Genomic DNA, 71,755 nt, shown 5'->3' with positions numbered 1-71,755 from the left:
ATCAAAAGCAGTTTGATTGTAATCTGAGTTCATGTCAGTTAAAAATGTGTCTGAACTGGTCTGTCAGCTTGGGTCATCTTGGCTGAGGTGCTTCTGTTTTTTTTAACTTTTAATAATCTGAAGTTTAATCTGTGGTAGGCAGTGTTTTTTTTAATAATCTGTCATCATATAGGGCTGGTAAGTGCCTTCTCAACTCTGAGTGCTACTGCTGCGTCTTCTGCCAACATTCACATCAAGATGCCAGTGTGTTTGTGCCTGTCCACATTCCAGCAAGAACAGGTGTTCGCTCTTTCCATCCCCTTCTTACTAGGAAGCAGCACTAAGAAGTGGAGGGAAAGTGGGATGAAATGACACACAGGAACATGAAATGTAGTCATTCTCATTAAGCTTTTTCCAGAGCCTTTCACTGAACAACAACCTACAATAAACTGTCAAACTCTGAACTTGATCATTTAATTCCACAAACATCATATGTGTAATCCAGGACAGATAATGACTGGGAACAGAAAATAATTGTTCCATTTCAATAGACACCAATGAAAGATTTTCTGGGAATGGGGTCCCATGGGGTCTACAGAAAGCTGTAATACGGGGGGTGGTATTTACAAGCCCGAGAAAACTAGCCTTGGCTCTGTCTTCAGGCTTTACAAGACAATCAGAGGTCATTTTACACAGAGAGAGCCTTCCTATCGGCTTGTGACAGAGAGGGAGCGCTGCAGAAAGATGTTTCCCTCTGCTTCAATATCTGTCTTTTTTGTGCTTTTTACCTGCTGTAGCTTTGAGTGCATTGATGAAGTTTTACATGCTCAAATACACTGAGACTGAGCTGGTTTTAGCTGGTTTCAAAACACCCTCTCTGCACAGTCCAGGTCTCAACTGAGGTTAGATATTAGCAAACGCAGAGAGCTGCTCAGCTAGGAGATGTTTTATTAGTAACACATTATAGTTTCACATCATAACTAATTTTAGGATTATTACAAATAAGGTTTAGGGTGCAATAATGCATTGATCAAAGGTTTGGGATTATAAATTTGTGGATACTGAAAAAAAGCAGTACACAAATACCTTGATAATGACAAATACATTTTTGGGTTTATCTAATACTTGAGGATGCAACATAATTCTGAAAGTATAACAACATTAAAGGTGTAGAAAAGATGCATTTTGCCAATCAAACAAACATTTGTGGTCAAAAAAAGGTTTCTGTCAATCCTGAACATCTGTGTCATGTTGACAATAATAAGAACTGATGTGTCCGGTGATGTAAAGCTTGTTGTAATAAATATATTGTGTTTGTCTGAAGGAATGGACTCTGCTATGAATCAATGTGAGGACAGAGAGGACGGACCACCTCCCTCTAAAACCACTCTGTGTGAGGAACAGGGCAGCCAGACCAAAGCTCATAGGTGAGTTGATGATCTCTAACTGTCCAAGGGTCCATTCCATAAAACGAGTTCACAGAATATTCATGGCTTATTTCAGTTAGTCTGATCATTTTGAGTATTTTTTGATTCTATGAAGCAAATTTAACATAGTTAAAGCTCAGTTTCTATGGCAACGTATACTGGCAAACTAACCTGGTCCAGGTCAGGCTATCTGTCAAACAAACAGTCAGTCTGTCAGGCTAACTGTCAGACTAAAAGTCTGACTAACTGTCAGGCTAACTGTCGGACTAACTTTGAAAGTAACTGTTAGACCATGGGTGTCAAAGTCAAGGCCCGCGGGCCAGATTCGGCCCGCAAATGAATTATCTTGGCCCCCGGGATGATATTTGATTAGTATTAGAATAGGCCCGCACGCCAAAGCCGCCTGCTGGTGTTTTTCACGCAAAAAAACTACATTACCCACAATACAATGGTAGCCCGCAAACTCACTGTAGCGCCGCAAGTGGGCCGCCGCGTCTTCAATATTCTTAAGCATTCAGGGCAGATGTCTTAAGCATTCAGGGCAGATGTCACCGTCAACGCAGGCTAACTGTCAGACTAAAAGTCTGACAAACTGTCAGGCTAACTGTCGGACTAACTTTGAGACTAACTGTCGGACTAACTTTCAGACTAACTGTTGGACTAACTGTTGGGCTGTCAGGCTAACTGTTGGACTAACTGTGAGATTAACTGTTGGACTAACTGTCGGAATAACTGTCGGACTAACTGTCGGAATAATGTTGAATCAGGCTAATCCAGAGAAGCAGCTCAGACCAGACCGCACCTGGACCTAGCTGTCTGTCCGTCAAGAGTGACCAGCCTATCCATCGATTAATTGACATCAAAGATGGACACCAGTCTGATTATCAAAAGTAAGTATTTATCTCAGTTAAATGTTGTTATCAGTAACACATTCAAAAGTCACCATAAATTTCAGAAGAATTTCAGTTTGTCTGTGAATGAATCAGTGTTTGTGATTCTATAAGGATCCAACATGAGAGACAGGACTCTCCTGAACCTGGACCCAGCTGTGTGTCTATGAAGAGTGACGAGTCTATGTATATCCCTCTTCACTTCCAACGAGGGCATCGCTTTTCTGATGAAGGGTAGTAATTAAAAATAGATTTGTTGTGTAACAGCCCAATATCTCTGAAATTATGTATTACACATCGGTAACTAAAAATATAAATTCCTTAGTTTGTTATGGTAACTCTCAGGCCAACTGCCAGACTAACTCCCAGGCAAACTGTCAGACTAGTTTTCGGACAAACTGTTAGACTAACTCTCAGACTAACTGTCAGACTAACTCTAAGGCTAACAGTCAGACTAACTCTCCAGCCAACTGTCACACTAAGACTTAGGCTAACTGTCAGGCTAACTGCTGGACTACCTGTCAGGCTAACTGTTAGGCTATCTGTCGGATTAATTCTCAGACTAACTGTTAGTCTAACCGTCAGACTAACTGTCTGACTAACTGTCAGGCTAACTGTCGGGCTAACTGTCGGACTAACTGTCAGACTAATTTTTGGACAAACTGTAAGACTAATTCTCAGGCTAACTGTCAGACTAACTCTAATGCTAACTTTCAGACTAAGACTCAGGCTAACTGCTGGACTAACTGTCAGGCTAACTGCTGGACTAACTGTCAGGCTAACTGTCAGGCTAACTGTCAGACTAACTGTCGGACTAACTGTCAGGCTAACTATCAAGCTAACTGCTGGACTAACTGTCAGGCTAACTGTCGAGCTAACTGTTGAGCTAACTGTCAGACTAATTGTCGGACTAACTGTCAGGTTAACTTTCAGAATAACTGTCGGGCTAACTGTTGGACTAACTGTCAGGTTAACTGTCAGACTAACTGTCGGACTAACTGTCAGACTAACTGTCGGACTAACTGTCGGACTAACTGTCGGACTAACTGTCGGAATAACTGTCAGACTAACTGTCGGACTAACTGTCAGGCTAATCCAGAGAAGCAGCTCAGACCAGACCGCACCTGGACCTAGCTGTCTGTCCGTCAAGAGTGACCAGTCTATCCATCGATTAATTGACATCAAAGATGGACACCAGTCTGATTATCAAAAGTAAGTATTTATCTCAGTTAAATGTTGTTATCAGTAACACATTCAGAAGTCAGCATAAGTTTCAGAAGAATTTCAGTATGTCTGTGGATTAATCAGTGTTTTCTGATTCTATCAGGATCCAACATGAGAGAGAGGACTCTCCTGGACCTGGACCCAGCTGTGTGTCCATGAAGAGTGACGAGTCTATGTATATCCCTCTTCACTTTCAATGAGGGCATCATTCTGCTGATGAAGGGTAGTAATCTAAAATGGATTTCTTGTGTAACAGCCAAATATCTCTGAAAATCTGTATTACATATTGGTAAACAAAAATGTTAAATAGCAGTTTGTTATGTTTCTATCTGAATTCTTTACGACAGAACAACATGTTTGTTCCCAAGAGTTCATCAGCAGAACTTTAAGGTTCCCAGAGGTCATTGTGCTCCGCTTCAAACAAACATGGACTCCATATTTTTGGTGTGTACATCTACAAGCACAGATGCTACTGCTAACTACATCGGCCACAAACTAAATACTGATCTGCCATTCTGATCCAGTCTCCATGCTGCACTTTCTGTCTCATGGATAATCTAAGTTCACATTTTATTCTGTTCCAGCTGCTTGAAGAAAACATTCTCAGTTTTGTGAAGAATGAGCTGAAGAAGATCCAGAGAGTTCTGAGTCCAGATTACCCAGAATATTTAGAAATTCAGAGAGAGGATGAGGAAGTGTTGGGCGGTGAGGATGAAGAGCAAAGGAGGAGGAGCAGAGAGGCATTTCTGAAGATCACACTGCACTTCCTGAGGAGAATGAAGCAGGAGGAGCTGGCTGACTGTCTGCAGAGCAGTAAGAAAATTTATGATTTCAGGCTCATTCACTAAATGAAGGGCTGCCAGCCCTCCCATTAATTATTAGGTAGTGTATTTAGGTTGGATCAGGTTAGGCTGCAGTGGTGGGGGTCACAAGTGGTATGGATAAAAAACAGAAGTGAAAAGTTAAACAGATTGAACTTTTGAAGAAATGCAACCTTACGTCATGCTGCAGTGGACAGTCATCTAACCGGCGATCAGTCTGTTTTGAGGTGGTGAGAGACTAATGTTACAGTAAATGGCCTTTATCGCCACCATGGACAGGGGCCAAAAACAACTTCAGTGAGAAAGGTCCTTTATGAGTCCTAGTGTTTGTGCAACAGCTGACTGTTTAATTCAATTAGATTTCAGTTCAATTTTATTTATAGTGCCAAATCATAACAAAAGTTATCTCAGAACACTTTACAGAGTAGGTAAAGACCACACCCTATGACTTATTTATGATTTACATAGACCCAACAATTCCCCCATAGAGTGCGGTGGCAACGAAAACCTTCCCTATAACAGGCAGGAACGTCAGACGGACCCAGCTCTGTGGAGGACAGACATCTGTCTGCACTGGTTGGGTAGGAAGAAAAGGAGAGAGAAAGAGAGAAAAGATGGACAGGTGTACAGAGAAAGACAAAGACAGACACAAAGACAGAGAAATAGACACACTTCAAGAGATGCAAGCAACCAAAGAGTAACAGTAACTATAATAATATCTATAGTAATATGAATATGACTTATATGTTATGGCAGTTAATACAGCAGAATAGTAGAAACAAGCACAGCTAAGGTGATAGAATATGAAAATGATAATAATTATGGTGGCAAACATGATCAATGATGAGTAGCGGCAATAGCAGCTGAGGTACAGCGAGGTACCAACATACCAGTGATGGTGTTTTTATGGCTACAAATGTTATAGTTTATAGTATATATGATTAATAGTTATAATAGTAACAGGAAGCATCATAAAGGACCATGGCAGTAGGCACCACCACGATCAGCAGAGACCTGCGAGACGACAAAGCACAAACAACTCCGGGGAAGAAGTTGAATTAGTAACATGCATTTATGAGACATGGATGATACAGACAGAGAGGAGAGAAGCTCAGAGTATCAGGAAAAGTATTATCCCCGGCAGACTAGGCCTATAGCATCATCATTAAGCAGAACAAAATCAGCTTAAAAATAACAACATAGCTAAGGGCTCGTAAGCCCTAGGTGTAAGCTTTATGAAAGAGGAAAGTTTTAAGATTACTCTTAAATAAAGAGACGGTGTCTGCCTCCCGAATAACACTTGGGAGTTGGTTACAGAGGAGAGGAGCTTGGTAGCTGAAGGCTCTGCCCCCTATTCTACTTTTGGAGACTCTAGGAATGACAAATAGCCCTGCATTCTCAGAGCGCAGCGATCTAGTTAGGTAATACAGTACTAAGAGCTCTTTAAGATACGACGGAACCTGACCAATAAGCAACAATCTTCAGCACGAAGAACAGTTCCTTCTTCATTTCTTGTTAAGCTGCTTTGAAATAAAGCTGCTTTCAAGTGCGTCTACTTGTACTACATTTGGGGTGTTAATGTTTACCTGAGGATGTCACACAAATGGATCATTTAAGTTGCACTCCGACACCACTGGACACCACTGCAGCAAATCATAGCCACGTCGAATTTGGTCTGAAAGCAGCCTAACATGATAGAAAGAGGAAATGGAGGTTTACATTCACAAACTCTTCTGTTAATGTAATACACAAATTTGTATCACAGCTGCAAATTCTTCTGGGCTGAAAACAGTCAGAAGCTATTATGATTATGAAGACATTTAATGATTTCTGGATTAGGTCTTAAAAGTTAACATTTATCAGATATCTTGTAGAATCTAATTATTAATTACATTTCTTGTTTGTTCATTAAGGGACTAAAGCCACAGTGTGCCAACGTAAACTTAAATCTAACCTGAAGAAGAAATTCCAGTGTGTGTTTGAGGGAATTTCTAAAGCAGGAAAACCAACCCTCCTGAATCAGGTCTACACAGAGCTCATCATCACAGAGGGAGGAACTGCAGAGGTCAATGATAAACATGAGGTCAGACAGATTGAAACAGCATCCAGAAAACAAGACAGACCAGAAACAACAATCAGATGTGAGGACATCTTTAAAGCCTCACCTGGAAGAGATGAACCAATCAGAACAGTGATGACAAAGGGAGTGGCTGGCATTGGGAAAACAGTGTTAACACAAAAGTTCACTTTGGACTGGGCTGAAGACAAAGCCAACCCAGACATACACTTCACATTTCCATTCACTTTCAGAGAGCTGAATGTGCTGAAAGAGAAAAAGTTCAGCTTGGTGGAACTTGTCCATCATTTCTTTACTGAAACCAAAGAAGCAGGAATCTGCAGGTTTGAAGAGTTCCAGGTTGTGTTCATCTTTGACAGTCTGGATGAGTGTGGACTTCCTCTGGATTTCCACAACACTGAGGTCCTGACTGATGTTACAGAGTCCACCTCAGTGGATGTGCTGCTGACAAACCTCATCAGGGGGAAACTGCTTCCCTCTGCTCGAATCTGGATAACCACAAGACCTGCAGCAGCCAATCAGATCCCTTCTGAGTGTGTTGACATGGTGACAGAGGTCAGAGGGTTCACTGACCCACAGAAGGAGGAGTACTTCAGGAAGAGATTCAAAGTTCAGGAGCAGGCCGGCAGAATTATGTCCCACATTACAAAATCACGTTGTCTCCGCATCATGTGCCACATCCCAGTCTTCTGCTGGATCACTGCTACAGTTCTGAAGAAAATGTTGAAAATCAGAGAGGGGGGAGAGCTGCCCAAGACCCTGACTGAGATGTACATACACTTCCTGGTGGTTCACTCAAAGCTGGAGAACATCAAGTATCATGGTGGAGCTGAGACGGATCCAACCTGGAGTCCAGACAGCAGGAAAATGATTGAGTCTCTGGGAAAACTGGCTTTTGAGCAGCTGCAGAAAGGAAACCTGATTTTCTATGAATCAGACCTGACAGAGTGTGGCATTGATATCATAGCAGCCTCAGTGTACTCAGGAGTGTTCACGCAGATTTTCAAAGAGGAGAAAGGACTGTACCAGGACAAGGTGTTCTGTTTCATCCATCTGAGTGTTCAGGAGTTTCTGGCTGCTCTTCATGTCCATCTGACATTCACCAACTATGGAGTCAACCTAATGTCAGAAGAAAAATTAACCTCTAAGTTGTCTAAAGTCTTCAGAGACAAACCAAAACTAAAACATTTGTACCAGAGTGCTGTGGACAAGGCCTTACAGAGTCCAAATGGACACCTGGACTTGTTCCTTCGATTTTTCCTGGGTCTTACCCTAGCGTCTAGTCAGTCTCTCCTGCGAGGTCTGCTGACACATACAGAAAGCAGTTCTGACACAAGGCAAACCACAGACAAAATAGTTGATTACATCAAGAAGAAGATCAGCGACAATCTGTCTGCAGAGAAAAACATCAATCTGTTTCACTGTCTAAATGAACTGAATGACCATTCTCTAGTGGGACAGATCCAACAGTTCCTGAGTTCAGGAAGTCTTTCCACAGTTGAACTGTCTCCTGTTGAGTGGTCAGCTTTGGTCTTCATCTTACTGTCATCAGAAAAAGATCTGGACGTGTTTGACCTGAAGAAATACTCTGCTTCAGAGGAGGCTCTTCTGAGGCTGCTTCCAGTGATCAAAGCCTCCAACAAAGCCCTGTAATTGAATACTGTACACACCTGTATACATTAAGATATGTTTTATATTTTATGGAGCAACAATATCCAGCAGTAAAGGTACTTATTGCGGGCAGCATCATTCTTGGTTAGCAGCAAGTTTCTGATAGCAGCATTATTTGCAGAGCTTCCTGCCTGCCATCCGTCGCTCCAATTCACCTGCGCAGCTCATGCTGCATTCAAGTTCCATGGGAAGTCCAAAGTTTCAGACCTCTAATTAGGCAAAGTGCACTGGCACTTTGCCTAGTTGGGGGTCTGAAACTTCAGACTTTCCATGGCACTGGAATGCAGCATTTCTCTCTCACCATATGTGTCAGGGTAAGAGGGAGTGTCAGAAGTCAGGCAGGGGGAAGAGGGTGGGACTTTGGAGGGAATCGCTGTGAGACATGCAAGAAGGTAAGAATTGCTTTAACGTTACTCATGAACAACACCCCAAGAAACTTTAAACTCTGCCCCAAACCTAAAGGGAGCAATCCAGCTTTCCCCCATAGTACTATGACTTTAACATGGAGTTGCCGTCCCTTAAGCCCACTTCAGACCAAAGATTCGCAACAAGTTGAGTTGAAACTTGCAACTACTTGCAACGTGCAGGTCTGCAACGTTCTGAAACCTGCCAGTTCACACCAGTGAAACAAGGTGAGACAATGTATCATCTCCATAGCAACGCCTCTCTGTACTTGTGTTTTAACCTCCGACTTTTCAGGCTTGTTTTCGTAGCTGGATATAATTTGTAGCATTATAAAAAATATATATGAGGACAGCAATCGTGAGATTACTTGCTATAGCTGCATTTCTAGTTGTGATGAAACAGCTAAAATACTGTTTTATTTCCCTGATTCACTGCTTTGTCCTCGATTACGGCACTCGCTCTCCTTATTGACTGTACTGCTCACTCGACCCTGTCTCTTTACGTTTCTTTCTGTCCTTCCCTTTTCCCTCTCTCTCTCTCTCACATGCTCGGTGAGCCTCCAATTGATTGATTGATTGGCTGCTGCCACAGGTGACGTGTTTTACGTTCTAGAACCAGCTGCTGGTGATTTGACGAGCTGAATAGCTGGCGAGAACATCAGCTGGCTAGATTCGCAACGAGACGAGTCAGTTTACACCACTGTAACTTTCACCTGCAACGTTCTAAAACAATTTTGTTTGGTCTGAACTCGGGTTTATCCTAATCCCTTCACATTTGGCAACAACCAGCTTGATGAAGTCCAAAAAACTGATGCAGCCCTGAAGCTACCATTTCAGAATCTCCACGAATCAGCTGATTTTTTTTCTCTCTTTTCTTCAGCCTGGGTGACTGTAACCTGTCAGAGATAAGCTGTGAAGCTCTGTCCTCAGTACTCAGATCCCAGTCCTCTAATCTGAGAGAACTGGACCTGAGTAACAATGACCTGCAGGATTCAGGAGTGAAGCTGTTTTCTACTGGACTGGAGAGTCCACACTGTGAACTGCAAATTCTCAGGTCAGGATACAACTATTTGAGATCAAAATGAAGGCAGAATATAAAGATGGGTGTGATCCCATCGCAAGATTGTCTGAAGTACACTACACTTTTACCTTCATCTTTTTGCTAAGACCTTTAACAACAGAGGTTTCACATTGTCCACATTGTAAAGCATGTTTTATTCAAAGATTCAAGCCCGGCTCTATTCCCAAAAACAAATTAAGTCTAAAAAGTACAAACATATTACAAGTATAGAATTTATTAGGTATTTCTCTCTTTCTCTCTGTAGGCTGTCAGGCTGTCTGATCACAGAGGAAGGCTGTAAATATCTGGCCTCAGCCCTTATTTCCAACCCCTCCCATCTGAGAGAGTTGGACCTGAGCTACAATCATCCAGGAGACTCAGGAGTGAAGCTTCTGTCTGCCAGACTGAAGGATCCACACTGGAGACTGGACAAGCTCAGGTATGAAGAGAAAACAAGAGCTAACAAGCAGTTTCTTGGTCAAATTCAGCATTGCCAGATGGGAAATGGGCTTCAAAAAGAGTCGTAATTTGAGGAAAATCCCTGTTTGCACATTATAATCATGAAAACAAATAGACATAAATGTGTGATTTTACAAAACACATTTAAATGACAAGCACACAAATCTACCCACATCTAAGCAAGCTGATGTTGCTATGCATGGAAGAGGGTATGTGAATCAAAGCTGGTTTTAAGCATGGGCACTGCAATGCCCCCCACATTCTGTGCCTGCCCAGACTTGCGCTGTGCATGACAGGACACACAGGACACTTTTACATGTTTACAGTAGACAACAATTTACTGAAGCCTAACGTTTGGTGAGAAGACCAAGAGGTTAGAGAAAATTTGTCCTGGGTTGACCTGGAAGAAGACTCCAGTAGGCTCAGCAGTGTGACCAGATGTTGTCTTTCTTCTTCAGCCAGGGCCACTTACTTCTCCACTCTGCCACCCCTGATGTTTCCTTGTTGGCCATGTAGGGTTTCTCTGCTGATTCCCTTATCAGCCTTACAGTTGGCATTGCCATGATGCATCGACCCCCAACTTCTACATGGTAAATCTTTGTTATCCAGCCCCACTGTTCTGTCTCTGCTGCAAACTCTGTGTATCACAGTTTCTTCCTTTCGAAAGTTTCCTGCACAGCATCCTTCCAAGGAACGGGACTTTGGCAAGACCAACTTCTGCTGGTCCAATGAAAATGCAATGTAATTTGCTGCCCAGCCCTGGGCCACTTCGATGTTGGGAGTCCAGTTTTCCAGGCAGCATGGCTCTGTCAATGTTCACCAGGCCTTTGAAGGTTTCTTGCATAAGCTTGTTTGCCTGGTCATTGTCCTTCACAGTTCTGTCAGTTTGCCTTTGATTATAGAGATGCTTCTTGATTTGGATGGCTTGAATTTTATTCAGGCCACAGTGATGTTCTCTTGAAGCTTCCCTAAGAGGAACCTGGTGCAAGGTGCTGTTGTTGTCATGGTTGATGTTGAGGTTGATGTTACGCTATCCATGTAGGCCCTGATGAGTGGTACACAGACTCCAGACTTCAGCAGCTCACCACCCATTACCCTCTTGGAGGCCCTTATGATGGCTTTCAGTGCCATGGTGAAAACCAGTGGGGAGATGGTAAACTGCCATTATGCCAATCTCTAAGCAGTGCCATATTGTGGTAAAGTCTGGCATGAAAACAGCATGGGAACTAGGCTCTTCTTGATAATAAGCCTTGACAAGGTTTATGATAGTCTCAGGTATCCAGAAGAGGTCAAAGGATGCCAAGAAGAAACTATGAGGAACCGTTTTGAATGTGTTAGCAAGGTCATGTAAAATTACATATAGATCCCTCTTCTCTTGCAGTTTGGATTTGGTGCCAAATCATACTGATGTGTTTGAGGCATCAAGAGAATCCTGGGATGCCTCTTTTTTTGGACTTTTGCATCTACAAGGTTTTTTCGGTCCAGATAGCTAGTAATCCTCTAAGAGGAAGCGAGATAAGCAAAGCTAGTTTAATAAATAATTGGACTTACCACATTCAAACAAAAACTTGACTAGCACACAGCATACCACAGTGAGAAAGTTTAAGCTTCAGCTTCAGAGCCGTGCTTGCAAGTAACGTTCATCATAGCCTAGACCAAGCATGATTGCCTGGAAGAAGGTCATGTGAGAAGAGATGTGAAAACACAGACGTAGGATCTATATTTTGCTTTCCAGACCATGCCGGAAAATTAATTAAAATAAGACAGCGCAGACAAAAACTATTAATCACAGGCATCACAAAATGATCAAATTATCATACACTGGCACATATGGCAAGCCTGGAAATCAAGACCCACATGTATCCAGGTGTAGAGTCTGGGAACGATCAATCGACCTTCCCGACTCAAGGGCCGGCACCAATGCATGCAGTTCAAAATACCACTGCACGCAATTAAATATCACTATGACCCATCAGAGCAATGAACAAAGGGAAGTATCTACATTTAGCGACCAGCAGGGCTAACTTGTAAATTAAACTTTTGCCGTATCCAGTCGTCAAAATAGCAAATAAATCTTTCTTGCAAACGAAAGATTTGAGTGCCGTCTTCTGTTAATTTTTTAAAGAAAAAGATAAGTTCAAGTAGTTTAGAGTCGAGGCCAAAGCCGTTTCAAACAACCGCTGTTCATCCGCATCATTACATTTTACTCTACAGTCCACCACTTTACCAACTGAGCTATCGAAGGGGCTACTACAATGGCACATCACCGTCATCATAGGTTACGCCCGCCCATAAGAGATAGTCAATTTGATTGGTGAGTTGGGATTTTCTGTAATAGTTAATGAGCTACAATGGAGAGTACCCAGAGCTAACGGCAGGGTAAATTTAAATTTGCTGGCTGAGAGTCTGGATTTCCATAACAGATGGTATTTTTGAATATATAAACAGGGCTCTCAAGTGTCACGCATTGAGCAGAGCAGTCACTCCTTTCAGTCTTTTATCACGCAGAAAAAAATGTATAATATGCTGTAGCAAAGTAGAGCTGCTCTGACTATGGAACCAGTAGGAATCAAGCTCATCTTCCCTGGAGTTCAGTTGAGCTGCCACTTACCAGCCAATCCAAAAAAGACAGGGGCTAGACAATAGCCAATCAGAAAATAGCACTATTGTATCTGGGTAAGATGTAACGCAACAACCAATGAAAAAAAGCATAGTTTTATTCGCCTTAAATGATTATTACTCTTTTACAACCATCTTGGAGCTCTGAGTATCATTTTGAGCACAGAGTACGTCATCTCCTGTTTTGATGTTACATTACAACAAATAAACAACTTGTTTGACACAAACAATGATAACTTGAGTGATGTTTTTCATGCACAAACAACTTACAGAGAAATCTACCACAGTTGCTAACAGTCGTGCATTCTTCATCAACATGACTTCTTTGGGTCAAAAGCTCTTCTAGGAATTATGAAGTCGTCCTTTTCCAAATGTTTGCTGCAGACACAGTTATCCCTCTGCCTAAGCGTCTCCATGTCCAGAATAACAATAAGCCACTGGTTTATCAGAGCACAGTCATCGTACCGCAATGGCAGCCTATGAAAAGTTTCTGGGTTGTAAGCTTTCATTTTTGTTTTGCAGCGGGCAAAGATATAAACATGAACCATTCTGTCTGTCACTTCAGGTTGCAGGCCTGTGCCTGCACTCACAGTGCGTCTTCCGGCCATACACGCCCCTTGACCCCTGACCCCTGCTCCCTGACCTCTCGCGTAACGTTTTGGTGCTGCAGGGAAAGCTGAAACCTTTTACCATCTATTATTGACTTATATTTCAACAAACTGCCACAAACCACAAAGTTTACTTGTTTTGCTGGAATAAATAATCAATGGGTCCCTTTCTTTTGGATTGCATTTGGTAATCGACTTGAATGAATGGACTTTACTATGAGAGGAGCTGCTACCGGTTGACTAGGTAAGTCTTTCAAAACACTCTTAAGAAACTCCGATGTCACTAACTACATTCACACCTATGGGCAATTCAAAGTCCTCAATTAACATTGTGTCTTTGGACTGTGGGAGGAAGCCAGAGAAAACCCACGCAGACACAGGGAGAACATGGAAACTCCATGCATAGCGGCCACCAATTGCTCAATGCTGAGTTAACACCAACCCCCACCCCCAACTCTTGCCTGTCTTCAAAACTTGAGAGCCCTGTATAAAGTACAATAATTATCATACATCTGGCCACACTGAAATACAAGCGTCTGAACTCATTATTAAATTCTACAGCATACAAATGAAAGATGATGATCTGACTGTGTCTTTAAATCCAGGGTTGACCATAGTGGGGAGCGGTGGCTTAAACCTGGTCCAAGGAAATGTGAGTGTTCATTTAGTTTATTTCATACATACAATGGCATTCTCTTTAGGTTTATGACTGAAACATTTGTTTGATTAAAATTCTATTTTGCGTTCAATCCCTGTACCTCTGGCTTGGCCTTGAGCTCCAACAAACACAACTGTTGAAAAAAAAAGAGTATTTTGTGACCCTGACTTTAGTTATACTTACCTATACTGTCACAGACTTAGTGAATATGGCCCCTCGACGAACCAATTAATCAAATAATATATATGACTAAGAAAATAACTCATAATAACACATGATAATACAAAGTGATGAAACTGCTGCTGTACTGTTTCTTGTTCTTTCCCCCAGATGCCTGTGAACTCACACTGGACTCAAACACAGTGAACAGAAACATCCACCTGTCCGACAACAACAGAAAGGTGACAGCGGTAAGAGACGAGCAGCCGTATCCTGATAATCCAGAGAGATTTGACTACTGTCAGCTGCTGTGTTCAAATGCTCTGACTGGTCGCTGTTACTGGGAGGTGCAGGTGAAAGGAAAAGTTCACGTAGCAGTGGCTTACAGAGGAATCGGCAGGAAAGGATATGGCGCTGACTGCTGGTTTGGAGGGAATGATCAGTCCTGGAGTCTGCACTGCTACGGCGATCATTACTCTGTGTGTCACAATATCAGAGAAACAGTGATTGCTCTCCCGTCGTCCTGCACTGACAGAGTAGCAGTGTATGTGGACTGCCCTGCTGGCACTCTGTCCTTCTTCAGAGTCTCCTCCTCTGACAGACTGATCCACCTCCACACCTTCAACACCACATTCACTGAACCTCTTTATCCTGGGTTTAGGTTCTGGTTTGGGCGGGACTCCTCTATCTCTCTGTGTGAGCTGTAGGAGGGAGAATCTCACAGTGCAGACTGAAGATGGCAGCTAACGAGGCGTCCAGACAGAAAGTGGTAGGCTACTGTTCAGGTGCATCGTTAGACCTGGGCATTCAGGGCTATAGCTCCAGTTCTCTTGGGAATAGACCCGGACCTCTGTCGTCTGCCGGCTCACTACGGCATCCGCAGACACACTCAGCTGAAAGTGGACAGTTAACAGGGTCGCTCTTTAAACCCAAACACCCAGTCGGGGGGGGGGGACGTCCTTCAGAGCAGTGGTGTCTTCTACTTTGCACAGTTTCAGGAGACCTGCAGTGGATTCAACCCAGTCCACTTGATGTCGGTTCGGTGCATGACAGTGTTTCTGAGGCTATAGGCTGTTTTAATGTCTCATTCTGGCTGCTGGTGTCTGTGCTGACCTTTTTTTATCCTTAACAAAAACATTAACCTCCTCTGTAGGCCTGCACCGACGGGAGTCAGACATGACCATTGGTCTCTCCTTTCCTTCTCAAACTACGTTACAATTGAATCCTCAAAGCAATTTCAGTCAAAAGCAACTGGACTTGTTTATTTGTCTAGGAAGACGATGGGAAGTTGGTTTTGACTTTGTTAGTGCTCTATTGAGTCTTAACGCCAGTTGTAAGTCGTTCACGACTGTCGTTAAGACTCAATAGAGCACCAACAAAGTCGAAACCTACTTCCCACCAATGACTGCCTCTCTTATGACGGTCGTTGGCACTTGGAGAACAAAGGGTTCCAGTGACATCATCGGCCTTGTGAGAGGTTAAATACCTGGATCTCCACACCAGTTAGTTGGACCAGTCCCAGCCTGGTCCTGGTCCTGGTCCTGGTCCTGGTCCTGGACCAGTCCTGGCCTGGTCAGATGCGTACATGAACTGATGAAGCCTCTTGGATGAGAGGTGAAACATCTTCCTAGACAAATAACCATGTCCAGTTGCTTTTGACTGAAATTGCTTTGAGGATAACGATGACCTGGACAAATGAGAATATTCACAGGCTTATTGTCATAATTGAATGTTCATCAGCCTAAGCTCAAACATTTCTCAGGGGAGGAACCTTCGAACCCCGTCTGAAAAGGACTATGACTTTTGGGCTACAGCCCCGGACGTTTTCACTAGCTAGCAACGCACCTGCTACTGTTAATAAAAAAGAAAATGCAAGCAGCTACGTTGGTGTGCAGGCTGTCCTCCGTCACTGTTCGTACATATACAAACTGTATAGGGTAATGCACTGTAATTTGTATTGTACTGTAGCATCTTGCAGAATGTCGAAGGAATGCTCTACGATTTCAACTGCCAGATGAGCAGCAATATAATAAAGCACTGTGTCAGAAAAGGAATAGGATTTTTTCTTTCGGAACCATGAGCTCATTTATTTGTTTATGTTTTTCACTTGGTATTTAAAATATCCAATATAAATGTTACATTAAACACAATATCGACAATGTATTTCTAAATGTAGAAATAATTCAAATATTCAAATGTACGAAAACAGAAAAAGGAATGAAGAAAAAAAAAACTTTTACTTTGGGGGTCCACTAAACAAAGGGAGTAAATTTGAAATGTTTAAATAATGTAAAAGTTTTTGCCAGTTTATTATTTTGGGATTTTTTTCAATAGTGGTCAAATGTGTTTTTTAAACCAGAACCTTTAAAAATCTAGGAGGGTAGTTTCCTAAACCATACCATTTTATGGATCTAGTATTTTGCTAAAATAATAATCAAATTAGTTTCATCTGCTGAATAATTGGGCTAGTTAAGAGATAGTGTTACATCATTCTTCCTAAGTATGATATTTTCTACATAACAATTTAAAAGATACTTCTGTAAATCAAACCAAAGTAGCATGAAAACAAACAAAACAGACATTCCCTCCATTTTTCACCATGAAAGTGTTGTCTGTATGTCACAGCCATTAAAGTGATAACTTTTCAATATTATTCTCATTATTCTGGCTATATTCCAATTTTGTCAATTAATAAAACAAAATAAATAAATCTTTTTGTACATCTGGGTCACGGGCATTTATTTCCGGTGTCAAAACTCACCTGTAATCGTGATATGAACAAACCGCGCACGTGTCGTGTGGCTTCGCTGTGAATCTTAACGGTTACCATGATGAGGTGTGTCGTCTCCGGGTGTCCGAACCGCCGAGTGACCGTTAACCGGGGAGTCTTCAACCGACCACCGAAGAGGTTCTTCAACTTCCCCAACGACCCGGCACGAGTCCAGGTGAGGACTAACGACACTAACCCGAGATAAGACACCGTTACCTGACGAACTAACGATACTAACCCGAAATAAGACATTGTTACCTGGGGGATTTACTACACTAAGGTTCTTCAACTTCCCCAACGACCCGGCACGAGTCCAGGTGAGGACTAACGACACTAACCCGAATTACAGACACTGTTATCCGACGGACTAACGACACTAACCCGAGATAAGACACTGCGGTCACGTCAGCCGCCGATTGAAAAAGCCCCGTCAAGCAAGCCGCCGCTTAGTGTCTGTTGCGCGTCTATAAGTGGTCTTACGGTCTATTAGTAAGACTTGGCCAAAGTGGATGGGATTGCAGTTTTTATACCCTGCACAATGGTAAAACACGAGTGAAATGATAGGTTTGCTAATATTTACAATTGATTCTTGTTAACAGTGATCCCGACTATCATTATGGAAAGTATCAAGACATTTTACTGTATGGTTTTATTATAAAGTAGATTAAAAATTCCTCCTAGTGTACAAAGTGCATATTGGCAAATGGATAACTTCCTGATTTTCAAGAATTAATTTAAATTGTTTCATAGGAGGTTTGCTAATATCTTCAATGGATTCTTGTTTACAGTGACCCTGACTATCATTATGGAAAATATCAAAACATTTTACTGTATGGTTTTATCATAAATTCAATTCAAAATCCCTCCTAGTGTCAAAGTGCATATGGATAATTTCCTGATTTTCAAGACTTAATGCAAATGATTCCTTAAGAAGTTGTTGTCGTCTATCATTGTCTTTGAGCTTCACTGCAACATTTCAATTCCCTAGACACACTCCATAGTAAACTGAAAGATTACTGTGGAGGAACTCACATTCACCCTGTTTATAATGATAGTATTATAATAATGATAGGGATTTGTCCCCAATTCATTCTCAGGAGTGTCTCCAGATGCCCCTGGATCAGGGATTTGTTTGGCCAGGTCTGGTCCAACATTTACAAAAAACTTATCAAAGCTGTTAGCTAAATCCTTCATATTATAATTTTCTTTGTCCTTATCAATAAAATATTTCGGTTAGTTTTGTTTCCCTGGGCCATTTCTGATAATACGATTAAGTATACTTCATATTATTTTTTTATGATCTAATCATTTCTTATAATAATATATATTGCTTGCTCTTCTAATACAAGTTAACTTATTCTTGTACTTTTTTGTATCTATTTTCTGAATCTTTAGTTCTCCGTCTTATGAAATCTCTGTATAGTGTATGTATTGGTTTTCTGTTCTATTCTTTGATTGGACAGTTTTTTATCATAATCTTACTTAAACAAAGTAATGTTTCATAAGCACTATCAATGTCTCTTTTACGGTATATTATGCCCCTGTTTTGGGCCAGTTTTTTGTTTTTTGTGCCTTTTTTTTAGTGCATTGATGGCTTCATCAGATCTCACTCGTCTGTATTCTGTTAGTTTGCTGCTTTGTGTATTTCAACAATTCTGTATGTTTACTGTGACACACATAAAGTCTCCATCAGGTATAATATCTTGATTGTATCTCTAACTTTGTGTATTTCTCTCCTCAGGTCAACATCCTGTCCTCCATTTTTGGAGTTGGTTACTATTGACTTGCTCTTTATTCCCAAATTCAAGTCTTTAAATATGGTTTCAGGACTGGTACAGTGGGTGCAGCACTTTCTGAGAATTACACTTGTTCTATAACAGCTTCTATCTCTTGCTCTACTTTTTTTTTCTACGAACACACATTTGGATAACTTCTGAAATGCCAGACTTGACATTGGGGTGTCTAGAGACAGATGATTGATTGATAGTTTGATTTTTAGGTTCCCCTGTTATTTTCATATCAAAAGAAACATGAAGACATTAAAAAATCATCAGAATGTTTGTTTTACGTCAAAACATTATTATGACTGTTTTAGATTTTCTCTATGTGAAAGAGCAACCATAACCGCTGCATCTGCACCCACATCCAGCTTTTCAGAACGTGCATTGTAATATATTATTTATAATGTTTAATTTTTATCATTTTATAACTAATAAGCACAGTGAAAATGGGGGTATTTTCCATGAGAAAAATATCTGCTTCTGAAACAGGGCCCTTGTTGCCCTGAGGAGATTTCGTAGATTTTTGTGTTGACTCTGCCCTCACTTCTTTGTTTATTATTGCGCTGGTTTTGCGTCTCCAATCTAATTTAAATATGTATGACTTTGATATAATGTGAACAGGAATCCATTGAAAATCTTAGCAAACCTCCCATGGAATAATTTTAATTCCTGAAAATCAGGAAATTATCCATTCGCCAATATGCACTTTGACACTGGGAGGGGTTTTGAATCTAATATATGATAAAACCATACAGTAAAATGTCTTGATATTTTCTAGAACGATAGTCAGGATCACTGTGAACAAGAATCAATTGTAAATATTAGCAAACCTATCATTTCCCTCATGTTTTACCATTGCGCAGGGTATAAAAACTGCTTTCCCCATCCACTTTGGCCAAGTAAGTGCACTAATAGACGCGCAACAGACACCAAGCGGCGGCTGGCTTGACAGGGCTTTTTCAATCGGCGGCTGACGTGACCGCAGTCAGACTAACGACACTAACCTAGGGAAGCACTTTGACGAGGCGAGGGGGTAAATTAGACGTTAATTTGCAAAACTAACCACTTAATACTCATATTAAAAGTATGTACTTCTGTGAGGGTAAAAATAAATGTTAGAAAACACTATTAATGAAGTAGAAATCTAACTGTTTACTTCCCCATCTTCGTTAAAGGGCAGCGCACATAGATGCTTCTCAGCCGCCGCCATCTTGCTCCGGGAATCAGACCCGTTCTATATGTAATAACTTAAAGAGAAATACTTTTGTGCTGCTTTTGGATGTTTTAATGAAAGAAACACCTAAACTAAGCAACATTAACAACATTTCACAGATGAGAAGATGTTGTTTTTTTTTTAGAATTTCCCTGTTCTCAACTGTTGAATTTGATGTATGCCAAGAGGTAAATCTGTGTCAATCATAATGCAAATCAGCGATGACCTTGATCAGGTCTGGCTGGCAGCGCTGAGGGAGGTGCACCAGCAGGACGCCACAGAACAGCACGTCATCTGTGAAGACCACTTCCTGCCAGAGGACGTATCCACTGACGGGGTCAATGGCAACGCCATTCCCATCATGCCTCCTTACCTTGACGGGACGCTGGGCTCCTTCAGCCCCTGTGGAGCCAAGTCCTCCGAGGAAGAAGAGGAGGAGAGGGGAGATAATGATCCAACACCGCAGGTCTGGAGACGGGTTTTCTACCGTTATAGATGTTTCCTTTATGTTACGTTAAAGTGTAAGTCTGGTGAAAATTGACCCCATGTTTTTTTTTCAGCATGAAAATCCATCAAATAAGCCATGGAGACAGTTTTTTGGTTGATGAACCATGTACAGAGAATGCCTGGACAGTCGCTAACAGCCCCAAAGGGCTAACACTGATTAGTTCAGGGCGGTGCCCTGAAGACATCCAAAACAGACTTTTTAACCACTAATGCTGCTCAAAATAACACCAAACCTCTGCAGTAGCATGATTAGAGTCCCTACACAGAAAACAAAGCACCAACACTGTTAGAGAACCAAGAGTTAATTGAAAAAGACTGGTTTACAAGCCTCTGCCTAACAGTAGGTTCCTGTTGACAGGTCGGCATTTACAATTCCATGGAAATGCATTATTACTGTGCTGTTTGTGACGATGTCTATTAGGGCGGGGCCGATTACTCAAGTGCTAGTTTTTGTTTTGTTGTTTGTTTTATTTTCTCGGTAAAAGTTATCTCACTGAAACCTTCGCCTTCTACAAAACTTACTCTACAGCAACAGACAGTAGCCAGTTAATTTGTGGCTGTAGAGGCAGACAGTGTCCTCTCTCATATCCGCGCACCGACGGGGGGGGGGGGGGTCTGCAGGAGGAGGATCTGCAGGGTTGTGTGCTTTCAGACTGGTATGGGGTTTTCGATGCCACATCCAGCGTGAAATTTAAAAAAAGGATAACTAGTAGCAATTGGACTGTAGGTATCTGGAATGCCATAATGTTCATTCTGGATATCAAAAAAATGTTACAGTGGACATCTGAAATTTTCTTTTTAACTTAATAAATTAAATAGTAGATATATCTAATATAGCTTGAATTCAGTTTTGACTCTGAAGAATAAATAGAATTACTAGTAGTAAGAATTTCTGACTAGTAAATATAATTTTGAGGAGAAGAAATTATGGAAATCTAAAAGGCGCACGGTTCGATTTACATATTACTGCATGCTGTCGTCAATTTCCTGTCTCCTGTTTGCCGAGAGTTCACGGCATTGATCGTCGCAGGGAAACATTCAACATGTTTGATTTGATCAGAGAAAAGGTCTGAGCTTTTCACAACCTTACAGGAGGTCACGCAGCACCACATGGTTTTATTCTGACGTGGAGATTTTTCTAGTTAGATCTTTACTTTTGTAACTTTCTCTGTCTGATCTGCAGAATCCAGGTGGAGATTTGGAGGATCCTCCTGAGGGGGAGAGAAGCAGGTAACAAACACCTCTGGTTTAATATTTCCTGTTAAATACTCTTGTCTTTATGTGTAAAAAGGTCATATATCCAATGTCGAGGTGTTGTTGTGGAACAGTTTCATGTCCACATGCTGCAGATATTGTTCACTAATTGATCTCTTTAAACTTTATGGTCTTTTTTTCTCCAGTGCTTCCCTGCAACAGAGGAAACAATCGATCCCGTCCCAGATAGTGAAGAGACATGGTGAGTGCTGCTTTTATCTTTTTAAACTGAAGACGAGACATGAAGACAGACATCGACTGTCGCAGCCTCATCGTATTCACCTCTAATGTCGTTTTGTTGTGTTCTCAGACGTGTCACTGGGGATGCTGACGCTGCATTTCCTGAAGCTGCTGCTGGCGGCTCCGGGCGGCGCTGTGGACCTCAGGGATGTGGCAGCGAACCTGCAGACGCGCAGACAGCGAATCTACGACATTACGCACGTCCTGAAGGGCTTCGGCCTCATTCAGAAGGAGTCTACCAACTGGGTGAAGTGGATGTGAGTCCTGAAGAGACGATTTAAAGGGATAACGTCATGTTGTTCACAGGCCCCAACCTCAGCGACTTCCTGGTTGATCCAATCAGGAAGTGCCAAAGACTGCAGTTCTGAGTGTCCACTAGGGGCAAGTTTCATAATAGAGCAGTTTGTCATTGACCCCCGTTTTAAACGTTTAAACGTTTTCACAGCATCATTAAACCTGTTTAAGGCCTGGTAAAAAAAAAAACATTCTAGTCTGTATGTTTAGGTCATATCTCCATGACAACACTGAGGGGGATGAATTTTTTTGTACCAGGCTAGTTTTTATTTTATTGGAGGTTAAAGTTGATGAATAATTAGGTGCGTGGCCTCTTGAGTGACAGTTAGCCTCTAGCCCTCACTTCTCCTCGGAGGTAAACGTCAGCCCTCAACGTCACATAGGAGAGTACGATTGGATCAAGATGAGAGAACGGACCTTGACGAAGAGGCTACGTCCATTTTTTTAATACAGTTCATGGTTATTCACTGCTTTATTTCATTCACCTCAGCTGCTCAACTGTTGAGACAATCAAACAAACCAGTTCAACAAGTTGTCAGTCTGATTGTTGTTTTACCTGATGGTTGGCAGGGTGCACCACCTAAACCATAAAGCTCTGTGTTCCTTTAACAACTCTGTGTTCTTCTGTGCAGAGGAAAGACTCCGATCTCCAGCTTTCTGTGGAAGAACCCGCAGAAGTTCCAAATGGAGGTGGAGCACCTGAGGCTGGTGGAAGACCGGCTGGACGGACTCATCATACGCTGCTCGCAGCAGCTCTTCGACATGACTGACGACGTGGACAACTCCGCATATCCTTTTAGAAAGAGGTTAGAGCGGCGAGAAAATGCAAACGTTTCTACAGAAACCCAGACGGCTTTTCTTTAACGTGTCTCCACGTCAGCCTACGTGACCTACGAGGACATCAGCCGGCTAACGTCCGGCCCGCAGCAGACGCTGATCATCATCAAAGCTCCGGAGGAAACCAAACTGGACATTCCTGCTCCACAAGAGGTAGATGGACACATGGACAGGACGGACGAGGGAGACCAGACTCACACACAGATGAGACGGATACATGGACGAAATGGACAAGACAGACGCCTGGACAAGACGGACACACGAACGAGACAGACACATGAACAAGACGGACATGAGAGACATGACGGACGCGCGGACAAGACTGACACAAGGACGAGACAGACAAATGGACAAGAAGAATATACAGACAAGACGGACACATTGACCACACGATGAGTCCCAGTAACAGAAAGATACTGAAAGTTTTCAGACCATATTCGTGCTTGCGTGCGTGCGTGTATGCGTGCAGGGCAGGGTCCAGGTCCACCTGAAGGCGGAGCGGCGTCCCATCACGGTGCTGACCTGTGAGATGGGGTCAGCAGAGAAAAGAGGGTCGTTTTCATCTCTGGAAGAGAGCCGGGTCAGGACGGCCACACTGCACACGGGTCAGTCCATCATATGGTCACGTCTCATTCAGTCATTTATGGTTTTTAGAGTTTTAAAGTCAGATGTAGGAGGTCTGGAACAGAGTCTTTGCACATCTGTTGATTTAGAGCCTCACCAACAGATGTATGAGCACTCACACGTTCAGGAAGTGATTCTGCGTCGTCTAAACTCCACTCTTCTGATGGTTGTCATGTTGCAGACATGTCAGGTCCTCAGAGAGCTGTGCACAGCATGTAACCAGCAGGAGGCGCCCGACGACCACAGGAGCACCTCGATATCGTCTGCAGGTACAAAACACATCCTGCACACACGGCCGCTCAATGTTGTGAGCACTGACTGGATCACAAGAACAAACTTTATGAGCGTTCTAACTCCACGGGCTGGAAGAGACATGAAATCATGAAAATGATGACAGTTTATAATTTTTATGTTTTATTTTATATCATCATGTTCTGGCTGTTTTGTTTCAGTTTTTTTTCTTTGTGTTTTCGATATAATTTTAATTTTTGTTTTTGCTGTAATCAATAAAACAATAACTTTCATGAGACCTGAAGGTTGCTGGTTTGAATCCCTGAAGCAGCAGAGAAACAAATGAAAACAGAAAAAATAATAATCATAACATTAATCCTAATAATAAATAATACACATGGTCGTAGTCATTGTCTTGTGGCCTTTGTAGTATTTTGTTTTTGATAACTTTTCTTTTAACTTTATATTTCTCAGAAAATAAACATTTTTGTCCTAATTATAGGGAAAATACATTGTTATATTATTGTCATTATTATAATTTAACAACAATTCCTTATCCTTATTTCCTTATTTTTCTATAATCATGATGATAATGATAAATTAAAATGCAAAATAATCAGAAACAATTATTAAAATATGCTGCCATGGTATGCTGTCATTTATATTCTATAAATACTCAGTTTTCTTCAGTACCAAGGGGTAAACAATAATAATCTCAGTTTCATGTTTAAATATTATTTCATTATTAGTTTTTCTTCATTTCTAGTAAAGACCTCAGATGTTGAACATTAATTATGATGCAGATGTTCCTCGTCTCTCCTGTTGTTTTATTCAAATGATAGTGTCTGTAGTTTTACCTGCTGCAGCAGACAGGGGGCAGCAAGTCCTTAAGGATATTTTTGCAGCAGTGGCAAAAGAGTAAGAATAATGAGTAATTATTACTGATTTATATAATTCCGTCCCACAGCATGTCTCTGTCTGTAGAGCTGATTGATTGCAGTGGTGAGAAAGTTTTTAAAACAGTTAAGGTACAAAAATTGTCCTGAATGCCTCATATTTTATATTTTATAAAGTGATGTATGTTTTAAATCTGCAAAATAACTTCAACTTCAGTTCAATAAAATGAAGAGAAGTGAAAGCGTAATCTGTTCCTCAGAAAAGTAGAGAAGTAGGAGAATAAAAATACAGTTCTGCTTCACTGTGTCTCCTTCTGCTGGTCCTGGTCTTCCTGGTCCTGCTGGTCCTAGTCCAGCTGAAGGACCCCGCCCTCCTGCTGTCAGGACGGGACCACGAGACTCTTAAGTGTGAAGCGGCAGGACAATCCAAAAAGATCATTACTCAGCGAAGAGGAGAGACTTTTTAAAGCTGCAGGTGAATCTGTTTTTACTGTTTTCATTGTTTATCTGCTGCTGAAGTTTATTGTCTGTGAGAAGGATGCCGTGTTGCCTTCACTGTCCCAGAAAACAGTGTTTGATTTAACAGTTAATTAAATCTAAATGGTCCGTGTGTTTCTGCAGAGTTGTGGTCGAGTGTCTGTATAATGCTCCTGCTGCGTGTCTGTAGGAGTCGTGTGTTTAATGCGGTTTATCACACTTTATATGGCATGTTTATGGCAAAATCTCCCGTTATTTCATTATTGTCCTCATAGAAAACCAATGGGGCTTCTGTAACTCCACTGTAGAGTGAGAGCACTTTGATTTTTCTCACTTCAGGACTGTTGTCGGAACATTTCAGAGTAAAATCCGGTCGGATCGTCTTGTTGAGTTCGTCAGTAGCAGTGTGTTGGCAGACTGCAGCTTGTTACGTAACAGCAGTGCAGAGATGACATGTTCTCCATAGAGACGCTTCCTGCTTCGGTTTACACCTGATTGTGGACCTTTGAGGATGCCGCCTGAATAAGCTCCTTTTTTTAAAATAACCTCCTTTTTTTCAGAATAGCTTTAACTGTCAATTTATCAACGGTTAACTTGACATCAGAGAGCTCGCAAGAAACACAGACTGTGTATGAGAGATGGATGTAGCTATCGTCATGTCACCCGTTGTTATGGACTGCAGTTTTTGAGCCCCCAGTTTGATGTTTTGGCCGTCGCCATCTTGGATTTTTGAGACCAGTTGTGACCGTATTTGGACAAAAGGGTGGAGCGCTAAGCAGCGTTAGTGTGTGAAAGCTGTGTGAAGAGGAGCTCCACATGTTGTTGGAACGATTCACAAATATTTAGATTTAAAACAAAATATCAGGCAACATCCCACAAGATTTCACAATGAGACTCATTTTTCCATAATCCAGTCAGACACACAGTCTGAGCCTGTCAGTGTAAAAACTAACTCTTTTAGTGAACGTATATAGTCGCTGTTTGTTCTGAAGGTGTAAAGCGTGTTTGTGGTCAGTTGAACCAAAACATCAGGTGTCTGTTTTGGTTTTTAAGGGTACTTTACTAATAATCGGACAGACTGCTGACTCTTTGTCTTGGAGGCTGTAGTAAACTCAGTTTTAAAACTATAGTGATTATGTTGGCATTCAGAGGATGGATGGCTTTCCTTCATCACAAACAACACAAGTGCTCAACATACTATCAACCAGAAATGAAATTAATGCAGAAAACTTTTGATCCCAAATCACAGCATGGCGTTTTCTCTGGTGTTCCTCAACATCTGGGTGTCCTAGGGTCTACTCATGCTTACCATTCGTACTGTGCCCAAGCATGATTCACAGCTAAAGTCTAGTTTGTTTGACCGGTGTAAGTACAAGTGTGCATAGGCTGCTGCCCAGTTGAGAGATGGGCTTTAGGAAAATACGGTTGCACAGGTACATGCACGAGCGTTGACAGTGGTCCTGAGACTATTTATATACGACTGTTCCCCGAGAATTTTTTCTCCAATTTCTTGTTAGAGCATCAGCATGGATCATCTGGTCCCTTAATGTGGGATTTTGGAGGATTTTTGTCCATTTTCATAACTTCTCAAGAGTAGGTAAAGACTTCTTCCACACAAAGATTTTATTTCTGATTTATGACATGAAGAAGTTGACTCAGAGCTGACCTGCATCTCTTTCAGAAGATGTCTCCACTTCAGTGTTACGTCTACTGTTGACCTGCTCTCCTCAACCCTCACCTGTCTTAAATAAGACAGGGGTTTAACTGCTGACCAATCAGAAACCAGGCTTTTCTCTGGTGTATCCAGGTAAAGCAGAAAAGAAATCCTGAAGCTGTTTGTTCTGTGGGGTTTCCTCCACTGCTAACTGACGTGGTTTCACCTGGTTGTTTGTGTTGTTAGGTAAGCAGCCCAGGTGGCGGTGTGGCAGCGAGGAAATGCCCCAGCAGGTCGAACACTGCTTGCCTGTGTCCTTGTTTTTGCTTTCTGTGCGCTGCAGCAGACCCACGGTCCTGCCACAGAAACGTTTGAGGAGCATTTTACTGCAGAATAAATAAATATTGGGAAACCCGGAGTCTGTTTGTAGACTCTGATTCTGACGTTGTCACGTCCGCTCAAGTGTGCCGATGCCAAACAGATGGAGACCTTGTTTTAACGTCACAGAGCTAAAACGATGAGTTTAAGAGTTCATTGGTTCACAAACTGGGCTACGAAGTGATGCAGGGGTACGGTAAAGAAGAGGATCATATCCAGGGCTCGCCGCTGACAGAGATTTTGTTTTGCAAAAGTTTTTTTTTTAATTGAAATTGTGTCATAAATATGAAATAAAATCACCGCACTTTAGTAAATAAACACAAACCATTTGGATCCAAAATATGTCTAAATCACAACTTGATTTGTAGAGCACCTTTTATATTAAATGCAGCTCAAACTGTGTTACATTCAAACATAAAAAAGAAAAAAACAATCAAACAAATTAAACGTGAAACATGCTTATATTAATGGTAATGATATGATATTAATGATATAGACGCATTAACTAAACATTTCTTAACACTCTTTAAGGTATTTGAACTGTTTTCATTTTGTAGTTCATGAAATATCATTTTATGATTGTGTTTTGGACTTTTTTTGGAGGTTTTGCGCCGGACGCCATGTAACGTGATGAGGTCATCATGAGCGTACAAGGTGATGCTCTTTGCTGACGGAAGAGAGATGCTCCAGATATTACATTGTTTATTTTAGATTGTTTAATACAGGATTAAGTAAAGTGAAAGATTTCCCGTGGCCATTACAGGATTAATATTCTGCCACCAAGAGTTTTGCGTCATCTAATGTGATGTCATCAGCGTACACGTGATGACAAGCGAGAAAGAAGCCTTAACTTTCTGCTGCAGGAAGAAAGAATGCTCCAGATAATACTTTTTATATTTTAGATCATTTTATACAGGGTCATGTAAACAACTGTCAGAAAAACTCTTGAAGTTGCAGTTGGCAGAATTTGTTTGATCATATTCACTGAAGCCGACACTCTGCTACGATAGAACAACATAAATCATCCGGTTTTAGAGAGAACATGCGTCTCTACGTGCATCTAGAGCCTGTTGTTTGTTTTGCAAATATCCACAGTTCGCGCACACGCCACAGATCCCCCCTCACACATTTTAAAATTTCACAGACACGCCTCAAGCTAGGCATACACTAAATGGCCTTAGCAGTTGCTTTCTATGAGTAAGTTAGTCAGCCTACCTCCACGTAGCATGTACTTCATGCTGTTTATTGATGAGAGCAGACACAGGCTGGTTCACAGGAATCTGGTGCATGTGCCCTGATAAGCACTCGATGGGAGGGAGCGGCAGAGCTCTGTGGTAGAGGGGGAGGGGCGTGAGAGTTGTAAACATTCAAAATCAACTCGATCTGCCAGACTTGGTGACTGCAGCTTTAACATAAAGACCAAGTTCAACCAGGAATCAATTTCAAGTTTTAACGAAATTAGATTTATTCTTGCCCAAGAAGAGAACAGTCAGTACAATCTTCGTGTCTCTCAGCATGTTCTGAAGTCAGTCTTCATGAACCACGTCTTTTAACAGTTAGGTGAAAGAGAAACAGTTGTCATGGTTACACAATTTACACACATTATAGTTTTATAGTATACTGAACATTCCGTTTTTATGGGTTAACCGTTAATAGACACGGCACTGGTGAGTAGACATGGCTCCGCTGTCAAGGGTCATGTGTTGTAAACAGCAGTCCCACACACACAATGTTACTGAACATGCAGTGTGATTGATTAGATGATGAAGAAAGAAGCAAATCAATCTTTGCAGCGATGGAGGCTTCAATGATCAATAAGAGAGACGCCTCAGTGGTCGGTGAGCCACAGATCCTCCTTTTGTTGGCCATCATCAGTGGGAGTCAGGCTCTCCAGATGTCTCGGTGAAACAGCCCATCAGTGGAGACTGAGTGGACCTCATTATTGTCTGCTGGGCGCTAATGAGAGGCACTTTACACTTCAGCTCCCTCACAGACTCTCTTCATGTGCAGAAGAGTCCACTGAGGTTTGGAGATAACAATGAAAGAACCAACTGAAGTTTCTTCAGTTACAAGTCTTCATGGCTTCAGTTTTAGACTGGTTTCTTGTTCCTGATAAATACAAACAACTCGTCACATACACCCGTTTAGTGGCGCCTGTTTGGTGACGACCCTTTTGGCGTCACTTGTCAACGCTCAGGGTTCCTACGGGTGCTGGAAATCCTTGATAACACTTGAATTTTAGTGTGGTGTTTCCAACGTTTGAAAAGTGCTTTGATTCTGAATAAAGTGCTGTAAATGTTCTGTTACATGATGATGTCATATCTGATATAACAGAGAAAAGCAGATCTTCATATTACAGACTGAAAACAACAGATGATCAGAACAGCTGGTGATTATATTTTTTGTCTAATTGGTAAGAAAACTGTCTCCAAACATCATGTTTGGTTGTTTATAGGACAATAACATCTCATTTAATGTGATGAACAAGTGCAATAATACATTTACTGAATACTGAGGATTGTTCTGGATACAAATATGGAGTTTACCACAGCTGGAAGGTGCTGGAAAAGAGCTTGAATTTGACTTTGTAAAAGATGCAGGAAACTTGAATGCTGTTTAGGTCAAAGAATAAAACCAGTTTTGTCGACTTCACCGTAAACCAGAAGAACGTTTCTGTAGCTGCAGAGTCGACTTGAAAAGTTGCAACTTTTTTCTTTTTAAGGAACACGACAGTTTGTCTCTGCAGTGAAGGACCTGACAGAACCCCCCCCCCCCCACACACACACACACACACACACACACACACACACTGTGGAGGTGAAGCCAGCGGGGTTTTTTTCCTGTCGTCATGGCGGGCAGGAAGCCCAGCATGGCCACCACAACCACAGCTGCTGCTGCTGCTGCAGAAGTAGAAGAAGAAGTGCCTCTGTGTACAGCTGGAATGTGCGGTGGATTTTCTACCTAATTAACCTCCATGTCGTCGTGCGAGACCGCCGCTTTCTGCACGATGGAAACAGGCGATAGGCTCGGCCGTCTTTAAGCCGTCTGATCCAACAACGGAGAGGCTTTGTTTATGTTTGAGGCACGAGAGCGAGCCGATAGGATCTGACTCAGCAGACTGAACGCCGTCACGGCTCAAAGTGAAGCAGCTTCTGGCTAATGACGCTAATTGGATCATATTTTCACCATTATAGATTTTTATTATAGCGGTAGTACGGACAGGAGGTTAAACTGGAGCTTTATAATTTGTTTTATACGTAAAGGACTGTAATAACTCAGATTATAGTCGAGCTGCAACTAACTATTATTTTAATGTTGATTATTTCTCGATCCGTTGTTTGGACTTTGAAATGGAAAAATGTGGATGAATGTTTCCAAGATGACGTCTTAAAGATATTGAATTTACTGTCGTAAAGGAAAGAAACCAGATTTAATGTAATCAGGAAGCATTATGCTGAAGAAAACTTCTCCAGCAGGTTTCTACACACTGATTTGTAAAAGGACATCAGAGATTGGAAGTGTACATAACTCAAATCAAAAAACATGTGCATCATGTGTGTATTCAAATTTAACTGAGTGAGATTTGGGACACAAATTGCTCCTGAAACGCTCCCTTCAACCCTCTTACTTTGTTTTGTTTTAAATAATTTCCCGCTGGGATTATTAGACATGCAGCTCAGTATTGTAGGATTCACGTCACTATAGATCAGGGGTGGGGAACCCTGCTCCTGGAGGGCCACTGTCCTGCATGTTTTAGGTTTCTCTCTGCTCTAACACACCTGATTCTAATGCTTTGCTCCTTATCAAGCAGCTGAAGCTTGTCAGGGGTTTAATAATCGTTAGAGCTGGGAGAAACCTAAAACATGCATGACAGTGGCCCTCCATGAGCATGGGTTCCCCATCCCTGCTCCAGGCGATTCTGCACCTCATGATTTACAACCACGGCTCTAAAATGCACCATATTGTCAGCTGAGGTTAAGTACATTTCATGGGCACGTTGAGCTTTTTCCACCACCGTCTGCAGAATGCCCCCTCTCCCCTCCAACATGCTAACCAAAGCCTTTCAGTGCCTCGGACAGATGACTCCTACAATTACAGCTGCAGGCACCGACTCAACCTCATTATCATGAGCTGTACACTCACAGTTCCCTTCATCCGCTGAGTAATCAAAGCATTTCATCTGCAGGGAGATCGTTCCATTATTTGGACGCTTGTTTGGAGAAAATTGCACAGAATGAAAAGTGCATCTCGTCGTTATCCATTCTCTGCGACAGACCTGCTCCATTAAAGACGTTTTAAACTCCCTGAACTGAGTGAAATTTGAAGTGTTTAGAGTCTCTAAATGACGCAGCCTAAAGCTCAGCTGAGTCCACAACAACCCAGTCCAAACCACAAAGTGGGAGAAAAAGAAACAGCAGTGGGTTTTGCCAAGAACAGAGTTGGCCTTGTTAAACTTGGGTTAAGGTATGCTGGAGGACAGCTCCGTCCACTTCCTGTGTTGATGTTGAGGACTGTGGCATTCAAAGAGGCTTTGATTCACCTGCACATGAGTCTGAAATGAGCCTGAGTCACAGAAACTTAAACGGACAACCGCCGACTTTTGTCATCTAAACTTAAACGGCCCTTTTTTTTGTCCAAACTTAACTGCCGCCTTTTGTCATCTAAACTTAAATGTCGCTTTTTTTTCTAAACTTAATTGTCCCCTTTCGTCGTCTAAATTTAACTGTTGCCTTTTTCGTCTAAATTCATAAATTCAACCATCGCCTTTTGTCGTCTAAACTTAACGTCACCTTTTGTCGTCTAAACTTAAGTTTTGTTCATAAGAAAGTCATATTTCATAAGATATCATACAAGTTTTTGGCGTGTCTTATCGTAGAGCCAGTTGTTGCAGAATCAGCAGTATGCTCTTTTGTAGAGTCTGAAAACTGCATATATAAATTGTGACTTGTGTGTAATCTGAATCGAAATGTGGATCAGTGTTTGAGCGCTCAACACGACTGTTACGTCACCCCGCTGCTGATCTCAGAGCACCGTCTCAGCCCGACCAGGATCAGTGTTTCCCTCCACAGCTGCTTCCAATTACTCACATAATTCTCTCTCTCTCTCTCTCTCTCTCTCTCTCTCTCTCTCTCTCTCTCTCTCTCTCTCTCTCTCTCGCTCTCGCTCGCTCGCTCTCTCTCTCTCTCTCTCTCTCTCTCTCTCTCTCTCTCTTCCCCCCCACTTCATAATAAACCCCCATTACTCGCCCTCCTCCCTGTCCACAGTCATACAAGGGACTTTGTGTGGCGTGTAGGCATTAATATGTGAGAATGAAAAGCTTTATTCAGATATCAGCCTGAAGATGTTAAATGACACCTTTGTATTCTCTTATTTCTCTTAAATAAAGGTATAATGAATATAAAGTATGCTGTAAAAACATTTTGAATCCCAACAGGGTGACAAGGTCGCTTTCATTTCATCTTAAGCTCTTCTTCTGTTATAATTGTGTCTCTAATGTTTCATAAAAGGCTCACATGGAGCCCAAAAGCTCTTCCCCTCCTAAAGTGGATTTGTTCAAATTGGAAAACATATCCAGTTATCCTGTTTCTCATATCCTGGGTACATCTTTTTCCATCCATCCCTCCAGCTTTGGTTCCTCAGGGAAAATCACTCTTGATATGTTGAGTTTTTCTTCTTTTTTTAGTTCCATTGCATTCGTTAAGCGTGTTGTCGCCCTACTGGCTCTGTTCGGGGAGTTTTTCCGTTGTTGCTGGGTGGGTTTTTTGGGTTTGGTAACGGTACACTTGAAGCTGACTGGTGAAGTATCTGGCTCCAGTTCACCAATCAGCTCTGCAGTGGAAAACCAAGAGAAATGGCGATACTGAGATGCAGACACCAGAGCTGTGGTGTATTTATACTGTCACTGTGGTTTCCACAATAAATACCAAAAGATGGGAACTCTCTGCAGAACTCTGGGAGGGCTGTGAGGAAGCTGGTTTTTCACAGTAAAAGCCTTCCAGGTCCTGGGACTTCTGGGAAGATTTTAGGTCTTTTACGCAACCCAAGAGTGGCTGTGTGAGAAAGTAATATAGATTGAGGCCACAGTTTACTCATTTGTAAAGATTAACGTTGGTTCATTTTGGTGAAGGCCCTTCGTCCTTGAGTTCTTCCAGTTGCTGAATCCAGTATTCAGCCTTGCTTTAACCTCAGTCGATGGAATCCTCCAAGTTATCACTGATGGTCACTGTATCCTCATTAAATGCCTTTTACTTACTATAATCCATTGTTCTTGGACAAAAGGGCGGAGCTGGGAGGAGCACTATCAGGCTGTTGATATGTGTCGTTCATATGGCTGACATGAGTTATCCGATGGACTTTTTCCTACGATTGAGCGAAGAGTTCCTGTTGCTGATCAGGGTTAAAGGTAAGGTGATTACCAGGCTGTAGCGCTGACACAATACCAGAATTTCAAAGTTGATACCGAGGAGAAATTAACAAAAAATGAAGACAGAATTTTTTAAATAAAGATTAGAACAATACAAACATCAATACACTTAAAACGTTGTGTGACGTAGTGAACATTAGAAAGAAAAAAACATAACTGTAGGGTGAATATAAATATGACAAATTGTGTTGTATAGCTCAGGGATTTCTGTGGACATTAAATTATTCCATGAAGGAGGTTAAACCTTGGATTCAGTCGGTGAATGAGTCTTTGTTAGTCAGGTTTCTCCACCGTGTAAACAGGGATCTGCTCCATGCTGATGTATTCAACTACAGTCCAGTTTATTTTCTGGGTTTCTGCTACAATGCACAGAAATCAGCTCACAAATCAAAGTGGAGAGAAATAAAAACACTGTTACAATGACAATCAGAATCAAATCAGAATGAGAAATACTTTAATAATCCCAGGGGGAAATTATTTTTGTTACAAAACTCCAGACGTACAAACAACAAATATTAGAGATACTAAAAATGTATTAGAGAAAACTATCATTTAAATTTAAATCAAATTACAATTCAACATTCAAAAACCTGAGAGTAACGTTATACCTGCAAGCCATGACATATCTGTCCAAACTACAAATGAGTGACATGCAACAACAGTATTGACAATCACATAACGTAGACAGTTGCTCACATTTAACAGTGAACCAACAACTATAACACTTAAGGCTTGTGAACACATCAATAACACACACAGGAATAAAAGTGCTTTAGACAGCGCTACGCGTCGCCATCTTGTTTACAAACGGACAGAAACATGATTACTGTGCGAAACGGACCTAACATTAACATTGCAGATATATACAAACTCTACTTACACGTTAACACTCTCACAGTCATCATGGGTAATCGGAAACAAAGGAACAGCATAAACACCCAAACAACGTCCTTAACTGTCTGGGCAACGGCACTCTCAACAGCACCAAACTTTTCACACTGCAGCTCCGGCGGTATGACTCCGCCAGCTGCGATGCGTAATGTGGCTCCTGTCTGTTATGGCCCCTTCACCTGTCGGAAAAGATCATCCTTTGTCACAACGCTAGCCATTAGCTTTACATCATTAGCCTTTTCCTGGTCGTTAGGCTTGTATGCTAAATACTTCCAAACACTTTTGCTTTGTTCATTATTACTTAAACTGGTGATGATGCTAGATGCTTAGCTCCGCCGTTAATGTTAATGTTTAAGATGCTAGCTTAATGATAACTTAACAGACGTAACTGTTTAATACTTCAATGTTGTTGAAACAGGAACTCTACTGACTCTAAATTCACCATAAATACCGGGTTGTCAGTCTGTAAGATGCTTCGCCAACTTTGTTATGCTACTTGTTTACATCATTACCCTTTCGCTGGTCATTAGCCTCAGCTCAGTGTTGTTAACGTGATGAACCAGCGTTCATGTGCGCAGAGACGAGCTGGAGCTGCTGGGGGGACATTACCATTTTCAGTTACCTTTATTTTTTGTGTCAAGATACTTTTTTCACCCCAATGATGAAAAAGAACCCAAAATGTACAACTTTCGTCTTTGTTTTTCGTTCAGGTTCATCTGGTTCTTTAGCCCAGCATCACCAGACTATTCAGACATGTGTCTTAGTCTGGGCCGTCTCATTTCATTTCCAAGGGGCGGTCTTGACTGTGAGGAGAACAGTGGATTCATGCAAAGATTTCAACACTGTTTGTTTTGAGTATTGAACTCATGAAACATAATGAGTCTGTAATTTGGATGTTTGATGCTCCATTCCTTTACAGCGGTCTCTCCTCCCCCCCTCCAAACTCATTGTTTTCCAGCCTCAGTGTTGCGTAATAAGAAGAGAGAGTTCGTCATGAGCTTCCTGTGGTTTCGCCCTTATATAAGACGACAGGATTTAAGACAGTTGGTATGTTTTTACGTGTGCCAGCGGTTCTCCGGCTGAAGTCCTTGGAGACGGTCCAGGCTGCATTCGGTCCCAGAGAAAAAAACAAGCCTGCATGTTAACCGTGTTTAACAAAGTGAAACCAGCGACAGGAAATTGAAAAACGAATGGATGAGTTTGATAATTTCATAAATGTTTAGTTGAAACATGAAAATCAAGGTGTGACCTTGTTCCAGTCGTCTTTTTTTGGACGCTGTGTTTCCTTTTGGGAGAATAAAAAGTGTGTCCTGTGACAGCAGGACAGGAAGTGTGTGACAGGATGTTTGACCCTTCAGAAGCGTTCGCATCATAGTGTGTGTGTGTGTGTGTGTCTGTGTGTGTGTTTACAACCAGGGTGGGAAATTCCTGCCCCAGCAGCCAGATGTTGCAGCACTCCCCAGGACGGTTTGGCTGGGAGCCGATGCTCCTGATCTAAACATCCAGCTAAAAAATACAAAATACTTTCTTAAAACTGCTGTAAAAAAACATTGATTCAGACGATTGCATGTCCATAAATGCAGTCATCTGAACTTCCCTGAAGGTTTTTTTCTTGCTGTAGTACGCTGCTCATGTCTAGATATATCTTAAAGTGTAATTACGGCCAAAAAATCATCCCATGGTCTTCTTCAGCATTTACATGCATCAAATAAGCCATGGAGAAGGATCAATCCGGGAATCCTAACACAGATGAGCTTGGGGCAGCACGGTGAACACATTCAGTCGTATTTTTTAACCACTAATACTGCTCAAAATAACACCAAACCTCTGCAGTAGCATGAGAAGAGTCCCTACACAGAAAACAAAGCAGCAATGGGCTCCTTCCTTTTGGATTGACTTTAGTGATTGACTTGAATGGACTTTACTACGAAAGGAGCTGGTACAGGGGCCAGTTGGTAAGTCTTTCAAAACACTCTTTTAATAAACTCTGGGTTCACTTACTACGTTGTTGGTGCTTCTTTTTCTGTGTAGGGACTCTTCTCATGCTACTGCAGAGGTTTGCTGTTATTTTGAGCAGTATTAGTGGTTAAAAAAGACGTTTTATTGCCTTCACTGTACTGCCCCGAGCTAATCAGGGTTAGCCATGTCCGGCTGTTAGTGACTCTCTGGGATTTCTCCGTTAATAGTTGTTACACCAAATAAACTGTCTCGATGGCTTATTTGATGTATTTAAGTGTCAAAAAAGACCATGGAATGATTTGTCAAAGTGGCAGTGTCTGATGAGTTCTGACCAAGCCCCCCCCCCAGCAACTTCCTGGCTGATCCAATAAGGAAGTGCCAAAAACTGCAGTTCTCTGAGTGTCCTCTAAGGGCAAGTTTCATAACAGAGCAGTTTCTCATTGACCCCCATGTAAACAGCATCATTAAACCTGTTTAAGGCCTGGTACAAAAAAAACATTCTTGTCTGTATGTTTAGGTCATATCTCCATGACAACACTGACGGGGGTGAATTATTTTGTACCAGGCTAGTTTTTATTTTATTGGAGGTTAAAGCTTATGAATAATTAGGGGCGTGGCCTCTTGAGTGACAGCTGGCCTCTGGCCCTCACTTCTCCTCAGAGGTAAACGTCAGCCAGACGGACGTATCTCCCTCCCCCCAACGTCACATACGTGCCCTTTTTTGGTAAGAGGAAATGAGGCGGAGTCAATGTCTGACAAGATGGAGACTCCCAGAGGCGAGGACGATTGGATCCAGTTAAGAGAACGGACCTCGGGGGGTATGCTACATCCATTTTTTTATACAGTCTATGGTTAGGACATTTAAAGAGCTCGTCCTCGGCCAAAGTCACACTCTTTCTCCCAAGTTTCGTGAAAATCAGAACAGCAATGCTTTTGTTATCCTGATGACAGACTTGGTGGAGCTAAATGTACCTTTGCTGCAGGTGTCTTTGGTCAAACCTGCTCAATCTCAGCAGAACAGTGAGAAACGTCTACATGGATGCCGTCGGCCTCTTTGGTCTTCATCAGTGTATGAGGTGTTTTCTCAGCCTCGGTCCGGCTGCTCTGTCTGATCAGGATCATATCCACAAATCTGCATGACCCTTAAGCCCACAAAACAACAAGTGCAGCACAGTTTGTCTTTGAAATACTTTGTCCACCTCGCCGAGTTTTACTGTCAAAGCTTTCACATTCCTGTGAGGCTCAGCGGCTGCAGGCGCTGACCTTTAAGGACCGGACGGAGCCACGACAGACCACCGAGAGCTGTTCGACAAATGCTCCTTTCTCTCTTATCCCTCTTCGATGAACTTTAAGGACTCTGAGCTTGTTTGCAGCCGATCTGAAGAGCTTTCATCACGTTTCAGGACAACAAGGGAAACTTTGTTCTCCAGAAACTCCATGATTCAAACAGATGAGGAAGGTGTTGGACTTTAAATGGGTTACAGGTTGTCTTGTGACTGATTTAGAGTAATGTTTCAGTCTAAAGACACAGTCTGCACGTACAGTAAAGGTCAGTGTCTGATCGTTTCATGGTTTTGATGGATCAGATATGATAACTTTTGATGTCGAAGCCTCAGTGAAACAATGTGAGCTGGGTGTGAACCAGAAGGCCTTTTGTCCCAACCAGGTTCTTTTTTGCAGACTTTAGACAAAAACACTGCACTTATAAATACAGAGTTGTAGGGGTGCTTGAAATCCTTGAAAATGCTTGAAAATTTTAATGGTGTGTTTTGAAGGTTTGAAAAGTGCTTGAACTTTGGATAAAGTGCTTCAAAATGCTTGGAATTATATCTGCATTTCTTTCATAACAAATAGTTTCTTATTTCTTAATTTCTTATGAGCTGTTTTCTCATCTGAACCCTGGAAGACGTCAGGAGAATCAGGTGCAGAGTTTCTCAGACTTGTTTTCTTACTGGACACTTAAGTTCAGGGCGAGGGATAGCGCCTGGGTAGAGAATGCAGGAGATAGGCGCGGCCACAGAGTCGGTTTGTAATCTGGTCAAAAACCGTCTCTTGGCGCTCCTTGAGTCCGTCTGATCATTTTAGCGTCGACCCATAGCGCCGGAAGTTCCTGAATCTCATCGTCTCTCCAGTTGGACATTTTCGTTGGCGTCTTCCTGTAAATCACCTTCTTCACCCTCAGAGGTTTGTTTTCTTAATGACAGAAACGTCATCGACACGCCCACTCACTCGCTGTAAATACACGGGAGAATGAGTGCCTGTGTTCACACATGAACGCACTTTGTTCAGGGAGCTGGAAGACTTAACTCTGCGTGAAGTTCTCACATACAGCCCTGCCGGGTGATGTCTGGAAAAGTTCAGATTTGCAGTGTATGTGTGAAAAAAGCTTTAGACTATATGACTCGTCTAAGTTTCATCTTCGGTTTAAACATCAAGGAAATTGGCCAAAGGAACAGCCCTGTCACCAAATACTTTTACTTTACAACAGACTCTGTCACGATGTTAGCCTCCAGCTTCACCAAGTCTGCTTTAAAGAACTGAAATACACTTATCCAGGACAAATGAACTGTATTTCACATCAATATTTGGTATTTTTTTCCTGATCTGCTGCACTATGAAAGAGACACCAAATCTTTTCTGTCACTAAAACAACAAACAGTCTGGTTTTCAGTTTGTGTGAGCTCCATCAGCCTCTCTTTACTCTGCGGTTGGACTCAAGCTTTGGGTTAACCGCAGAATCCTGCTCATTTTTGTGTGTTTACCTGTGTGTGTGCGTGTGTGAGGTTCATCAGAGCATAAACTGGTCTGCAGGTCAACAAGAGCCTGAAGAAGACGGACTGCGTTCTTGAGTCAGACGGTTAAATAAAACATGAGGGACACTAAACTTCAGCAGTGACTGGTGCACGTCTTCAGGCTGATTACTGTTCGTTCGTTTCCATCAAATCAACAACATATGGCTCCTTTTACCCGGCGATCATCATCATTATTCACCATTTGAGTTAATCAGTTGTATCTCAGATTAAAACGGCGTCTGTAGTTTGTGCTGTTGAACCAGGCTGTCCATATAGATTGACAAAGATTGTGCAAGCAGCCAATAATGACTCATATTTGCGCTTGTTGTTAGACGGTGGGAGTACACGACAAAGTTAGTTGACGTAGTTAAAGAGCCCTAAACTCATGGACTCTCTTTTTTTTCTCAACCTAACCAAGTAGTTTCTGTTTCACAACGTTCTCTTATATGTTTTACTCGTCGTAAAATATCAGAACTGCTGTATGAAGATGTGTGGACTCAAGACGAGTTAAAGGGGAGGATGTGGGAACACAAAGAAGTCTGATGAGCGAATAAACGATGGACAAAACTCCCAAAATAAGAATCAAACTGTTGTCTCTTTCATTGGAGTCTCAGTGTTAACATGTTGCTCACCCTACATATAGTCAGTGTTAGCATGTTGACAGTCAGTCAGACCCCCCCCCCCCCCCCCCCCCCGCAGCAGCATCTGGAGGCTGAATGAAAGGACCCGCGCCGGGCACTTGTCTCTGCTGTGTGTCCCCTCTCTCTGTTGATTCTCTGAAGGACAAAGGAGGAGGAAGAAAAGTGTGATCAGCACACACACACTCACCCATCACACACTTCTACACACAGCCATTGAAAGGCTCCCAGTCTGGTTGGATTTAGTGACATATGTTGTCATGGTGCAGATCATTTAGATCTTTAGAGGTTTCTGATAGTCCCCACAACATGGATTTTGAAAGCCTTGAGTTGGGTTTAAGACCTCCAGAGTCCCGAAAACACGTTTCAACAACATATAATCAAGTATACATTTATTCAAATTGTTGGGTCTGAATGGAAATTATTTGAAGTATAGAGCTCAAAGAGAGCAGCACAGTGCACAGTGGTATTGAAGTTTGTGGAGGACTTACATGGTGCGTTCGATGACTGGATCTCGACTTTATGCAAATGAGTCCATCAAGAATGACACAGCTGGCTTACAAAGCTTTGACCGAGCTGTCAAACTAGTTTTAAAACACAAGACTCAGCAGTGGTGTTGGTTATTTCTCACATTAAGTCTTTTTTCTGAAATAAATTTTGATGGCTTGTTTAGACTGAATAACAGGAAGTTTATGACCGGCCCGCCATGTTGTGTCCAGTTTGAAACTGTGAAACTCAGGTGCATTCCACAGTAAGGTACATCACCGACCGGCGGTCAGTTGAGTGGAGCAGAGCGTCCACTAGTGTTGTCTAAACCTCTGGTTGAAAGGCACCGTTAGACCAAGCACTGCCGCTGGCCACCAACTTGCTGTCGGGCTCATTTTCTGTGACCAGTGAAGCATGAAAGGATGGTGGAATTAGCAAGCTAACTAGCTAACTAACTAGAGGACAGCTGGCTTGTAGTTCCTCTTGTGCTGGGAGAGTCCTCCTCTTAAGTAGGAGATAAAATCCCTCAAAATGGCATTCTAAGAACTACAATCTTTCCTGGTTCTTGTGGCGCGGACACAATGGAAAGGGGTATCTTGGAACAATGAAAAGTTGTCATGTCTTTTCTCACCACTACTCAGTGATGCAGTCCCCACCCTGCAGGAACGATGATAAAGATTTTGCATTTCCTAAACGTTTTGGCGTCTTGTTGTATATTTGAGGTTGAGGATATTCTCTGTAGACAAGGCGTGGCAGCCTGAGGACTAACTCTGATTTATTGGCAGTTTCTTTAAGACCTGGAGATAACCTTCTGCTACTTAAACCAAACTACATTTGACCTGCGATCAAATGTGATTAGTCTCAGTTTAGCTCTGCAGCAGCGTCTGTCAGCCTCCACAACACCAACAAACCACTTCATTCAATTAAACGTTGATTAGAGCAGAAAACCTCCATCCATCACAGCAGCTAAACGACCTGCCCTCTGCAGACATGAGAATGATGGGGGTGGACATGTCGAGGGACGTTGTGCACTACAGTAACGTTCAGACAAAGACACGGCTTAATGTGTTGGTAATCGCTGGAAACTTTTAACCATCCAAAATCCAAAGTTATTGAGATTTGAGCGCAGTCATAACTAAACAATAAGTCCAGACAGTTAAAGGCTGCAACTACGGATTATTCATTCATTCATTCATTCATCTTATAGTAATGATAAATTAGTTTTCTCAATTAATCATTTTGTCTATAAAATGAGTCCCAACAGTCCAAAACCCAAAGATACTCAGTTTATTATCTCAAAGGACGAAGTAAAGCAGCACATTTTAAAAGCTGGAACTAGGAGATGTCTTGGTATTTTTGCAGGAAAAAAAGTTCTTAACGGTTGTTAATCAACAAATGATTCTTCAGCTCTAAATCAATTCAGTTCAAGTGAACGTTCTGCTGTTGGACTGCAGAACATGCATTCACACCAGAAAAGGTGTAGAATTGTGTTAAAACATCGGTTCTCCTATTCATTTGGATCCAGGTAGTGCGCTTAGGCTGCGGCCAAAAAGCTTTAGTGATAAATGAATAAATCACCTACCGATCACACAAAACATAACAGAGTGTGACGTTGTGTTTCACGTGTCGTTACTCTGTCCTCATGCACCAGTTCAAAACACACTGTTTGGTCGCGGCCTGGTAGGTTATTTAAAGCAAATGGGGCGTGCTGCAACAGGGTGTGAAGTGTTGCTGCACTGTGCCCGATCCTGAATCCGTGTCAGTGACTGCGCTGCGGTTCGTCTTGTCTTCTGGATGTTTGAGGCTCTCCAGAGGAGGAAGCAGCTGCAGCGGCCACACCAAATCCAACACTCCGCCCCACCTGAGTCCACGCCCGTCTGCCTATGGTGCCAGGACAAGGACCCCAGTCAGCCGGGCAGGAAACAGACCCCCACCCGTCCCCTGGCCCCTGGCCCAAGAACGCTTCCTCTGATGGGGGGGGAAAGCGGTCGCTGGCTGCAGCCCCACCTTCTGCTTATCGAAGCTGCTGCTTTGTGTGTTCCCATGGGGGGTTGGAGCGCTCGTTTTGCTCCTTAGCGTTTCCCTGAAAAAACAAAACCCCCACCCTCTTCTGCTGCACAATTAATTCGAAAGAAAGAGAACAACCGACCAGAGGAGAGGGTTGTTCTGAAAACCAAAATCTGTTGGATTTGGACTTTTGATCGGATGAAGCAAGACATTCAGAGACGCCACATTGTCGTTGTAGTGGGATTTATGAGGGGTCTTTTAAAAGTATTAAAAGTTAACACATCAATTGAGCAACATTGAAAAGTATTGAGTACATTGAAAGTCCTTACATTAGTATTACATTTTGGTAAGAGTAAATGAGGAGGAGTCAAAGTCGGACAAGATGGCGACTTCTGTAGGAGAGTACGATTGGATCAAGTTGAGAGAACGGACATCGACGGAGAGGTTACGTACTTTTTATACAGTCTACGGTTTAGACTCTGACTGTAATCGGGTAAATAAACCAAAACAATGAACTGATACAAGAGGAAGATAATCAGAATAATCAGTCATGATTGTTAGTTGCAGCTCTAGTGTCCGTCTGTTGTCTCTGATCTCTGGAGTGTGTCGTGCTTCTGAGACCTGTACTTTGTTATATAATAATAATAATATAATTATATATATATATATACATATATATGTATATGTATATATATGTATATGTATATAATGGTGTGTATGAAGGCAGCACTGTGTGGGTTTGTGTTTGTGTATCTGCTGCTGCAGGAGGTGTTTCAGTTTCCTGCCATTTACAGCTGATCTGGACTTCCTGTTTCCTGCGTGAGCCTCGAGACAAAAGCTCCTTTACACCAAGAGAAGAGGAAGAAAAAACATGTTAATCTTTCATTTGGATTTTACCCTACAAGTTAATGTTTTCACTGAAATGATTCATCTGCAGCATTTAGATTATTCATGTCACATTTAAGCATTTTTATCATCTCCAGTTGGTTCCATGCAGATATTGGTTTTGACATATTGTACATTTAATTTTATCATTTGGATTTTGTTAAAGTCAACACATTTTAGTGAATTCCAGCATTATTTTTTTTCATCCTTCAATCGTCGTCTCTTCAGTTCAGTCAGTTTTTTCCGTCTTCATATCATTCTTGAGTTTTTATTCAAAAAACCTCATAACGCTCGTCTTCAACAGTTACTTTTATTTCGTTTTAGTCGTGTTTTCATTTTTTCAAAAAAGCATGTGAATGATAAAAACTTGAATTGTCATCTATTAACCGTTACATGAGAAACATTTGCTCTAATAATATGAATCATACGTATTTACAGTATATTAAAGTCATTGAACGTCTTATCAGATGAGGAAACAGGTGTCATTCCCCTGCACAAACTCTCAATCTGTACATGAATCAGATTCTTTTAATTTCTGGTGAATTCCTTCAATATGTCCGCCTCACGCCGGCCTGGGGGAGGGGGGCCCAGGGTGAGGAGGGTCTTTGTTGATGAAGAATGGGAGGGGTCGCCCGTAGCGAGCCGGCAGATGGCCGATAGGACGAAAGGACAAAAGTCTTAGCTGCAAGACACAGAGCAGGAGGACGGAGGGAAGATGGGGGAAGCATGGGACTGTTAACACTGTTCTGCCTTTACTGATGCTGTGACACCTGTTAAAAGGATTTATTATTTATTATTTATAGATTTACAAATTTTACATATAGTATATAGTTGATAACAATCACTGAATTGTAAAAAAGGGGTTGGATTAATTAAGTGAAAACTTCTTCCGACTTCTTTTCAGGCAGAGATAATTGTATATATGTTGTTACATGTTTTTTTCCCTCCTATTTGTGAACTAATTTAATTTTGTATAGTTTTGTATAACTTGTTTTTTTCCATGTATGTCTAAAATAAATTTGTTAAAACATTTTCTTTAAAGAAATTAACATCGGAGGCTTCATCTTTAAAGCTCCTGATGTTTGTGGAGTTTTTTTAAATAAACGATAAGTAATTGAAATATATTAAAAGTAAAGTCCATGTCTTAGTCTGTAAATGAAAAATAAATCCGACTCCACGTTTACGCATCAACGCTGAAACATTCCTCCGTCATTAAAGTTTTCACAACAGAATTGATTTTCTGCGTTTTTCACATCCGTCAAAATCCATTTGACCATCAGACCCAGCGGATATTTAAACGCCATCAAAGCATCTGATAAACGGATTGATTCACTTCGTCTCCAACATGAAACACTTTACGACAAAGTGTCATAATTCAGATTAACAGGTCAGACTTCATGTTCAGGATGATGATGATGATGATGATCCGGTCAAACAAACACTGTTGATGTCTTGTGTGAAACCAAAAGTCAGTGGAAGCATTTTAACGTACGTAACAAAACATATTTACTTTTACTTTGAACCATCTTGTTTTTTAAACTGAACAAGCAGTTTCGCTGGTGTGAAAACGCATTGAAATAAACGTAACTGAAAAAGCAGTTCAGTCTTTACTTTTATCGTTATCTTATCTGTCATTTTATTATTAGTACTTTGATCTCCTATTTTAACTTTGTTTCTGTCAAGCTCTTTATTTGTTACTCTCATTATAGCTTTTAAATCTGTTTTATAACTTTATCATTGTATTTTCTCACATGCATTGGTCTTTAAATGTTGTTTTTTTTAATGTTTTTATGCTCTACACGTCTTCTTTGTTCATCTGTGAAGCACTTTAAGCTGAACTAACTTGTGCGAAAATGTACAAACAAAGACTATTTAAGGAAACCGTTTGTGTCCTCATAAATCCATCTTTCTCTGACCAAGTGGTTCGAGTTTAAAACCATAAAAACCTCATATGAGTCTTTTTGGATGACGATAAAAAGTTAGTTAGTTTTCAGGTGACTTGTTGAGTCTGTGTTGAAATAACTTCATACGTCCGTGGTCCCTGCATCGGGGCGTGCCAGCTGTCGAGGTTTCCCCTCAGCTCGCCCCTTCTTGTTTCAATAACCCGGTCAAAGGTCACTGATGCGTTCAGGGGCGGCGATGCATTGTGTTCCAACCTCCTTGGGACGGGATGGGAGCCGCCCTCCCTGAAGCTCAACGCCACTGCGACCTCTGACCTCTGACCTCTTAGGAAATGAGCCTCTCAGCTCTGCATCGTTCTGCAGAAGACGTCTGAGTCTTAATTTGTGACTTGATGTGTTTTATATTTACCTGGCTCTGAATCATTTAACGGTCCTGCAGCTGAACAGGTGAAACAAGTCTTCTGTCTCGATCTGGATTTTCTCTGACTTGTCCCGGTCACGTTGATGTTTTGACTTGAAATCGTCTATTTTTCAGTGTCAAGTCTCAGTCTTCTTACAGGAGTTTTGACTTGGACTTGTTGTCTCATGGTCATCAAGGCCCAGACATGTCTTTGTCTTGTCACCGTTTGACTCGTGTTTTAACTCAAACTTGTACTGGCTTTGTGGTCTTGACAGTAAATTCTTTTGTCTCTCGTTTTGATTTGAAATTGTCTTTGTCTCGAGGGCATTTTGAGTTGTCTCATCTCAGACTTGTACTTTTCTCTGACTTATTAGCGTTGAGTCTCAGACTTGATTTTGTCTCGTGGGTTTTTGGCTCATGTTGACTCGTGTTTTAACTAAAACTTGTCTTGTCTAGTATATCCGTCATTCCTTCTCATATCTCAAGGAACCATTCGTCCGATCGACTTCGACTCTGCCAGTGTGTTGTTGAAGAAGAAACGAAGCGCGGTGCTGAGTGTGAAGTCGATCGGACAAGCAGTTCTCGAGAAGCTGCGCTTTTGGGAACGTTTTGATCGTTCTGAATGGCCGTGCCTGAAAAGTTACCCCAGTAATTTGCCAGGAACTGTGTGTGAACGAGGCTGGAAGGGATGAAACGGTTCCTGAAATAGATGCTTCCTGACTGACGCTTGATTAAAAATAAAAAAAGACATTAAAGAAACAAAAGGAGAGAAAATGACTCGACGTTCCAGAATACGAAAATAAACACAAGACAGAGTGAAGTCTGGTTTAAGGAGCGGAGGCGTCATGGAAGAGAGGAGGGAGGGAGGGAGAGAGGTTTATACAAAAGCAAAGTCTGTGTGCTGAAACTCATGAAGCCCCTCCCTCCCTCTGTTCTCCCCCAACAGATGAGCTGGGGTGAGGAGAGGGTGAGAGACATCGACAAACATAGAGAGAGAGAGAGAGAGAGAGAGAAGGAGGGGGAGCAGTTGGAGGCGACGGCTTCAGTAGTAAAGAGAGAGAGAGGAGGCATGAAGGAGCTGCTGAACTTTTGTTTCTGAAGATAAAAACAGGTAAAACTTTATCCACTTTTATTCCTCTCTATTAACTTTTGGTCATGTGTGGAAATGCAACGTCTGCATTTCTTTATTTAGTAAGTTTGTTGTGTGTGTGAGGATGGTTTGCAGTGTGAGCAGCAGCGTGCCGTGCACACGTTGATTTGTTTTAGACAAAGAAAATGTTTTCAGGACGTCCTCAAGAAAAGGAAAAACAGTTTTCTGAAATCTGAGGAAAGAAGAGGAAAACCTTCAGAAAAACACACCAACCTTTGATTTTCGTCACCTGCTACTGTTGTGGCCAATCAGAGAGGATCTCTGGAGTTCAGGTGACATCAGTCTCAGCTGATGTGATGCAAAATGTTGGGGAGAGCAGAGCGAGTGTTATGGATGTATAAAAGAACTGGATACAGCATAGGAGGTGGAGCTACGTTCATTCCTCAGTGGAGCATGAAGCCAAAAAAAATTCAACTTCTTCAGCAATAAATACAAGATCAAATTATTTAACTCTTCTTGATTAACGGGACTGGTCAGGTGGTTTGTTTTCACAGAAACCATCTGAAAAGGAAAGGTCAGGCACTTTCAAAAAACATACGTGGCAGCTGATTGGATGAACCACCTGTCAATCAAACTCAGGAGAGAAAACATCTTCAGTGTCGTTCTGATCGAACTGACGGTATTGCAGCATCTAAGCTAATCTCTTTAGGAGCCGCCGTTGTTGTTGTTTTGAACGAGCGGCCGCCTCTCGTGTCGTTGTCGTCCTCAGCTGCCAGTAGCTCCTCACAGGATGCTGATTGGTCGTATGACTTGACATCACTTGGAGCCTCATGAGATGGATTTTCATGTGACTTGTGATCTCGTGTTATGGCGAGAATTCAGCAGCTGTGAAGCTGAACTTCTAGGTAATCTTTTAATGAAATTGTGTCCTGATGCACAATAATGTGATCTAAACTGATGACTCTGAAAAATACGAATGAGATATTTTGAGTTTATATTCTGCGTGCTGTTTCATGATATATTGTTATCCAGATATGAAATGATCTTTATTTGATAAAGTCTGGACGTATCCAGCTCTACTTCTAGTCTTTCTAAATGTTATCGAACAGAATGGATCAAATTCTGATAATAACACGAGTCACATCACAGAGGTTCAGCCGCTCCAGAAAATCATTTACAGACGTCTCTTTCACACTTGTGCTACGTTCACGTTACAAGCAAATGTGAAAACATATCTGTTTTCAGATGTTTACACAATCACGCTTCTGAAAAGTAAATATTTTCTGGTTTCTTTCCTCCTCTCTGAAAATAAACTGAATATATTTGACTACATTCACATTTCAGCTTAACGCTCGGATCTTTAGTTTAGTAACCGTAGCAACAGCCCCACATGGGTCGTTTTATTTTCTATTTGATGCCTAAAGTGTGAACATCCAGCATCCATCTCAGGTGTTTACATCACAGATGATTTACTCGTCCAATTTGAAACAACGGTTTCTGTTTGAGCTTAAAAAAGGTAAACATCTAAATCTGTATCGCTGTGGACGAATATAAACTTCTCTTTGACTTTATTTTCTCATTTCTGTCTCATGCTGATGATGTCATTTTGCTCCAGGTGGCGATGGGAAACGCAGACAGTCACAGCAGCTTCGTCTCTCCCTCCAAGTCGTCCTGCTCGCTCAGGTTGTCCTCCAGGAGGGACGAGGTGCCATCGGCCCGCAGCTGGTGGAGGAGCAGCAGCCAGGAGGGCAGCAGGAGCCGGGGCAGGACCTACCAGAACCAGCACGCTGCAGGCCCGCCATACACCTCCTGGCGTTATGAACACGCCCCCAAATCCACCAGAGGCGGCTCCAGACTGGGCACTGGATCCCCGCAGAGATTCACCAGAGCGAACCAGTTTGGTTACTTGGAGAATGTCAGTGGGAGTAACGGGATGTGCGGGGAGCGGACTACCCTGGAGAGCGGCGGCAGCCCGAAGGTGCTGCTCACCAAAGATGGCAGCATGAGGGTGGAGTTCACCAATGCCAGGGGAGTCGCCATGGAGCCGCAGGGGCTCCACGTCGCCGCCGCCACCGCCCCGGTTGCAGAACCCTCCCTCCGCACCAGTAAAGGCAGCTCTCTCAGCTCTGATGGCTCCTGGTACGACTCACCGTGGGGAACCGCCGGCGAGCTCACGGACAACGTGTTCATCTGTGGGCCGAGTGTGGTGAACAGTGGCGGGTACACCACCTACTGCTCCACCCGCACAGAGGAGACCGCCACCACCAGCAGCAGCTACAACGCAGTCTTTTCTGCTCAGGTGGACATCTCGCCGGGATTTAACTCCGGCGTCCTCTCTCCCGCCGCAGAGACCGATGAGTTCCCCTCCAGCCCCGGATACAACACCTGCTCATCCGGGCGCACGGAGGACAGCGGCATCGGAGACTCTGTGATCCTGCAGGCGGAGCTGAGAGACTTTAGCCCGGCTTCGCCTTCCTCCGCCTCGCTGGACAGCGTTTACCACAACACACTGCCCGCCTTCCCCACTGCCGACGCCTCTCTGCAGCAGAGGACCGGCTCCTTTTCTGCGCTGCTGCTGGATAATGTCATCCAGGAGGAGGAGAGGTCAGGAGGAGGCGTGGAGCAGCGTTACTCCTCTCTGACGCTCCCCTGTCGCAGGGCCGAGCCCACCGCTGCCATTACCTCCGCCACAGTCACTGCCACCGCCGGGAACAGCCGCAAAGACTTCCTGAAGAGTCGAATCAGACGACTCAGCGACTGGACAGGAAGTATCAGCAGGAAGAAGAGGAGGATCCAGGTGAGTCGGGGGGAATGAGTCATAGTTGTGCACATATAGAAGATTTAAAATACCTAAAAAAGAAATAATAAAGCTTATCAGGCAGTAAATTCGTGCATAAAATGAGTTTGATTTGTTTTTATTTTAAATATTCATGTAGATATAATTGTCACAGTTACTCCAGCCTTTGTGTATAATATAATATATATTTATATTCATGTCATGTCTATTCATGTATGGTGATAATTCAGCATTAAATTACACAATTATTTATTTGTTTAAGCATTTTATTTTTTTTAATTTAGTTTTAGCCTATATTGACTGTTGGACATTTTTGTGTTAAAGGGCAGTAAAATGAGTTTTATTTCCCTCTGGTGGAGTGTCAGACTTATTGATCAATAATAAAAATACATTAATAATAATAACAACAGTTATAATAACTTTATTGGATAAATAAATTAAAGAGATTCTGATTCCTCCTCAGGAGCCATATAACAGCGACACCAGCGATGTTTTCATCGACAGGCTCCACTCTGAGTTGGTCGAAGGCAGCCCACTGTGGTCCTCCAACCCTCTCCACAGTCTGAACCAGAACCAGTACCAGTACCCAGCAGTCCACTGCGGCTCCTCCAGAAGCCTGAACCAGAACCAGAGCAGCGAGGTCCAACGGCAGAACGTCTACGACAGCTTCATGCAGGAGCTGGAGACGGGCTGCAGCAGCATAGCCGACCGGACCGAGCCGTCAGAGGGCGACGGAGAAGAGGAGGAGGAAGAAGAAGAGGAAGAGGAGGAGATGGATGGAGACGGAGATGTGGAGGTGGGAGGAGGCGAGCAACTGGACGTCCTGTTTGAGAAGGAGCAGGGCGTGGTGCGACGGGCCGGATGGCTCTCCTTTAAAGCTCTCATCACCATCAGCAAGGACAGGAAGCTGGAGCTGGTGGCTCGCCGCAAGTGGAGACACTACTGGGTCACTCTGAAAGGTACGTCCCTGAACACAACATGTTGACAGAAAAATACAAAGGAGTTCATGTTTAGGTCAATACTCAGGCTTCTGTTAGGATATTTTACTGTTTTTAGGTGTTTAAAGGTAACATAAAGCTGTGTGACGCCTGATAGTTCAGAGAGAAACAGGAAAGGGAAGAAACAAAAAATCTGGTTATTGTGGACTACCTGAGGAATACTGGATGTTTCTGTGCCCGCAGGCTGCTCTCTGCTGTTTTATGAGACATACGGGAAAACCCTCAGAGCTGAGCGGGAGCTTTCTCCTTGCTACGCTCTGCTGGCTGACGACAGCATCGTCCAGGCCGTCCCCGAACATCCCAAGAAAGAACACGTCTTCTGTCTGAGCAACTCGCACGGAGACGTCTACCTCTTCCAGGTGAGACAACCAAGAATAATTATTTCATTTATTCAGGCTGTCTTCATCCTCTGTTCGTACGTTTAACCACAAAAATCAGCCGGTGGAACAGTGGTTAGAGCAGAAAAGAGTAAAGAGGCTGAAGGTCCTTGAGGAAGCGGCCGCGGATTCAACTCCGACCTGCGGCCCTTTGCTGCATATCCCCCTCTCTCTCTCACCCCATTTCCTGTCTGTCCTACATAATAAAGGCTTGAAAAACTGCCAAAAAAGAAGAATCTTTAAAAAAAAGAAAATCTGTAATCCACATATTTATATTACATTACTGTAGAAATTATGTCTGGAACAAAGAAGGAAACCAGGAGACAGTATAAGAGCACCAAATCCACGGATCTTAACCGTCACCTTTTGTCATCTAAACGTTGCCAGTGTTTATCTGCCTTTATGAATATGGAGCGAGACGACTCGCTGAAATTTTCTGCCGCTGCGCTTTCATTTTTATTTAATTATAAAATGTTTATTATATTTATGCGGAGGACACCGGTACTTTTGAGGTGAATTATTTTGCATACCACAAAACTTTCGCTCCCCTACCCTCAGCCCAAATTTTAGCCAGAAAAAACCCTGTTAACCGCCATCTTTTGTCACATTTTTACGGCGTTCGATAGGACATCATATTTTCTACCATATCATATGAAAACGTTTATTCATTATTGTTTATTTATATTTGTGATGCAAACTTGAGCAAGAATCAAATTAACCAATTTAAGTCAATTCTGACATCTTAGTTGAAGAAGACAAACATTTTAAACGTGGGTGTAAAACTCTGAGCTCTTGGAGTGTCCCTGAACGCACCACCAGTCAAACTAAGTATTTCTAAGGTGGTTTTCCAGGAAGTTCTCATTTCGTTCTGTCTAAATTTAAACCCTCTCAGTTTTCTCTTGATTGTCTGCCTTTTGAATGTGGGCTGCATGTCTCGTCTCTCCTCACACTCGGGTCTTATTTCAGCCCCAGAACAGTGTGAATGAACGGGACGCAGTGTTGGTGGAAGGCTGTGGTTTCTCTCTGCAGCACACAAACCATCAGCGCCACCACAAACATGCACAGAGCTCATTTAGAAACTCTGCATCGGTTTCACTTGATGACCACTGTGCACCACCAACACTGGAGGAAGCATCCAAGACCGATGTGGACAGTTTGAGACCTGCAGAGGAGACAAAGCCTTTTTCACTGGCTTCCTGTTTAGTACACCACAAAAGTAAACAACAAAAACGTGGGATATGCTTTAATTTGACTGTACTCCCTGATACTTAACGTCCTAGTATTTTCAGACTAAAAGTCCTAGTATTTTCAGACGAAAAGTCGTAGTATTTTCAGAGTAAAAGTGTAATATTTTCAGACTAAAAGTCGTAGTATTTTCAGACTAAAAGTCTTAGTCTTTTTAGACTAAAAGTGTATTATTTTCAGACTAAAAGTGTAATATTTTCAGACTAAAAGTGTAATATTTGCAGACTAAAAGTGTAATGTTTTCAGACTAAAAGTCGTAGTATTTTCAGACTAAAAGTGTAATTTTTTTCAGACTAAAAGTCGTAGTCTTTTCAGACTAAAAGTGTATTATTTTCAGACTAAAAGTGTGATTTTTTTCAGACTAAAAGTCGTAGTCTTTTCAGACTAAAAGTGTATTATTTTCAGACTAAAAGTGTGATTTTTTTCAGACTAAAAGTCGTAGTCTTTTCAGACTAAAAGTGTATTATTTTCAGACTAAAAGTGTAATTTTTTTCAGACTAAAAGTGTATTATTTTCAGACTAAAAGCGTAATATTTTCAGACTAAAAGTCGTAGTATTTTCACTGTTAAGGCTAAAGGTTTGTTTCTTTATGTGTTGAGAAAATACTCCTTCTGAAGTTAAATGAAGTCTTTAAAAAGCTTCTTGGAACAGCTGGAAAATGCATCCTCACAAAGCTGAAACCATGAAAAAAAATGTGGTTTTCACAGAACAAACACATGATGATGATGATTTATTGCTGACTCAAACTCAGTGTGGTATTAGTGATGCTTCGAAAAGTGTCACAACAGTATGAACCAGCTTAGTATATTGATCCCAACACTACAGGCTGCAGTAGTAGGTGTAAAACCAGATGCGACACGTTTCCTGTGTCCTCATCGTTGAGATTAATTCCTCTTTTTACGAGCTCAGAAAGCACCTCTTCACTCCCAGAGTAACTCTCACTGCTGTCAGCTGTTGAGTGTGTTTACAGACACACAAATCACACGCCGCTGCAGCAACCGCTCGTCTCCACGGTTCCCCCAAGGGTTCACCATGAAGTGTCGAGGAGCTGAAAGGAGCCGAGGACGGAGTGTGAAAGAGCCTCTTATGGGAGTCACGACACCCAGCTAATTACTGCAACAAATGTTCCTGTTTTACGACGACGAGCCGCTAAACAAAGACATTTGTATGTGTCATGAAATGTTCTCCGCATTCACCAGAAACCCCTGAAATATTTAGACCATCAGAGGACACGTTCTTCTGTTCTGCTCTTAAACAGGACATTCTCTCTCACTAGATGTCCTCTGGTTTAGGTGACAGGGTGCGCCTGGCAGAGTATGTAGGAGGCAGGACTGGGACGCAGATTAAACTGCGGTCACTTGGCCTCTCTCCCTTTACACGTTTTCATCTTCGCGTAAATCACCTCCTTGTTTTCTTCATGATTGTTTTCTTCAAAGTCTGTTCATGTCCATGTCGTCAGTGAACATTAACAGACTTTGACTGGGCTCACTGGGACATTAACAGACTTTGTACTTGGCTCACTGGGACATTAACAGACTTTGTACTGGGCTCACTGGGACATTAACAGACTTTGTACTGGACTCACTGGGACATTAACAGACTTTGACTGGGCTCACTGGGACATTAACAGACTTTGTACTGGGCTCACTGTGACATTAACAGACTGCAGCTTTCAAAACTTGAAACAAAAATAACCTGACTTCCTCTTCTTCACCTCCTCATCCTCTTCCTCTCGTCCAGGCCACCAACCAGACGGACCTGGAGAACTGGGTGACGGCGATCCACTCTGCGAGCGCCTCTCTGCTGGCGAAGCGTCAGGGGAAGGAGGACACGCTGCGCCTGCTGCGCTGCCAGAGCCGCTCGCTGCTGCACAAGGTCGACATGGACGGGAAGATGAAGAAGATGGCGGAGCTGCAGCTGTCTGTCATCAAAGAGCAGAAGAACAGGAAGGCTGTGGAGAGCCAGGTCAGTGCGTCCTTAACCTCCAATGATGTCATCATACAACAGTTTAGTTAGTTAGTTTACAGGTGTCGAGACATGACAGAAGAGCAAGGTGATTGGACTTTTTTATCTTAATTTCAAGATTCAGTAAAAAATAAAATGACTTGCAGAAAATAGACCCAATCAGCGAACAGCTTCTCTTAGAAGAGTTATCTTTCTGGCTCTATTTTTTTTATATACTCCATTTTTAGTTCGAATAAACTAAACGGCTCATCTTCCCGACACTTTCTGAGATGTTCTTGTGAGTTCTCGGTTCCAAGAAAACCCAGTGATGAAGCCTTTTGTTAAGTCGCCGTTTGGCGCCCTGCTGGCCGTGTCCGCCACTCTGAGGGGAAAGTCTTCCCGTAACAAACAGCCTGCAGGACGCTCTGGTTGATATCTGTTCCAGATGTGTCAGCCTGTTACCGGCAGCAACAACAACAAACATTAACTATCCCGCTAACGATGGAGCCAGATGATGTCATCAACCAGATGTTGAACACGAGAGAGCTTTCACTGCAGAGACTCTTTTAAAATAACACCATCTACTTATGTCCCAGTCTGAGCAGGAAACAGTGGAGGACTGAACCTGCCAAAATAAAAGATGAATATATTAATAATAACATATTATTTATTTTTAATAAACAAAAAAAAAATGACGTGCTAAATAAATAAAAATGCCATTAAATGATAAAGGGATTCATTAGTTAATCAAATGTGACATAAATTTATATATTACATTTTTTATTTTTCATGTAAAAACATTTCATCTTTTCAGATTTGCTGCTTTTCTTTTAAATAGTTGTTATATTTTACATTTGTTTTGTAATCATTTAAAAAAAATGAATCATTAAGTTTTATCTTTAATATTTTTTTATTTTGTTTGTTTGTTACATTTTTTGTTTGTTACATTTTTATCATTATGATAATGATAATAATAATGATGATGATGATAATTATAATAATTAGAATAATAATTACAATAACAATGATACTAGTATTAATAATGATATTAATAATAATGACACTATTATTAATAACGATAATGACAATAATAATAATGATTCTAATAAAATAATACTAATGATAATATTAATAATGATAGTAAAACAAATTAATAATGAAAGTAATAATGATAGTAGTAATAATAATAATAGTAATAATGATAGTAATAATAATAATAATAACACTTATAATGTACGATGCTGTGTGTAGATCCAGCAGTGGGAGCAGAACCTGGAGAAGCTGAACCTGGATCTGTTCCGGCTGCGCTGTTATCTGTCCAGCCTGCAGGGCAGCGAGCTCCCTAACCCCAAGAGCCTCCTCGCCGTGGCCAGCCGGCCCTCAAAGAGCATGCTGGGACGCCTGGGAGTCTTCTCGGTGTCCTCCTTCCATGCTCTGGTGAGAACCGTGGCAGGAAACAGGAAAGAATCAGAAGGGAATGAAGCTGTTCTCTAATGCGGTGTGTCCTCAGGTGTGCAGCAGAGACCAGGTGACACTGCGGCAGCGATGTCGCTCACTGTCAGGGGGAAGCGGCAGGAGGAAGGGCCTGCCATCCTCTCTGAGGCCTCTGGACGGGCTGAAGAGATGCAGCAGGGGCGCCACACACTCCACGGCCCCGGTAAACACCACACACACCACAGCATCACAGCCCTGTATCAAGGTCATTATAGGTCATAATTAATATGATTATAGAGAAAAACTCAAGTCTTAAATTCATTAGAAATTATCTGAGATCATGAAGTCAGATTTTCTGCTTTTCTTTTGAATTGCTGTTTTGTAACTTATTTTGGTACATTTTTTTCATTTTTTAACAATTTGAAATTATTTAGTTTTACTTTAAATATATATATTTTTTATGTCTTTTTAATTCTTTGTATTTTTTTTTCAAGATTATTATTATTATTTTTTATTTTATTTTTTTTTGGCAGTTTTCAAGCCATTTATTAGGACAGACAGGAAATGGGGTGAGAGGGGGGGGGGGCAGGCAGCAAAGGGCTGCAGGTTGGAGTCGAACCCGCAGCCGCTGCCTCAAGGACCTTCAGCCTATTTACATGGGGCGACTGCTCTAACCACTGTACCAATTCTTTGTATTTTTAATCTATTGTTACTTCTTTCCACGTATTTATTTCTGTGTATAATTATAAATAATTATAATCACAGAGCTGGGAGATTTTACAATTTACAAGAAAATTAATTTAAAAAATCTAGAAACTCGTAAATATCCTGCTTTTTTCACAGACACCTGTTTGTTGACTATAAAATGTTTTTACGGAGCAGAAACATGATTTTCTCTGAGCTTCTTCTCTGTGTGCGAACGTCTTATATGGTGACGACGTCCACACACTTTTGGCCAGATTTAGAGGCTGCAGCCCCCTGTCTGCCTTTAATCTGAGGAGGAGGAGGAGAAGGAGGAGGAGAAGGGGGAGGAGGAGGAGAAGGGGGAGGAGGAGGAGGAGAAGGGGGAGGAGGAGGAGAAGGGGGAGGAAGAGGAGGAGGAGGAGGACAAAGGAGGAATGTGAAGGAGGAGAGCAAAGAGGAGTTGAGTTGTCGGTGGAACAGCTGTCAGGGATTAAAACCTTTCTTCTCCCACGGTTCCTGTGTCCCTCCAACTCCTCCTCTATTTGTTTGAAACTTGGTGCGTTCAGGTGCCTGTGAGAGAGTTTGATTTCAAAGATTTTTTTTTTAAAACGAATGTATTATTTTTTATTTATTTTTAAGATTTGAATTCTTAATTTGAACTTTTCTTTATTAAAATAATTACAATAATGATAATAATAATAATAATTAACATGTGATTATTGTTTTTCTTCCATCAACTTTTTTTAAACTAAAATATTTTATTTCGTTTTTATATTTTTAAATGATTTGGTCTTTGGTGATTCAAACTTGTCTTAATAATAATAATAATAATAATAATAATAATGAACCTGTGGTGTTTAGTATTTTTATTTGCTCCAGCTATTTTATTTTCCTTAATTCACATGAATGAAGGAACGTAACTGAAAATATGAATATATGTGTATATATATATATATAGAAATATATATATATATATTTCTATATATATATATATATATATATATATATATATATACAAAAGTATGTTAAAGTGTTCTGACCTGCAGCTGATTAAATGTGTCTCCTCCTCAGAGACGGGACGGTGCCCCATCCACAAGGAGGGAGGCGCCCCCTGCAGGACGTCCTGCTCTGCAGGTGCATTCACTGACTCTTTTACCTGCATGTTCTTCAATAAACACAACAGCTCCACTGTAACAAGTATCCACTTATTGAATATTCATAAAGTCATGTTTTTATTCAACAACAAATTAATATTTAATCTGATCGGAGCTGCAGCAGTTTATCGATTATTTTATTAAAGAAAATGAATATGCAACTATTTCCATTCACAGGTTGAATACTTCTTAAATATTTGTTTTTTACTTACTGAGAGCAAATTTAAACTTTTATAATTTATGATGATAAATCAAATCTTTGATCTGCTCACAGTCCTGTCGTCGTTGTCGTTGTTGTTCAGGTGAGCGAGCGGCTGCAGCTGCCAGGGGTTTTCACTCTGAACGTCTGTCGACCCGACGCCTCAGAAGACTTCGGTGAGAAAAGAATGACACAAAACATGTTTCATAAGAATTAGAGATTAGTTAGATCAGTTGTTGAATCGACTGAAGGTTACAAGGTTTGGAAAGTACTTGAAGTCAATCAAATCTACGGACCGACAGGTGACACATTCTCCTTTAATGTGTTCTTTCTGTAGAAAGAAACATCATTTTGGTGTTTAAAGCACAATAACATCAACATTTACAGAATATCTAAAGGATTTCTCACAAATTATGACTTTTTATTGTAAATTCAGTCTAAAGGGTCTAAACCATTTTCCGTATTTTCTTGTTGAATTGAATGTTGTTGGTGCAGCATATCCTTGAAAACACTTGAATGTGGTGTTTTCAAGCTTTGAAAAGTGCTGGAATTTTGAGTCGTGTGTCCTGCCAACAGGTGGCATGTTTTGTAGAAACATAGTTTTGGTTGTTTAAAGCTCAGACACTAATTTAATGTGATGAATTAGTCAAATATGTTTGTACTCTTTATAAATATGTTATTTACCACAGCTGTAAGGTGCTGCAAAGGCTTGAAAATGCACCATGAAAAGCGTGAAAAGCATGAATTTGAATTTGGAGAAGGTGACACATCGGAGGAGACTTTCAGGTCCAGAACTGGTCAATATTGGTATAAAATATATATTTCATAATGCTCACTTCAACAAGAGTGGTTCACATAAAAACACCAGATCAATGTTTGCAACTCAGGATACAGAAACGTAAAATGAATTCATTAGCTATGGTTAATCGTTACCTGTTCTGTAAGAGAGCAGCAGCGTTTGAATGATTCCTATCATAGTTGTATTTGTTTTTAGGTGACTAAATATATGTTTTGTTCTCAGGTTTCGCCGTGACGGGGCATGTGGACGGAGCGGGGAAAAGTCACGTCTACGTCAGCGAGGTCAACCCTCTGGGACTGTCGGCCGGAGCAGGTCTGAACGATGTTTCTGCTTAAAGGGAAAGTCGGTTGTAGTATGCATATCCACTATTTTATTAGGTCGGAACATATTTATTCATTACTTGATGTATTGTCCTGTTTGTATTTAGTATTAACGGTTCTTTGCCAGCCTGTTAGGATTTTAATGCTGTATTTATTGTTGTTTGTCCGTCTGCTCAGGGACTTAGTAAAAGTAAAACATTTGTGAAACAAAGATCGGGAGATTTTGCAGAAAAAAAGTCCAAAGAATTAGCAGGGGAAAAAAGTCAGAGATTTTGTGAAAAAAAAAGTCTGAAGATTTCGTGAAAAAAAGTCAAAGATTTTGAGAATTTTTTTTGAAAGATCTTGAGAAAGATGTTGTTAGATTTTCACCGAAAAAGTCAGAAGCTTTTGAGGGAAAAAGGAAATCAATCTGTCCACATACTTTTGGCCATGTTTCCTAATGTCAAATAAACAATAAATTAAACTGACACCAGAGGGCACCACCACTGAACTAGACCTTTAATGTGAAGGGGCTCACAGAGACTTCCTGTTTGTTTGCCTTCAGGCCTCAGGGCAGGAGACGAAGTCCTGGCTGTGAACCGGGTCACAGTGTCGGGACTGGACCTGGACCTGATGCAGAGTCTCTTCAGCCAACAGAAGCTGCAGCTGCTGCTCAGCAGAGACCCAGAGGAGCCCCGAGACCTCTTCCAGACCCCAGCCCCTCCGGACCCCCACAGCTGGACCCTCTCAGGTACCCCACACACACACACACACACACACACACACACATTCACAGTCTTAAAGTGATGAATTTTAACTTTTAAATTACAAAAACATTCAAATCTGTACAAATGCACCAAAAGTCAAATTCAGCAGGTGTTGCATGTGTTATGACAATCTGTTTTACATTTAATCTGATTATAAATATAATCTGATGATGTCATTCACTGCAGACAGATTAGAACACTTTTGTAAATTTGTGAGTTTCTTTTCTCCCATATTTCTCACTTTAATCTCAGAGAGTATCCGCATTTCTTTATGATACATTTGTGAGTTTTTCTTGCAAATGCTATGACTTTTTAATCTCAAATATCCGAGTTTCTGGTTAACTTGCGTTATTCTCATAAAGAATACCTCAATGTTTATGGTTTGTCCGTTTTTCCCACGCACATTTACCACGTTTTTTCTTGTACATTTATGATTTCATAACCTCAGATATGTGTGTTTTTCTCGATAATTTACAAATTTAATCTTTAGAGAATATTTGTTTTTTTCTGGTAAATTTGTGATTTTAGTCTTGTTAATTGAATTATTTACTTTACTTAATTTACTCACTTTAAATTTGCTTCAAGCTCTGCGTTTTTTCTCCTCCAGCTCCCTTTGGAATGGGCCTAGCACTCTGTGTGTCTATTTGGTATATACTCTCCTTAAAAAGTACTCTTTGGGCTTTTCTAAGTACATTTCTGGTATTTTTATTTTGTTATTTTATTGTGACAGTTGAGCAGACAGGAAGTACAGGGAGATAAAGATGTTTATGATGTTTATGATATTGGAAACAGTGTTTAATAAAGAAGCGCCGGTGTTCAGGCCCTGCAGGGAAACTGGAAATCTTGGTATGAAATGAAAGGCTTTTATTGTGAAGGCAGGTCGATGCTCATTCAGACACAGTTAAGAGCAGCAGTGCAGAGGATTCTGTGAAACTAAGTTGCGATGTCAGATTAATCTGTCTGATTAATCACTTAGTATTTCTGTATTCTATAGATCGAAAGAACCAATCAGAACACATTTAAAATTTGATGCTGATTTCACAGATTCTCCAGACGACATCCCACTTCCTGTTTGTGACGACGTTTCATCCAAACCGTCTGAGGACAGCGAGCTGCAGAGACGGGTGAGAAACACTAAAACATTAGGTCGCATCGGTCGATCGTTATTTATCGATTTAATTTGACAAAAAACCTCAGTTTTCCACACAGTTTATTCTTCATGCACTTTGATTTTAGTCAAGGAGTTTCAATAATAACTCCCATGATGCCAAGCTGCGTTTTCTTCTTGATTCATTGAGACGCAGAAAATTAGACGTGTGTTTGAGGGGCAGTGAGAGGTAGAGTGCGTGTAAATGTGAGGGACCCGGGCCTTGATGTTGAAGAGGCCAGTTGCGGGGAAGAAGCTGCCCTTGGGGCGTGAGGTTTTGGTCTTTACAGACTTCAGCCTCTTGCCGGAGGGGAGTGCTTCAAAGAGTCTGTGTTCAGGGTGGGAGGGGTCTGCCATGATCCTCTCTGCTCGCCTCAGTGTCCTGTAGGGACGGCAGGTTACAACCAATCACCTCTTCGGCACAGCGGATGATACACTGCAGTCTGTTTTTGTCCTTCAAAGTAGCACATGGTGATGGAGGAGGTGAGGATGGACTCAAGGATGATGGAGGTGTAGAAGTCATTGCCTTTGGCAGGTGGTATTTCTTCAGCTGCCGCAGGAAGTACATCCTCTGCTGTGCTTTCTTGGTGTTGCAGCAAAACCACGTACTTTGTTAAACGATGCAGTCTCCCCACCTCCGACCTCTGACCCCGCGGCGTCACATAACAACAACAGTGCTGCTGCGTGAGAGGAGAGAGACGGAGTCTGGACTCTGAGCCACATGCATGGGAATAAATTAGGCCCAGCACAGATTTCTCCCTTTTCCCTGATGCTCTGAATAAGGAGCTAAACTGCTCTCTAGTCTCTGTTTCTAAATCCAGTTCTAAGAACGTGTGAAAAGTCTCCGTGACGGCGCACTCACACTGTCCTTCCGCACCGGGCCAAAACCGTTTTTTCAGCTAAAGCCTTGTGCATTTGAGCAGTGTGAGTGCACCCGCTCCACGCATAACTGCGGACAGCAGGCCGTCCACGGCCCGCCTGAGAGAGGTGGGCTTTTGTAGTTTGCACATGTACGAGCACGTGTACGAGCACGAGCCCTACGACGGTTCTGACGTAATTATGTGCGCCTGTTCGGACATAGAAAAAAGAAGGAGGGACCATGCGCGGACATTTAACAACAACAACAACAATGGCGGCGAAAGGTTCACGTTGGTGTGATGTGGAGGTGAAGTGTTTACTGCAGATTTGGTCGATGAAAATATTCAAAAACAGTCGACAAGACGCACAAAAACTCAGAGGTCTACGGAAAGATTTGTTAACAAAGCCACGCATCGCGATGACGTCAGCAATGCATGTGACATGTTACGGCGTGATGACGTATGGACAGCAAGAAGCATTTGCGCGAGGCCCAGGTAGTGTGAGTACGAACGGGCCTGGGGCGCGGGGGGAGAGGGGAGGGGGGACAAGTACCCTAAAGCCCGGGGCGCGGGGCGGAAGGACAGTGTGAGTGCGGTTGTAGTGAGAAAGTGGCGCCTGTGAGTGCTTTGGGACGGGGAAGGGGCTCCCAGTAGCACCCTCTGCTCGGTGAGGACACTAACTGCAGAGTTATTGGTGCATCAGAGTCCAAAACAGCACAAAAGTCTCCACTAACACCAGAAACAGTGACACATTTCTCTCTCGGATGGAGGAGGATTTGGGAAGTCTCCAGATTTGGAGAGAAACTCTCCGGTGTTTGTATTCTCCACAGCGTCTCTTCTTCTCCTTGTTGGTGTATTTCTGTGGCAGTTACAGCGCCACATTCAGGCCTGGCATGTATACTACAGAGTTTTTCGTCGGTTTCACTGGTTTCGTGTGGACAAAGAAGCCAAAATACAGTTGGGCAAACCCAACTGTATTTTCATAGGGGTTACACAGATATTCCTTGAGCCGAGTCTGTGAGGACAGAGAAAAAAAAGGTTATTTTCGATCGTGTGGGCGTACCCTGAGTTCTGCTGCAAACCAGGGTCTGTTGTTGCTGTAGGTTACCCTGGTGCTTGATGGTACACAGCTGTCATCACAGAAGCTGATATATGATGTCACAGCATCTGTGTACTCATCCAGACTGCTTGTGGCAGACCTGAAAACATCCCATCAGTACAGTCCAAGCGCCTGTAGATCCTCCACAGCTTCACTGGTCCACTTCTTTGATGTCCTGACAACAGGTTTACCCAGCTTTAGTTCCTGCCTGTATGCAGGAATCAGGTGAACCGTGGCGTGGTCAGAGTGGCCCAGTGCAGCGCGGGGGACGGTGTGACAGGCTCTGTTGATTGTAGTGTAGCAGTGATCTAGAGTCTGCTTTCTGTATCTGGTCAGCCAGCTGGTGTTGTGCGTCCTGCACGTTGCTCTGTGGTGGGATGTAAACACCGACCAGCCTGAAAGAAGCGAACTCACGGGCGGTATAGAAGGGTTTGCAGTTGATGACGTAGGTTTCCGGAACAGGAGAACAACATTTTAGCATCTTTACACCTGCCACTGTTGATGTAGAAACAGATACCTCCCCCTTTAGAAATCCTTTCCCACAGTCCTCCTGTTTTCCCCTGAAGCTCAGACACCTTCTGTGTCAGCTGACCTGTGATCAGCTGATAATCCCGGCTTACACCTCCAGGACTGTTTGTGTGTGAAGTCTGACCTGAGGAGGATTAATGGCGTCCGCTCGTAGAACCCGAGAGAACTCTTAGATGTTGCTCCTCTCCGGCTCCTCCTCCTCCTCCGCTGGTAACGGCTCCCGGAGGCGACCTCTGACCCCAGAGACCTCCTGCTCCCTGACCATGGGCGCCCTGTGCTGGGTGCTTCCGCCAGAGGAGGACGAGGAGATGCTGGAGGAGGAGGAGGAAGGCGGGGAGGTGTTTCCAGGTGTCGGGCTGGTGGAGTGGCTGGTGGACGAAGCGTCTCGCTGCCTGAGCTGCCGGCAGCCGGCCGACAGCCTTGTTCTGCTGGTAAACTGACATGACGTCTGTCTGTTGCTCTGATGGGCTCAGTGGGGGAGAAAACTAAGTGCATATACTCCAGCTCTTGTCTTAAGCTCCATCTTGAGGTCTTTGTTCTGTATTTGCTACTCATACTCCTCTAAAATTCAGAGGTAAACCTTGTTTTCTTTGCTGCACTAAAAGTCGTTTTTTGAGAAAAAGTGTCGGAAGATTTTGAAAAAAAGAAGATGGAAGATTTTGAGGAAGAAAATGTAAGATTTTAAGGGAAAAAACTGAAATCCTGTCCGAACACTTTTGGCCATGCTTCCTGCAGTAATCAACAGTTTTGTGTGTGTTGTTTTGAAGGTTTGCTTCATGTAAGGAACCCTGAACTTTTCCAGTTCAAGTAAAACTAATGAAAGCATCTCCTGCAGCATGGAAGTCATGAACAGATCAATGACTTTCCTGCTTCCTGATTTGTGGTTTCGTGGCGTTTAATGAACCCTTTTTACTGTCGTACATGTCGCTGTTTTCTGTGTGGTTTTAAGGGCAGAAACTAAAATATAATACACAACGAATTTTAAAATGAAATGCTTATATAAATGGAAAAATAAATCATTCTATATTTCAATGCTTAATAAATCTAAAATTGTATAATAAAATGGTTTCATTTCTCCTCAGAACGTGGAGCGGGTTCACGCTCTGTACCAAACTTTCCCAGAAGGCCGAGCGGCAGAGGCCGATGTTCCCAGAAATCCGTACAGTCGAGAGGCTGGCCTGCAGCCGGCAAGCCCCACCCACCTGAGTGTGTGTCAGCGTCTGCGTAAAGTCATCGAGGAACTGGTCGACACCGAGAAGTCTTACGTCAAGGTCAGTAACCCTGGAGTGATACTAATAACACTGTTACTAATAACACTGCAGTGATACTGATAACACTGTTACTAATAACACTGCAGTAATACTAATAACACTGCAGTGATACTGATAACACTGTTACTAATAACACTGCAGTAATACTGATAACACTGTTACTAATAACACTGCAGTAATACTGATAACACTGTTACTAATAACACTGCAGTAATACTAATAACACTGCAGTAATACTGATAACACTGTTACTAATAACACTGCAGTAATACTAATAACACTGCAGTAATACTGATAACACTGTTACTAATAACACTGCAGTGATACTGATAACACTGTTACTAATAACACTGCAGTAATACTAATAATAAGCTTTGAAGGTGAGGAGTATTTTGAAATTGATGCGTTGTTGGACAGGGAGTTCCTAATGCTTTGGTTTTATTTATCATTACCGTACTGTCGTGTGTAATGATGAGCGTGTCTCTTGTTTCTTTCCGTCAGGATCTGGTTCTTCTGTTTGACATCTATCTGACTCCGCTGCAGCAGGAGACCTTCCTCAGCAAAGAAGAGGTACAAATACACATAAAGAACTTGAGTGGGTCCTATTTTTTTTTGGCGTCTCTGACCGCGGCGTGTCTTCCTCAGATGGAGGCGTTGTTCGGCAGCCTGCCGGAGATGTTGGACTTCCAGAGAGTTTTCCTTCAGACGCTGGAGGAGAGAATCGCCTCGTGTCCTGACTTCAGCCACCTGGAAACACCGGCACAGTTCAAGGTAAAGGCTCTTTCACTTCTTAATTCATTAAATATGCCTGTTTATCATTGAAAAACATTTCCTCTCTTTATTCTCAGAAACTCCTGTTCTCGTTGGGAGGATCTTTTCTCTACTACGCCGATCACTTCAAGCATTACAGCGGCTTCTGTGCCAACCACATCAAAGTGCAGAAGGTCCTGGAGAGAGGTGAGTGTGAGGCTGCATCCAAACACACTTACTATTAGGACGCACTTACACTGTCCATCCGTACCGTGCCCGGTGCTTTAGGGAACTTGTCCCCTCCCTCGACCCACTTCGCGCGAATGCTTCTTGCTGCCTATACGTCATCACGCTGTAACACGTCATCACGCCGTAACACGTCACACGCATTGATGGACGTCATCACGATGCGTCGTTTTGTTTCCAAATCTTTCCGTAGACCTCTGAGTTTTTGTGCGTCTTGTCCGACTGTTTTTGAATATTTCCTTCGACCAAATCTGCAGTAAACACTCCACCTCCGCATCACACCAACGTGAACCTTTCGCCGCCATTGTTTTAAATGTCCACGCATGGTCCGTCCTTCTTTTTTCTATGTCCCAACAGGCGCACATAAAATGACGTCAGAACCGCCGTAGGTCTCTTGCTCGTACACGTGTGCACGCTCATGCTCGTACAGTACATGTGCAAACGTGCTTTACAAAAGCCCTCCTGTCCCAAACGGGTCGTGGACGGCGGTACGGTTGCACTCACACTGGTCAAACGAACTAGACTTTAGCCGTGAAAGGTCTTTGGCACGGTACGGATGGACAGTGTGAGTGCGCCCTTACACACACTTACTGAGAAATGTGTTACTGACATCACACGTTTCCACAGCGAAGACAGACGGAGCCTTCAAACACTTCCTGGAGGCCAGGAATCCGACCAATCAGCACTCGTCGTCTCTGGAGTCATACCTCATCAAACCTGTTCAGAGAGTCCTGAAGTATCCACTGCTGCTGAGAGAGCTGGTGTCTCTGACAGACCCTGAGAGCCCCGAACACACACACCTGACAGGTACGCACGCACGCGCACACACACACACACACACACACACACACACACAGACACACTCACCTGACAGGTACACACATACACACACCTGACAGGTACACGCACACAAACGCACACACCTGACAGGTACACGCACACACACACACACACACACACATACACACACGCAGTAGGTGGTAATGTAACCAAGTATCCTGGATCATAAATACACGTCTGACATTTGGAACAAACCAAACTGGATGAAAATGTGTTGAAACTTCATCAGAAATGCTGATTTTAGTAGTGGACGGACCTCCTGCCTCCATAGACACACATTAGGAGACGAAGCTGCCCTGAACAAGACGGCCGCCGCGTCGACGTGACTTTAGCTTGCACCATTAAATGAACTGAAAACATCCAACCATCATTGGATTGAATGAGCTTCATCTTAAAGTGCTGCGTCTGTGACTGTAACCAGGGTTCGTACGGGTGCTGGAAATCCTTGAAAATGCTTGAATTTTAATGTTGTATTTTCAAGGTTTGAAAAGTGCTTGAATTTTGGATAAAGTGGTTAAAAAATGCTTGACGTTGTATCCACATTTACACAAATAATTTTAGAATAGAATATATTAAATCATTTATATAATTTATATAATTTAATTTCTTATCCTTCTTGTATGACAAAACAGTTTTAGTTGTTTATAACAATTCCATTTCTTTTGACATCATTTTTAAAATAGTTGAAAATGGAGCTTGAGAGAAAGTAATCCCTCTTCTGTCCTCACAGAGGCGCTGAGAGCGATGGAGAAGGTGGCGACTCACATCAACGAGATGCAGAAGATCTACGAGGATTACGGCTGCGTGTTTGACCAGCTGGCTGCAGAGCAGAGCGCTCCGGACAAACAGGTACACACACACACACACACACACACACACACACACACACACACACACATACTCACACACATACACTCATACCCACACACACACACAGACACACCCACACTCACACACACACACACACACACACACACATACACCCATACCCACACACACACACACACACACACACACACACACAAACACACTTATGCACCGTCACCACAACGTCCTCTGTTGTGTTCTTGAGCCTTGTTTGTTTTCCTTCTTGCAGGTGACGGAGATCTCGATGGGTGAGTTTCTGCTCCATTCGTCGGTGGTTTGGTTGAACCCGCTGCCCAGTCTGGGACGCCTGAGGAAAGAACCGGAGCTCACACTGTTCGGTGGGTCCTGATGTGATAAGTGTGTCAAAGCCACGTGCAAAAAAATGTATTCTGAACCTCGGGAGGTACTCATCCTGTACGTTGTTCGCCCACTATGACTCGACTCATGTCTGCAGGAGACAAAAGAGAAAGATGTTTAAAAAGCAACTGTGGATGAAAACTCAACATCACAGTTGCTTTGTTTTAAAAAGCAATTGTGATGTTGAGTTTTCATCCACAGTTGCTTTTTGAGGGGGGGGGGCAATCCCAGCTGACATTGGGCATGAAGTGGGGTCCACCTTGGACAGGACGCCAGTCTATCACAGGGCACATAGAGACAAACAGAGACAGACAACCATTCACACTCACATTCACACCTACAGACAACTTAGAGTCATCAATACACCTATCACATGCATGTCATGAAAACTCAACACGCTTCTCAATAAAAGCCTCTAAATAACAAAACAACAGGGGGCTTTTATTGTGACGATTTTTTAGAAAACCAAGTGTGTTCCTCAGGCTCGCCAGTTTCTAAATAACAGCAGACGTTGTGACGTAAGAACAGGAATGTCTCCAGTAATATCCATATGTGTGTGAAGGACCCGATTCAAACTTCAGGGATTGTGATAACGTCAGTGGGAGCGTTGTAACGTTGAGTTTGATCCCGTTGTGTCCTCAGTGTTCAAACGAGCCGTCATCCTGGTTTACCGCGAGAACAGCAAGCTGAAGAAAAGGATGGTGAGTACGTCAGAAGATGAAGAATAGTTTTAAGAAGTTTTCCTTCCACACAGGAGGTTTGTTTCACAGAGGCTTAGTGTTTGAAAGACAAAGTTGTGATGCTGTGAGAACAAAATTGCACTTTTTAGGGACAAACAAACAATTGTAAAAATGCTTCAATTCAGGAGAATAACCGAAGACTAAATGTGTATATGAGGTGCATTCTGTATTTGTTTTTCTGTATCCTTTTATTTAGTTTTCAATATAATCAAAATACATTATGTACATTGTGTGTATATATTTAATAGGTCAGAAAAACTTTATTTATCATTTTTATTTATTCATCAAACACTATTTACAAGAAAAGATAAATATGAAAGGTTGAGCGACAGACTGTCAAAATATTAAAACCTGTGAATCAGAGTTATGATTATTTTATGATGAAAACTTTATATTATTGTTTTTATTTCTCTCTGCTGGACAGACCGGCTCTCGCTCAGCTGATTTGGACCCCTTCAGGTTCCGCTGGTTAATCCCAGTTTCAGCGGTTCAGGTCAGACCGGCCAACATCACAGGTCAGTGGGCCGATCAGAAGCACTGTAATGTGTTGTAATGTGAGTGTCCAGCAGGTGGCAGTGTGCTAATGAAGCTGTTCTGTGTGTGTGTGTGTGTGTGTGTGTGTGTGTGTGTGTGTGTGTGTGTGTGTGTGTGTGTGTGTGTGTGTGTGCGCATGTGTGTGTGCGTGTGTGTGTCTGTGTGTGTGTGTGTGTGTGTGTGTGTGTGTGCGCGTGTGCGTGCGTGCGTGCGTGCGTGCGTGTGTGCGCAGGCTCAGAGAACCAGTGTGTGTGGGAGCTGGTTCACAGCCGGTCGGAGGTGGAAGGACGTCCGGAGACGGTGTTTCAGCTCTGCAGCAGGTAGAAATCATGATTATTATTACATCATTATTTTAATCTCACCGATTACATCATAACTGAGTCAACAACGGACACATTTAAGTGTAGTAAAAACCTCTTTTTATGGTGTTATTTATTTCCTGCCCTGTTCGTGTAATTCTATTGTATTGTGTGTGTTCTTGTATATGCATCTTTGTGAGGACCACCGTTAGATCTTAAAAGTTGGGACATTTTATCGTCTCTTCTATGGATGGGAATTAATCCAAAAGATTTTACTGATACCAATGTCAGTAACAGTTCTGCTTACTGGTTTGATATTGTACCGATTCGATTATTGATTCCTGATCCATTTTCTGAGTCTGCTTCATCTTAAGTCTGTTCAACTTGGCTTTGTTAGCTCATGTCATTAGAACACGATAGATATTTCACGGGGACACCAACCATAAAGCTAGCTTGAGCTGTGGTTTCCAGCGGTAACCCTCATCAACAAGTTTGTAGGATAGCGTGCAAAAAGTAACCCCCAAAAAGGTTGTATGATATTTAATGAAATATGACTTTCTATATAATGCAGGAAACAGCAACCGAAAGTGGATTGCAACAGTTCAATTTCATTATATTTAGGAACAATAGCTTACTGTAAACGAATCAGAAAAAAATGTCATGATTTGTCTTAGTTCTTCCAGTAAAAGTCTTGTTTTAAATTCCTGCATTTTGCCGCTCTTCTGCACCTTATTTTAATACGTGAAATACACACATTCTTTTGCGTAACGTTTCGTACAATCCAATCCTTATAAAGAACAGCCTGCATTCAGAGATGCGCACGCACAGTCTGAATTTGAAGAGAAAGGACTCAACGACCCCTTGTTGTGTGTGTAATGAGTAGTACAACAACTTCCTGTTGCAGGGAGTAATAACTTAAGAAAAATGACTTTTGAAGGGATTGATGAGTAATAAAGAGTGGCGTGTTGTTTGTGTTTCAGCGGTTTGGAGACAAAGGCCAGCGTGCTGCGAGCTCTGCGCTCCCTCCTCAGAGAGCGAGCGCCCGCCGGCTCCCTGAGGAGAACCCGGCTGACGGCAGAGAGGAGCAGCTCCTGGAGGAGGAGGCAGCATCGATGCCGCTCTGACGCCCAGAGGACGGCTCCTCATCAGCCAGAGGAGAGCTGTAGACCGGACGGGCGATCCGTCCAGGGAGACACCTGCTCGGAGCCTCTGCTGCCCAGCCGCGCCGCCTCCGACCCCGGGGGCAAGAGGACCAGACTCTGCTCCCTCACCAGCGAGCTGGAGGCTCAGCTGCAGAGGCTCAACTTCACAGAGGAGGAGACGGAGCGAGGAGCGGTGGCGGCGCCCTCTGAGAGCGAGGAGATGAGTCCTGTGGGAGAAGTGCTGGACCTCAGCAGCCTGCTGGAGAGAGACTTCAGCGTTCAGAGCATGACCTCCATGATTAACGAAGACTGTTTCTACGACAGCATGCTGGGCAGACAGAAGGCTGCTGTGTCTGCGCTGCAGAGCTAACGCGCTAACATGCTAACGCGGAGGAGACTGAAGGCAGAGCTTCAACACTACTGGAACCAAGAGGGTCAAACTAAACTAAAGGATTCCTGCAGACATAAACACAGACTCCCTGCTGACTGATGAGCAGACTTTCATCTCTACGAGATCAACAGCGTCTGGATAAATGTGGAATATCATGACCTCTGGCAGCCGTCTGAACAACAAGGACTTCTACATCTGGAAACTAAGAAGAATCAAAGCAGCTTTGATATTCGATCGAAAAAAAAACGTCATCTTTTTCTAAGATAAAAACTTTAAAAAGTTGCAGTTGTTTCTCTTAAAAGTGCGACTTCACTCTCATCAAAAAAAACCTTCAGAAGAATTTCAACTTTATTCTTTAAACTTCAGATTTGCTTTACATCCACTCGGTGGCTCTAAAAATAATAATAATGAATATACAATATTAATAATGAAACTGCTTCATGTGTCAGGGTCTAATTAACAGAGCTAATGAACAAACCTCAAACGCTTTCAGGAAACATGGAATCCTTTATTCACCTTTATCAGAAAACCGAAGAGGATTTCAAAAGATTTACTGAACGACAGACGAGTCTTTTGAAGTGGAAACGTTTTTTTTACCAAAGGAAAACTGAAAAACACAAAAATCTGCATCTCAGTCGTTTTTGTCATTTTCATTTCTGACTTGTTTTTAATGGGATCATTGTTGTTTATAGCTGTTTTAGTGTTTTGTTGCACTCGGCTGCATCATGTTGTAAATGTTATTTCCTGACAAAAGCAGTGAAACGTGTGGAGCTGCTGGATCTGACTGAAGCCTTTGTATATCTGCAGGTTTTTCTATTTATACTTTCTGTTTTATCACTGAACAAATACAAAGAATTCAGTGAGTCCTTTTGTTAAAGTATTTTGTTAAACTGTTAAAGTATTTGGTAATTTATTTTCTTAAATATTTGTGTACATCTTTTTAACTTTGACTCGATGCTGTTAAAGTCCAATAAATGATATTTAATAAGTATTTGGTTTCAGATCGATGCGACTTTAAATGCTGCACTTTCTTTTGATGCCAACAACAAGATTATGTCGGGTATCTGAGAACGTTAAAGTGTCACTGAGCTCATAGAGACGTCTCTTCTCATCCTCTGTGAGAGTGACATGTTCGCATATCGACCACTGCGGTTTAATGAGAGTGACGCCGAGATCGAAAAGCAACTTGTGGAATCTCGCTGAGGTTCGGCGGAATATGTCGATATCTGAAGGGGTCGCTCATGTTCTGTGGTCTGTCGCACCAGTTACGTATTCATCGACAGTGTAGCTCAACACGTCGGAACC

General features: G+C 42.3%; 3 protein-coding genes across 4 annotated transcripts in view; all 3 read left to right on the top strand.

The window, feature by feature from the left end:
* LOC310961634 (uncharacterized protein) overlaps positions 1 to 3,260 on the top strand; it is a 3,625-nt gene extending 365 nt beyond the window's left edge. The window contains exons 2-4 of the mRNA XM_083933780.1: positions 1,304 to 1,406; positions 2,174 to 2,296; positions 2,411 to 3,260. Of these exons, the coding sequence (XP_083789906.1) occupies positions 1,304 to 1,406; positions 2,174 to 2,296; positions 2,411 to 2,534 (350 nt within the window). The 3' untranslated portion in view covers positions 2,535 to 3,260. The remainder of the gene's footprint in view (positions 1 to 1,303; positions 1,407 to 2,173; positions 2,297 to 2,410) is intronic.
* A 1-nt stretch (position 3,261) lies between these two features.
* Positions 3,262 to 16,058, top strand: LOC310961627 (NLR family CARD domain-containing protein 3-like). The gene is made up of 9 exons (XM_083933772.1): positions 3,262 to 3,508; positions 3,624 to 3,743; positions 3,868 to 3,964; positions 4,105 to 4,333; positions 6,255 to 8,067; positions 9,374 to 9,547; positions 9,819 to 9,992; positions 13,845 to 13,891; positions 14,228 to 16,058. The coding sequence occupies exons 3-9, from the start codon at positions 3,947 to 3,949 to the stop codon at positions 14,761 to 14,763; spliced, it is 2,991 nt and encodes a 996-aa protein (XP_083789898.1). The 5' UTR covers positions 3,262 to 3,508; positions 3,624 to 3,743; positions 3,868 to 3,946; the 3' UTR covers positions 14,764 to 16,058.
* Positions 16,059 to 25,076: 9,018 nt separating this feature from the next.
* tiam2b (TIAM Rac1 associated GEF 2b) lies at positions 25,077 to 71,441 on the top strand. Of its 2 annotated transcripts, XM_083933764.1 has the most exons (24): positions 25,077 to 25,178; positions 46,542 to 46,706; positions 48,301 to 49,482; positions 49,946 to 50,441; positions 50,664 to 50,839; positions 53,843 to 54,067; positions 55,298 to 55,483; positions 55,557 to 55,703; positions 57,236 to 57,298; positions 57,621 to 57,693; positions 58,539 to 58,628; positions 59,181 to 59,366; positions 60,427 to 60,506; positions 64,096 to 64,284; positions 64,786 to 64,854; positions 64,930 to 65,055; positions 65,133 to 65,241; positions 65,908 to 66,087; positions 66,851 to 66,969; positions 67,217 to 67,325; positions 67,987 to 68,045; positions 68,509 to 68,599; positions 68,851 to 68,938; positions 69,898 to 71,441. In XM_083933764.1, the coding sequence occupies exons 3-24, from the start codon at positions 48,307 to 48,309 to the stop codon at positions 70,427 to 70,429; spliced, it is 4,569 nt and encodes a 1,522-aa protein (XP_083789890.1). In that variant the 5' UTR covers positions 25,077 to 25,178; positions 46,542 to 46,706; positions 48,301 to 48,306; the 3' UTR covers positions 70,430 to 71,441. The 2 variants fall into 2 exon arrangements, with proteins under 2 accessions (XP_083789890.1, XP_083789891.1); XM_083933765.1 differs by lacking the exon at positions 46,542 to 46,706 and having other exon boundaries at positions 25,108 to 25,178.
* The last annotated feature ends 314 nt before the right edge of the window (positions 71,442 to 71,755 follow it).

Source organism: Echiichthys vipera (genome assembly GCF_963691815.1).
Source record: "Echiichthys vipera genome assembly, chromosome: 19".
NCBI classification, from domain to species: domain Eukaryota; kingdom Metazoa; phylum Chordata; class Actinopteri; order Perciformes; family Trachinidae; genus Echiichthys; species Echiichthys vipera.
The sequence above is the reverse complement of the archived record's forward strand: the minus strand, read 5'-3'. Positions and strand labels throughout refer to the sequence as shown.

What these genes read in the sequence shown, in the direction of transcription:
- LOC310961627 (XM_083933772.1), top strand. An exon ending in TGTGAACTGCAAATTCTCAG is followed by an intron (nt 9,548 to 9,818) that starts GTCAGGATACAA and finishes TTCTCTCTGTAG; the next exon opens with GCTGTCAGGCTGTCTGATCA. An exon ending in TGGAGACTGGACAAGCTCAG is followed by an intron (nt 9,993 to 13,844) that starts GTATGAAGAGAA and finishes CTTTAAATCCAG; the next exon opens with GGTTGACCATAGTGGGGAGC.
- tiam2b (XM_083933764.1), top strand. Translation starts at nt 48,307, where the DNA reads ATGGGAAACGCAGACAGTCACAGCAGCTTCGTCTCTCCCTCCAAGTCG. An exon ending in GGAAGAAGAGGAGGATCCAG is followed by an intron (nt 49,483 to 49,945) that starts GTGAGTCGGGGG and finishes ATTCCTCCTCAG; the next exon opens with GAGCCATATAACAGCGACAC. An exon ending in CCACACACTCCACGGCCCCG is followed by an intron (nt 55,704 to 57,235) that starts GTAAACACCACA and finishes TCTCCTCCTCAG; the next exon opens with AGACGGGACGGTGCCCCATC.